At 37.9% G+C, this 72,089-nt stretch overlaps 3 protein-coding genes and 1 long non-coding RNA gene across 4 annotated transcripts; 2 read left to right on the top strand and 2 right to left on the bottom strand.

Moving 5' to 3' along the window:
* Nucleotides 1-15,496: 15,496 nt before the first annotated feature.
* LOC140817825 (uncharacterized) lies at nucleotides 15,497-16,042 on the bottom strand. Its single transcript, XM_073177614.1, has 2 exons — nucleotides 15,757-16,042; nucleotides 15,497-15,657 (listed from the first exon to the last, which is right to left on the bottom strand). Exons 1-2 carry the CDS (start codon nucleotides 16,040-16,042, stop codon nucleotides 15,497-15,499), a joined length of 447 nt encoding a protein of 148 aa, XP_073033715.1.
* A 6,041-nt stretch (nucleotides 16,043-22,083) lies between these two features.
* Nucleotides 22,084-28,978, top strand: LOC140818186 (uncharacterized). Its single transcript, XR_012114918.1, has 3 exons — nucleotides 22,084-23,174; nucleotides 28,294-28,376; nucleotides 28,557-28,978. It is a non-coding gene; the product is annotated as an uncharacterized lncRNA (long non-coding RNA).
* A 972-nt stretch (nucleotides 28,979-29,950) lies between these two features.
* Nucleotides 29,951-31,133, top strand: LOC140818546 (uncharacterized). The gene has a single exon (XM_073178540.1). The coding sequence runs from the start codon at nucleotides 30,037-30,039 to the stop codon at nucleotides 30,991-30,993; it is 957 nt and encodes a 318-aa protein (XP_073034641.1). The 5' UTR covers nucleotides 29,951-30,036; the 3' UTR covers nucleotides 30,994-31,133.
* A 10,116-nt stretch (nucleotides 31,134-41,249) lies between these two features.
* LOC140818182 (cadmium/zinc-transporting ATPase HMA3-like) lies at nucleotides 41,250-51,181 on the bottom strand. Its single transcript, XM_073178069.1, is given in 11 exon segments — nucleotides 41,250-43,639; nucleotides 43,743-43,945; nucleotides 44,119-44,202; nucleotides 44,205-44,320; nucleotides 44,400-44,727; nucleotides 45,007-45,144; nucleotides 45,236-45,491; nucleotides 45,607-45,704; nucleotides 45,833-46,090; nucleotides 50,213-50,439; nucleotides 51,056-51,181. Coding segments are annotated over 10 exon segments (3,258 nt in total). The 5' UTR covers nucleotides 50,415-50,439; nucleotides 51,056-51,181; the 3' UTR covers nucleotides 41,250-42,064.
* Nucleotides 51,182-72,089: the final 20,908 nt, after the last annotated feature.

Raw genomic sequence — 72,089 nt, 5'->3', positions numbered from 1 at the left:
CGGTCTCACACGGTGGACATGAATATTTCTCCCGAAAGCCAACCGCACCCGCAGTCCTTCCATTACCGCACCCGCGGTCGTGCACCAACAGCATTCCGGAAATTCTGAAACTTTGTGGACTTTGAATAAAAGTAGAGGAAAATGGTGTGCTACGTGGGGAATCTTGTCTGGACTATAAAAGGATGTTCTTATTCATCATCTAGGTCATAGAGAGGATCAAAGGCAAGGAGTGGAGGCTACAAGGAAAGGATTGAAGATCAAGCTCATCTTCCTCAACAAAGTTCTTGCACACTTTTGGACAAAAACTTCATTACACTCCAAATCTCTTGTTCTAAGTTCTTCTTTCTTTATTTTTACTTTTATTTGATATGTCTTGTTTAAGATTTATGTGTTGTTGTGTTATTTTTATTATTATGAACTAAATCTTAATTCTAGAGGAATGATGGAACAAAACTAGAAATCATGTGTTGGGATTTATGAATTATGCTATATAAGTTTCTTTTATTGTTCATTTGTGTTTTTCTAATCTTAATGCTTTCATTTTACTGGCCATATCTTGAATGATTTGTATGTTTATAAATTATCACTTGGAAAAGGGAATTTATAAACAAGAAAGGGAAAAATACATCGATAGTATTTATATAGTTCGGGAGGACATCTATTGCTATTGAAGCCATTAAAAGAAGTTAGTGCTTATTGTGTTATTTAATTATCGATTGTTGACGGGGACGTTTCAATCTTTTGTTAGATAATTAGTATCTACTTAGCACTCGGGAGAGGGAGTAGATAATTATAGAATTCTTGGTTAATGAATAAGAAGGACAATTATAATATAGCTACACAAAATAACACATGGTGGATAGTTGCGTGAAATCGGAACTCTAGATCTTTTATTCAATTGTTGTTTACTATTATTTGGTTACTACAATTAAATTTATTGTCAATCTAGTCATTGGTATTAACAAATCTGTTAATTGATTATTCTAAATAAAATCAAGACTATTTTAATTACAAGCATTAATATAAATTTAGAAATACATTCCTCGTGGGATCGACACTTGCACTCAAAATTACATTTTACTATAACTTGACGTCGTGCACTTGCGAGCAATCAAGAAAACACGCAACACCCTTTCCATAATTCGTAAGGAGTCTGATTATTTCTCTTGTTGATCATTGTTCTGTTTTGTGTGTAGCAAGCAGTATTAATAGCTTCTGCTCAGAAGCACTGAGAGATGTCTGCATCTGCTTGCATTGTTCTAGCAGCTTCTTTAAGAGCTATGTTTCTCCTCTCAGCTACTCCATTTTGTTGAGGCGTCCTGGCAGCTGAATATTCATGATGAATGCCCTGTTCATCTAGATATATCTCAAGAATTTTGTTAGTAAATTCAGTATCTCGATCACTTCTGATTCTAATGACAGAAACTGATTTCTCAGTTTGAATCTTTTTCAGAAGTTTGATCAGGAGGCTATTGGTTTGATCTTTTCCATCAAGAAAGATTACCCAAGTAAATCTAGAGAAATCATCAACAACAACAAGGGTGTATCTCATTCCCCCTAAGCTCATGATAGGTGTTACGCCTTAAACGCATACAAATCTCGAAGATGAGATTAATGTTTTTAATGCTGTAACATATCCCAAAGTTTTTGTTTTGATGATACCAAAACTTGGCTTAAAAATGTACTAATGTTTTATATTGAGGCATGCAGGAAACTAAGAACAAAGTTACGTTCGGAAGATCCGAAGTTGGTTCGGACGTTCCGAAAAGGTGCCGATCAGAAGCAAAGTGGAAGCTGTTCGGAAGCTGCGAGGAGCCAGTTCGGACGGTCCGAAGACGTGATCGGACGTTCCGAACACAAGCAATCAAATCACTTGAATGCGGAGACAAATTGATCTGACTGATTGATTGAGTAAGATTTCGGACGCTACGAAGGACATGATCGGACGCTACGAAGTGTTGAAGATTTCAAATCTCTGGAAACGCGGGAATGTTCGGACGGTACGAACTTGAGTTCGGACCTTCCGAAGATGTGCATACACTGTCTAAAAGAACTGTTCGGAAGAAACGAAGCTGGATCGGTCCCTCCGAAGCATATGTTCGGACCCTACGAAGTCAAGACCGAACGATCCAAAGTCATCCCAGAATTACGCAAATTGATTTCAATCACATCGGACGTTCCGAAGCATAAACAGAAGATCCGAACCTTGGCGTCCAAGACTAGTATAAATAGGCCTTTGAGGATGCATTTTCAATCATCCACTCCACTCTCTCTTGTCTCTTACAAAGCTTTCTACTATCTCTTGTGTGCGTTGATTAAAAGAGTTGTAGAAAAAGAGTGAAAGTAATACTCTCGAGTGGGTTGTAAAGTTCGTGGCTATCCTTGGAGCCCTCAAGGCCAAGTAGACGCATCGAGGCGTGGTTGTAAAAGCTAGCTTGGAGCTCCTAAAGCCAAGTCGATATAGTGATACCTCGATCCTCATCGAGAAGGGGAGACGTAGACGATTCTTCGTCGAACTTCCATAAACATCTCTATCCCTCTTTACTTTACGCATTTACTTTACTACGCATTTATTTTACGCACTTACTTTACGCATTCATTTTATTTGTGATTGTCCCTCAAGTCTTCCGCTTGCAATTTTTGCAAACTCGTTTTAAAAACGCTAAAGGGCCTAAAAGAACCTATTCACCCCCCCTTTAGGTTCTTCAAGTGGTATCAGAGCAAGGTTTTTTAAAATCTTTTAAAATGGCCAATCTAGCAAGCGAGTATGCCCAAGGACAATCCACAAATCGTCCCCCTCTTTTCAATGGTACTAATTACGGATATTGGAAAAATAGAATATCTCTATACATCCAATCCGTCGATTACGACCTTTGGAAAATAACGGTGAAAGGTCCCTATATCCCCATGAAAACGGTGGATAATAAGGAAATTCCTAAGGGAATGGATGACTTCACCAAGGACGATATGAAACTTATCTCTCAAAATGCTAAAGCTATGAATATTCTTCATTGTTCTCTAGATATGAATGAATACAACCGAATCTCGGCTTGTACCTCCGCCAAAGAGATTTGGGACAAATTGGAGATTTGCCACGAGGGAACCAATCAAGTCAAAGAAACGAAGATAGACCTTCTCCAACTCAAGTACGAGACCTTTGAGATGGAACCCAAGGAGGATATCGACACCATGTTCCGGCGGCTCACCCAAATCATCAATGAGCTTGCCCAACTTGGTGAGAACTACCCAACTAAACAAGTGTGGAGGAGAGCCCTTCGAGCATTACCGGCGGAATGGGATGCAAAGCGCACGGCTATCATTGAATCCAACAAGGGAGATGCTGCATCCTACGACCTTGATCAACTTCATGGGACCCTAAAAACCCATGAACTTGAAGTATCTACCCGGAAGGAGACAAAGAAAGATGACGACAAAGTAAAGGCGAAAGGGATCGCCTTGACCAGTCAACTTGAAGATAGCGACGATGAAGAAATGGCACTCCTCACTAGAAAGTTCAAAAGATTCATGCGGAGTTCCAACTTCAACAAGAAAGACAAAAAGTTTGAGAAGGAAGTGACCTGCTACAACTGTCAACAAAAGGGTCACTATGCAAACGAGTGTCCCTCCAAGAAGAAGGCCGGCAAAGACAAGAAAAAGGCCCTTCTAGCCACGTGGAGCGACAGCGACAACGAAGAGGAGTCTACCCTATGCTTCATGGCGAAGGAAGATCATCTGACCGACTCGGATGACGACGAGGTATCCTCTTACGATGAATTACTCTCCGCGTACACTAGTATGTACAATAAGGCTAAGTCACTTAGAAATGAGAATAAGCAACTTAAAACTGAACTAGAAGCTAGGATGCATGACAACACTAAGATCAAAACAAACCTAAGAGACTTAGAGAAAGCCTTCAACAAGTTCAATGTGAGTAGCGGTAAACTAGAAAACCTCTTGAGCATGCAAAGGTGTAACTTCGACAAAGGAGGTCTAGGATATGAAAAGAAATCAGTCAACTTCGCTAGTCTTATCGCAAAGGCAAAACCAAAAACACCACCAACATGCACTTACTGTTGTAAGATAGGCCACATAAGACCTAAATGCAAGAAACTTAGACACCAACACAACAAGAATAGTTATTGGAAATGGATCCCCAAATCCCCAACTACAACTAACCCCAAAGGACCCAAAGAAACGGGTACCAACTATCAAACTGTATCTCAACCTTGTAGGGACAAAGGGGAGACAAGTCATCAAGCACTTGGTATCTTGACAGTGGATGCTCTCGACACATGACGGGAGAAAAGAAGCTGCTACAATCCATTCGACCAAAAGAAAAGGGATCGGTGACCTTCGGAGACAACAGCAAAGGGATCATAGAAGGCATCGGCTCAATAGGTATATCTAACTCTACTATTATTGATGATGTACTTCTTGTGAAAGGGCTTAAACATAACCTCCTAAGCATTAGTCAATTGTGCGATAGGGGTTATGAAGTCAAATTCACACCACACGATTGCACTGTATCACTCACAACTGACAAAACCATTAGTTTCAAAGGTTATAGAAGTGAAAATGTTTACAAGGTCGATTTAAAGATTTCATCTTTTTCAAAAATAAAAAGCCTTGTAACATTAAATGTTGATGACAACATTCTTTGGCATAGACGACTTGGTCATGTTGGGATGAGCACCATAGAAAAACTTTTAAAACTTGACCTAGTTTCCGGAATGCCAAAGCTGAATTTAAAATTAGATTCTTTTTGTGATGCTTGTCAACTTGGTAAACACACAAAGGAATCTTTTAAAAATAAAAATTTTGTATCCACTTCTATGCCCCTTGAATTACTTCACCTAGATTTATGTGGTCCCTCGAGGACAACTAGTCTAGGAGGAAAATCTTATGCTTTTGTCATTGTAGATGATTTTTCACGTTTTACTTGGACATTGTTTTTAGCACACAAAAATGATGCCTTTGATCATTTCAAAATTTTTGTCAAAAAGGTTGAAAATGAGAAAAATCTTTTGATCAAACAAATCCGTAGTGACCACGGAACGGAATTTCAAAATGAAAATTTTTCAATTTTTTGTCAAAGCAAAGGCATTGGTCACAACTTTTCTTGTCCTAGAACTCCTCAACAAAACGGCGTCGTTGAGAGGAAGAATAGGACCCTAGTAGAGATTGCAAGGACCATGCTATGTGAGCATTCTCTACCAAAATATTTTTGGGCTGAAGCAATGAGTTCTGCTTGTTACATCATCAATCGCGTATCAATAAGGCCAATTCTCAAGAAAACTCCATACGAACTATGGAGAGGGAGAAAGCCTAACATTTCTTACTTCCGCGCTTTTGGATCAAAATGCTTCATCCACAACAATGGTAAGGACAACCTGGGTAAGTTCGATGCTAAATCGGACAAAGGTATCTTTCTTGGTTACTCTACTTCTAGCAAAGCATATAGAGTCTTTAATAAACGTACTTTACTAGTTGAAGAATCTATTCATGTCATATTTGATGAAACTAACCCTTGCTTGCCTAGAACTGTTGTTTCTGATGATGATGATATAGATATCCTTGGCGAAAAGTTGGAGTCCACAAGCCTAGATGATGTTCCTAAAGATCAAGAGGACGCACCTCTTCCGAAGGAGTGGACTACACACAAGGATCATCCCATGGACCTCATCATTGGTAGCCCATCGAAGGGAGTATCTACTCGCTCTTCTAATATGTGCAATTATCTTGCTTTTCTTTCTCACATAGAGCCTAAGAACATAGAAGAAGCTTTACTTGATGATTCTTGGATTATTGCTATGCAAGATGAACTAAATGAATTTAGAAGGAATAAAGTTTGGAATCTTGTACCTAGACCCACTGATAGACCTGTCATAGGAACTAAATGGGTATTTAGGAACAAGTTAGATGAGCATGGTACAATCACTAGAAATAAAGCTAGGCTAGTAGCTAAAGGATATAGTCAAGAAGAGGGAATTGATTATGATGAGACTTATGCCCCTGTTGCTAGACTAGAATCCATTCGCATGCTACTTGCTTTTGCTTGCTCTAGAGACTTTAAATTGTTTCAAATGGATGTTAAAAGTGCTTTTCTTAATGGTGATTTGAAAGAAGAAGTGTATGTTGAGCAACCTGTTGGTTTTGAAGATGTGCACTTATCTGATTATGTGTATAAACTTGATAAGGCTTTGTATGGTTTGAAACAAGCTCCTAGAGCTTGGTATGAGAAATTATCTACCTTTTTGTTGTCTAATGGTTTTTGTAGGGGTAAAGTTGATATTACCTTATTTACCTTGACTAAAAATAATGATTTGCTAATAGTACAAATATATGTAGATGATATTATTTTTGGTGCTACTAATGAACACTTGTGTAGAGATTTTTCTAAGCTTATGCAGGATCACTTTGAGATGAGCATGATGGGCGAACTCAACTACTTCCTTGGTCTCCAAATCAAGCAATGCAAGGATGGTTTCTTTGTCAACCAAGGGAAGTACATCAAGGATATGCTAAAAAAGTTTGGGATGGAGTCTTCCAAAGCCTCATCCACACCTATGAGCACGACAGTCAGACTCGACAAAGATGAGGGAGGTAAACCTGTTGACCAAAAGTTATTTCGTAGCATGATTGGCTCCCTACTCTATGCGACTGCTAGTAGACCTGACATTATGTTTAGTGTTTGCTTGTGTGCACGATTTCAATCATGTCCAAAGGAATCACACTTATTCGCCTTAAAACGCATTTTCAAATATCTTTCAAATACTCCAAATCTCGGATTATGGTATTCTAAGAACTCATTTTTCGATTTAAAAGCTTACTGTGATGCCGACTTTGGAGGATATAAGGTGGATAGAAAGAGCACTAGTGGAACTTGTTTCTTTTTGGGAAATTGCTTGGTGTCATGGTTTTCTAAAAAGCAAAACTGTGTTGCACTTTCAACGACCGAGGCCGAGTATATGGCTGCCGGTAGTTGTTGTGCACAAATTCTTTGGATGAAGTATCAATTACTCGACTATGGTGTTACTTTTTCAAAAATTCCAATCTTTTGTGATAATACAAGCACCATATGTCTAACAAAGAATCCAGTTCAACATTCTCGTACTAAACATATTGACATTCGACATCATTTCATTCGTGATCACATTGAGCAAAATGATGTTGAACTTCACTATGTTGACACCAAGAATCAAATTGCTGATATTTTTACAAAACCACTAGATGAATCTACTTTTACTCGTTTGCGTGGTGAACTTGGCATGATTGAGTTGTAAACACTAGTCGAATACTCTCGTACATATTTGTTAAATTGAGGGGGAGTATTATTAATGTGAGCATTATAATGTCGGATAATACAAATTAATTGTATTTATCCATAATTATGGCTCAACATTCATTTATGTGCTAAATATTTTAAATTTTAGGTGTTCCTCATCTTGGCTACTTCGGAATCACCGCTCCTATTCGGATGCTCCGTTTCACCTCGGATCCACCGAACGTGTTCGGATCGTCCGAACCTGACCATAGGTTCCAGAACCTCCGATTCCCTCTTCGAACCATCCGAACACACATCGGATCGTCCGAACCTCCTTCCGATGTCATTAAATGTTCGCGCCTTCCCATGCCTGATTGTCAGACTTCGGACCCTCCGTTTACGCTTCGTAGCCTCCGTTCTATGATCGGATTGTCCGATTACGAATCGGATCGTCCGAACTGACTGCCAGATAACCGTTCCGTTCAAATTCCGGACCTTCCGAACTCATGTTCGGACCGTCCGAACATGGCCTATAAATAGGCGTTCGGATCCTCTGATTTACTTGCTCATTCACTCCTCTCTTTCTTTCCCCACACAAAACACTCACTACTCACTATGCCTCCGCGCCGTAACGCAGCTGGCCGAAATGTTCGCCCTCGTCACGGTGCCTTTCATCATGATCTTACCCAACCACCCAATCCTCGTCCTACCCCACCTGAATTCGAAACCCGTAACATTCTGCCTGGTCGTACCCTTCACACCGAATACCTCCGTGCGAATTCCTTTACGTTGATTACTCTTATTGAGTCTCAACGTTGGGGAAACTTCTTTCTACCTTCCGTACCCGATCTCATCTACCCCTCTCTCATACATCAGTTCTATGCGAACTTTTCCCTAGTTCTTGGTGGTGATGACACTCGTGTTGTTACCATTGTTCAGGGTCGGTTCATTTCTTTTTCTACCGCCGACCTCTCCACTTGGTTCGATCTTCCTCGAGACGGACCGAGTGAGTTCTTTTCTCAGTCTTGGACTGAGAATGACCCCACTTTTGATCGAGTCACTGCCTTGACCACCATCTTCGGTCGTCCGCCTACTCCTGCCGATGACCGTCCTCATGCGAAGGACCTTCCTCCTCAGCTTCAGCTTGTTCTGAAGCTCATCACTTCTTCTATTGTTCCTCGCAGTGGAGACCTCTCCACTTGCAAATATCTCGATCTGTACATTCTCTATTATTTAGTCTCCCAGCGTCCTTTTAACCTTCCCCGTTTTCTTATGTACGCCATGGAGTACGCGGCTTCTTCTACTCGCGTCTCTTTTCCATTTGGCCGGTTCATTAACCGGATTCTAGCCCATCTGGGCATTGACTTTACAGATGAAGAATCCTTATCTATTTCTCCTCGCGAGACTATCGACCATGATACTGTTGTTAAGATGGGACTCTCTTGGAATCCCGTCTTATCCTCTTGGGTCATCGACAAGGATCGCATCTTTGCGTCCTATCGTCCGACCGAACACTTTCATGTTCCCTTCGGTCTCCTTCCTCCTCACGTTCAGACGAGAGGATTTCCCGCTGGTCCCCCTACTACGGGTACCACTCCTACCCCTTCGGTTGATATTCCCTCTTCATCCCATCAGCGTGTTCCCGACCCTATTAGCACTCCTTTGATGACCATGGATGACCTTCCTCATGGCTTCACTCCGCCTGCTCCCTCTGGACCCTACGATCGGATTTTCGAGTATCTCGAGCGATTGGAGACTCGTTTCGACACTCGTTTCTCCCTTTTGGAGTCTACCTTAGAGCGTCATCATACTGAGACTTCCTCGCGTCTTGATTCCATCGAGGCTGAGATGAGGAGACATAGAGAGTCGCGGGATGCGGATTCTTAGATTATGTTTTTGTTATTTTTGTTTATTTTATCTTTATGCATCATTGTATAAAAGACTTGCATTTATTAGTGGATATTTTACCTGTTTATTTGTCTCTCTTTATGCTTATGTCTTTTTGCTTATCACAAAAAGGGGGAGAATTTATTTGGTTAAAATTGCTATTAAATGGTTATTAAATAAATTCGCCTTAATTCAACCTCTTAGACTTGTTATTTGATTAAGGGGGAGTTATTTAATAATAATTTAGATTATGTTGATTATTGTTTCTCAATTTTTAACCAAGTTTTGTGATCATCAAAAAGGGGGAGATTGTTACGCCTTAAACGCATACAAATCTCGAAGATGAGATTAATGTTTTTAATGCTGTAACATATCCCAAAGTTTTTGTTTTGATGATACCAAAACTTGGCTTAAAAATGTACTAATGTTTTATATTGAGGCATGCAGGAAACTAAGAACAAAGTTACGTTCGGAAGATCCGAAGTTGGTTCGGACGTTCCGAAAAGGTGCCGATCAGAAGCAAAGTGGAAGCTGTTCGGAAGCTGCGAGGAGCCAGTTCGGACTGTCCGAAGACGTGATCGGACGTTCCGAACACAAGCAATCAAATCACTTGAATGCGGAGACAAATTGATCTGACTTATTGATTGAGTAAGATTTCGGACGCTACGAAGGACATGATCGGACGCTACGAAGTGTTGAAGATTTCAAATCTCTGGAAACGCGGGAATGTTCGGACGGTACGAACTTGAGTTCGGACCTTCCGAAGATGTGCATACACTGTCTAAAAGAACTGTTCGGAAGAAACGAAGCTGGATCGGTCCCTCCGAAGCATATGTTCGGACCCTACGAAGTCAAGACCGGACGATCCGAAGTCATCCCAGAATTACGCAAATTGATTTCAATCACATCGGACGTTCCGAAGCATAAACAGAAGATCCGAACCTTGGCGTCCAAGACTAGTATAAATAGGCCTTTGAGAATGCATTTTCAATCATCCACTCCACTCTCTCTTGTCTCTTACAAAGCTTTCTACTATCTCTTGTGTGCGTTGATTAAAAGAGTTGTAGAAAAAGAGTGAAAGTAATACTCTCGAGTGGGTTGTAAAGTTCGTGGCTATCCTTGGAGCACTCAAGGCCAAGTAGACGCATCGAGGCGTGGTTGTAAAAGCTAGCTTGGAGCTCCTAAAGCCAAGTCGATATAGTGATACCTCGATCCTCATCGAGAAGGGGAGACGTAGACGATTCTTCGTCGAACTTCCATAAACATCTCTATCCCTCTTTACTTTACGCATTTACTTTACTACGCATTTATTTTACGCACTTACTTTACGCATTCATTTTATTTGTGATTGTCCCTCAAGTCTTCCGCTTGCAATTTTTGCAAACTCGTTTTAAAAACGCTAAAGGGCCTAAAAGAACCTATTCACCCCCCTTTAGGTTCTTCAATAGGAATTGGACCAAATAAGTCCATGTACAATAATTCTAAACATCTTGAGGATGATTTGCTGCCTTTATTTTTGAAACTAGATCTTACTTGCTTACCAAGTTGACATGCAGAACATACATGATTCTTAACAAATTTCACATCTGGCAATCCATCGACTAAGTTCTTCTTTTTGAGATTGTTGATAGACTTGAAATTCAGATGATTCAATCTCTTGTGCCACAGCCAGTGTTTATCACTTAGAGATGCAACTAAACATGTAGGAGCAATGATATGATCTATGTTCCATGATATTTTATAGGTGTTGCCTTTTCTAACTCCGATTAGAACAGTAAAGTCATCAGCATTTTTGACTGTGCAGGTGTGCTTCTGGAATGCTACTGAAAAACCATTATCACATAATTGACTAATACTGATCAAGTTATAACAAAGATTTTCAACTAAGAGCACATCCTTAATAGTGATGTTACCATGGATAATTTTACCCTTACCCACGGTTCTACCTTTTGAGTTGTCCCCAAAAGTTATTTCTGGACCAGCACAACTCACTATTTCTGATAGTAGACTTTTCTGTCCAGTCATATGTCTGGAACATCCACTGTCTAAATACCATGTTGAGCTACTGATCTTGGTTTTCTTCACCTGCACCTGCAAACACAAATTTTAGTATCTGGTACCCAATCTACTTGGGTCCAAGCCTTATTAGTCCCTTTGGAACCCACATTTGTACAATTCTTATACTTCGGGTATCCATTGAGGTGTGTGCAACAAGGGGTCTGTTATTTCTAACATTATGTGTTTTAGCATGTTGTTTTTCCCTTCTGTTTCTGTTGTCTGGCCTGTATCTCTTCTGAACAGGTCTAGAATTGTAGTACTGGAAGTTTTTAACCTTCATAAGAGGTTGTCTTCCCGAGTTGAATCCTCTACTGGATCCAGAACTCTGGTCAACTTTTTCCTTAGGTTTAACATACCCCAGACCATAATGCATCCTTTTGTTCATCTGATTTACATTTCTTTCAATTGAAGCAGTAGGTACTTCTGGTTTCTGTACCACATTGTATTTCACAAAATGAATGTACTTCCCTTTGCACATATCCAGTTTAGGCTTAGTATTCATTTCAGAAGTGCCTTCATCATTACAAAATCCGAGACCACTCCTGTCTCCAGATTGTTTTTGTAACTTTTGCATCTTTTCGAGTGAAATAGAGGACTTGTTCCAAGCATTCACCAGTAGAGATAACTTCTGGTTTACAGAGAGCATTGACTGGTAATCTACTTTTACTCTTTCATTCTCAGTTTTTAATTTACTCATCTCAACTTGCAAATCATTACAGCTTTTTACTTGCAAGCAATTTAACTCACTGTTCTGATATGTTAAGTTCTGATTTTCAATTTTAACTTCCTCAAATGATTGAGAAAGTCTTGAATACTCTTCTACCATGTTGTGTAATGCTTTGAATATATCAGTGCGTGTAAATTCATCAGAGTCAAAGTCAAATACCTCTCTGGATGTCGAGGTTGCTTCCATATTTGCAATCAGACATTTGATCTCATCTTCATCACTATCACTTGAATGGCTTTCAGAACCAGAAGATTCAAAACTTGAGTCTGCCCATTTGGACTTACTTTCTTCTGCAATCATTATCTTTCTGTCTCTTCTGGTCTTTTTATCATTGCGTTTGACACCCTTCTTCTTCTGGTCATCCTTCTTTGGTTTTGGACAATCAGCAATGAAATGTCCAACTTTTCCACAGTTAAAGCATGCCATATCACTAGATGGTGATTCCTTTTTGAAATGTTCTGTGATTTTTGAATGTTTTGTGACATTGAACAATGGGACTTTGAAATGTTCTGTGATTCTTTCTCATGAATCTGGAAAATTTCTTAACAAATAATGACATTGCGTCATTGCTTATCTGTTCAGCAGTTCTCTCAGAAGTATTTTCTATAGCAGCAGAAGATGTAACGTACCATATTTTCAAACTTAAATTTTGCGGAAAAATTAAAATTTTCTTAAATGTAAACATCCATACGGTCGTCACGCAACATTCATAAAAATAATTCTCAAAAATCATCCATCACCAGTAAAATTTTGCTAAAAGAAACTGCCTCAAAATATTTCACATGTAGATATTTAAAAAAATCAGAGTATTTTTAAACTTTGCATAAAACGTAAACATTGCGGTCCTCGGGTCTAGCCTGCCACTCAGTCCAAGCCTGCCCCTTGGTCACCACCTCCTGTCTCCTCAACATAGTCACCTGCATCGATCAAGTCTAGTGAGTCTAAAGACTCAACACGTATAAACTGGAATAACGAGTACTACGTAATAAAATCGCATGCAACTTTAAAATAGGACGTACATAACTTGAAACTTGAACTTGCATAATAAACTTGAACATACGTACGTACATAACTAGACGTGCCATCAACATAAACTATCATAAACATACTGCATACTTGAACATACATAACTTCATCATTTTGCGTAGAGGATGTTTCAAAGCAAGTGACCCATAACATAATAACTGCCTGATCAGACAAACCACAGTACTGGGCCGACAGGGACGTATCCACTGCCACATACATGAGATCCCCGTTCATAATTTAACGGGCTGGTTGGTCCCCGTTCATAATTTAACGCTTTCCAACCACGATCTAAACCGTTCATAATTTAACGAGCGGATTGGTCCCCGTTCATAATTTAACGCTTTCCAATCCTAAACATAATTTGGTCACAAGACATTTAGCATACCTCAAAAACTTAAAATGTTTCTTGCACGTCATACATACTTACTTGGCATTGAGGGATTCGTTGAACTTTGATCGGGGCCGTCGCTACACATACTATCATGAATTCACTTACTTAATTTGCATAACTTAGACGTAGAAATCATACTTACTCTCAAGCTCAATCATTCCTTGGAACATTCTACAATTTCCCATGGCTCGACCTTGCAAATCATTGTACTAAACCATGACATCAAACCTCAAACACGTCATAATATTTTTCCCAAAATATGAAGGACACGGACCCCATGCCTACCTCCGTGTAGGGGTCCGTGTAGACTCGGGTGAAAGGTTCGGAAAGAAGGGTGGACACGGACCCCGTGTCAGGGTCCGTGTGGGGGTCCGTGTAGACTCTGGAAAAATGCACTCCGGAAGGAACAAAGGCACGGACCCCGTGCCAGGGTCCGTCCGTGGGTCCGTGTACCTGCGGGACAAGTAAAGCTTCGGAAATTCTAAACATGTTTCGCTTAACAGTCTAGACTCGATTGTACGTACCACGATTCGACACCCCAAGACTCATCCTAGCATGCCATAACATCAAACCATATTCGTACAAAATCCCAAAGCGACTATGTTCACCCTACGACACATACCATTCAAAACGTAGCAATTGACACCAATTCGTTTCCTACGACTTCTAATGCATTCGAGTGCCTATCAACGCTAAACGACGTATCAATTAACATCCCAACATCATACTAATCATACCTAGACGCAGCAACGATCACCCGTCGATCCCCAACGAAGCCTGCAACATAGAAACTTCAAGAACACAATTTTCGTAAAAGTCGCAGTTTGAGCAGTCCCACGAAAAACGCCATAACTCACTCAATTTGCATCCAAAAATCTCGAATTTTATATCAAATCGAAGGCATCAAAAAGTTCTACAATTCTATAGTTGAAAGTTTTCTCAAAATCTCGACTAAAAATTCGCAGTTTCAACCAGAACTGTAAAAACGTGATTTTTAGATCTAAAAAGGGCTCCAAAAGCGATTTAAACATGATTGCTCAAACTTCTACACAACATACACATGGTTTTACGCATAAATAACAACACACGCATAATATGATATGATTGATGCATCAAGAACAAAATATACGTGCCTTTTGATATTTAAAGATACCGTAACGACGACACCGAAGAGGAGATGGAGCGAGGCTTGATCCGAGACGAACGTGGCACCGTTTTCTTGTAATAAAATCCACCGAAACTTGCTGGAAATTAAAGGGGAAGGGGGCGGCTGCTAATAGGCTAAGAACCCTAGTTTTCTTTCTTTTAAAAAAATCTGAAAAATAAAAGTGTGTGTGTGTTGTGTGTTTTACGTGAGGAGTGTGTGTAAAAGTGTGTGCAAATCGTGTAGTGTGTGTGTTTGGCTAGATTATGAGATTAAAATTTGGCTTAATTAAATATTTAACATACTAATAAAATGCTAATTAAAATGTTACTCAATTAACAAATTAATTAGAATACTACCTCTACACCCTTTTTAAATATAATCCCCTAATTAGAATACAAACACACTAAATTCTAAACAAACTCCTACTTTAAAATAACACACACCAAAAGGCTAAATTTAAAAAGTTTTAAACTCTTAAACCACTACATACATAAATTAGGCTTTTAAAAAGGCTAAGCTAAATAAATTTTATTTAAAGTGCCCCATCCATGACTTAAAATAAAATACCACATTTTTAAATTGCCAAAAATCGTCACCGGGTCTTTTCCTCAATCCCGATTCGAATGAACGCCTGAAACATGAAACTCGAAAAATATTTTAACGTGCATCACCATGAACATAAATAATTTAAAATAATGCATTTTCATAAATTATGCATGGATGAAACTCATTTAAAATTAATTAAATGATTTACTAGTTAAATAAATGCATGGGTTATACGTGTACTGAATTTGGGCACTACAGAAGATGAACTTGGAGTAACTGTAGCAGTAGAGTTAACCGTAGCTACGAGAGCTTCGGTTGGTGGAATTACTAAGGGCTCTTCTCCACTTCGAACTTCAAGTTCAAACTCATATGCCTTAGGTATGAGAACAAGTCATGTAGTTCTAACTTGTGTAGATCCCTGGAAGCTCTCATTGCCATTGTTTTGACGTCTCATTCTCTGGGTAGGGCTCTCATTACCTTTAGTGCAATTTCTCTGTTGCCAAAATCTTTCCCAAGAGCTGTGAGTTCATTGACAAGGCTGCTGAAGCGTTCATCAAATTCATTCATAGTTTCTCCAGCCCTCATCTTCATATTCTCAAACTTCTGCATGGCTACAGAAAGTTTGTTTTCCTTAGTTTCTTCATTTCCTTCACAGATCTGAATCAATTTTTCCCAGATTTCCTTTGCAGTAGGACACATCTTGATTTTACTGAAGGTATTTTTGTCGAGTGTCTTGTACAGAATGTCCTTTGCAACGTTGACAAGATTTTCTTTCTTCTTGTCCTCACTTGTCCATTCATATCTTGGTTTTTCCAGCATCTGAGGTGCACCTTCAGTGATAGCAATAGCTGGATTCGGCTTTAAGATCTTTAATCGACCATCTGTGATGATATACCATATGTCATCATCTTGAGCTGCAAGATGCGCTTGCATTATGATTTTCCAATCATCAAAGTCTTCTTTTGAGAACATTGAAATTTTGTTGAAATGAGCCATGTCTGTTAAATATTTTTCAGAACAAGAATAACCGATGCTCTGATACCACTTGTTGAGGATCGGGTTGAGTTTAGAAGGGGGGGTTGAATAAACTCAACGACAAACTTAATCGATTTTTCTTGAATGATGTGCTAGAATCCTGTTAGAGATACTAGCAGATTCTTGTTCAAGTTTAAAGACCAGCAGATCACAAGATAATGTGCGGAAACGATCTGTTGGTTAGTGGGTGAAAAAAAGTGAAACAGAAATGCAGTAGATTGCACAGGGTTTGTTTCTGGAAGTTCGAAGATGAATCTTCTACGTCTCCCTTTCTTCTGTTTTCAGAAGGTATCATTAAAGACTTTGGTGAATATAGTATAATAGTTATACACACCCACTTCAACAGGACTTACCCTTCGCCTACTGAAAATCTTAGTTTTACAAATCAACTACTTGAAAGATCTTAAGTTCTGGAAAGAATCTCTTTTCCAGTTACAAATTCTTCTATTTATGAAGTGAATAGCTTAAGAGGGATAAAGAAAATAGCTAGCACAAAATGAGCTCAAATGATCAAGTGTATATAATGAAGCGTGTGCTGCTTTTTCAGTGTTGAGCTTTTTAGATAATTCAAGTTTCTAGTGATGCTCGAATGATATTCTTTCACTGAGATTTGTTCACTTCCGCTAGTCTTGAAAAGTGTTTCGTCTCTATATATAGGATTTATCCAACGTTAAGATCTGAACGGATCTTTTGACTTTTCATTGGTTCAGCTTTATTTCTGAAAATAGACCCTGCAGAATATATTAAAGCAATCAGTCTCAGTTCATACCAAAAATGGTAAACCGTCTTAAATGTTCTCGTACAACATTTAATGGCATTTAATGAAGCAATAAATGCTAGTATCACTAAATAGATCAACGGTAATATTTAAAAACTTTGAGATACGCAAAATTCTGTTAATGTATATTTCGAGTTTTGTATCCTTTCTGGTTTTAGCTAAGACGTCACTTGTTTAAACAATACTAGATAAGTGCTGCTACTAGTTTTAGCTCGATACAAGTGCTTCTGGTTTTCTGCTATTTTTACATCTACAGGTTTTGTATTGAGCCAGCATCTACTGGTTTTTACTAGCATCTCCACAACAAATTTAAGTATAACAGCATGTGAAGACGGCACTTAGCAATAAAATGGAGGATGAATTTCTTGCCGATTGTATGACACTCTATATTGAACGAGATTTAGCTAAACATATAGATGTAAAATTCTATTATAGATGAATTTTATGTATTAAAATTTCGTATGACACAACTTCGTTGAACAATATAATGTAATTTTTTAATAATATATAACTTATTATATTGAGTTCAAGCCCCCTCATATTCCTGGATCCGTCCCTGACTATAAGCATCTATATTAGCATTGTTGCAGTGACGTTCACTTATTGGATATGATGAAATTTTATATCCAATAAGTGGGCGCAACATCTGGCTCACATAATTGCTCATTGTTGTTGAATATATATATATATATATATATATATATATATATATATATGTTTGATAAACAACATACTTATTGTGGATACTTATGTGAACACCGTTAAAATGACAATTATCTATTAGATGTACAATTTTATATTCTTCGTCAAATCTAATAGGTGAGTGTTATTTCAACGTTGTTCACAGTGAGTGTCCAACATATAAAAAAATATGTATATATGTATTCTTTGAAATAGAATTATAAGGGTTAAATTTTTAACAAATATTTATTGGACAATAGAATTGGACTACTAAACATAAAATTAATAGGAAAAAAGGACAAAATAAATTAAACGACATCAATACTTTAAAATACGAGGAAAAAAATTTCATTTTATTATTTTTGTTTGGGTAAATTTTAATATGGATAATATAGGCTTTATTCTTATCATAATACACATAGAGAGCGTCAGTGTTAAATAGATAATATTCGGTATATTTAGTAGTTCTGGAAAACAATTGACAAACAAAAAAAAGTCTTACTAGATAAAACTCAAATTTGACAAGTTACTAGATTAAAATTCAAAAATATCAACTTCCAAGATTAAATTCCAATTTTCCCGGTTATACTTTGAATGTGACAAAATTCAGGATATATTTTACCTTTCTTCTCATGTGGGTGGTCATTTATAACAAAAACTGCAACAACTATCATTCATTAAATAACTTTTACTAATGAGTTATCTTTGGAAAATAAAGAAGTATTTTGGGAAAACATGCTCTGACAAACATAAAGGAAAAATTAAGGAACATTTGGTGTCCATTTCTTTGCCAAATATGACAAAATTCAGAATCATTTCAAGAAAAAATATAAACTTCTTCATCATTAGACGAGCCTAAAAGTTACCTTCAAGTCTTGTTCTCCGTCATACATTCGATTAATTGGTGTTTTCGAGAATACCATATTTCATAATTTATCAGTTTTTCGAGTAACTAATTAAATAATTGATATCATTGGCCATAACCAAATTCGTTGACGAGCATACTTCGTCAGTGCCATCATCAAAGATCTTTAAGTCCTCTATCGTGGATTAACACAACTTGATTCCGAAGCTGATGCCCAAAGCCATCAAGAGCATCGATACCACACACGACAACGGAGGTGTCGGGAGTGTTAAGATAGTGTTTGAAAGAGTTTATTTTAAGTGATTCTCGGCTTTTACATATAATCTTCAAACATTTCATTGGCTGGAAGCTTAGTAACACTTAGTGATATACTTAGTAGTGTTTGCTAGAATATATTTTAAGTGATTATCATATTTCACATACAATTTTCAAACATTTCATTAGGTAGAAGCTTTGAAGTAAGTACCTAAAATAAATTCTTGCAAACATTACCTAAGTAGATCAACTTTGTTGAAGGTGACTGATCCATTTTGATTCTACCTTTTTTAACCTTTTTATTTTGTTTGTATCTTAAAATTTAATATATATTGTTGTGTGCATCAATATTTTCTTTCATGTTAAGACTTTTATGTCAGCCATTTTTCATCCATACTTTCATTTGAGCAAACAAAAGACTCATTGAACACATGTGCTTTTGTACAATAAGACATGTATATATCCATAACAGTATAATATAGTCCATTTTGGGTATAAACACTCGTGAATTTTTTTTTCGATTTTACAAAAAAGAGCTTATACCAATAAAAATATAATTTCATTTTATTAACTCTTGATATTTCTCATGTATTTTCAATGTGAGACTTTGAATTCCCAACACTCTTCTCCTTAAACGAAGAAACCACCATTATTCACATGCTTTATGCCTCCCCTCAAGTCATTTCATCCACCCTGTCCACTTAGAGGATCATACACTCTAATCGAGGTCATTCATCTCCACTGCGTTGGGAACACACGTCTTAAATGAAATACTTGGAGCACCGATTGCCCCGAGAGCTCATCACTCATTTACTGGGAACCCTCATTTCCTTTGTTTTAGTATCCGATTACTCCACCTACATGGCTTGATATAGACAATGACTTTGATATCAATTCTTGTGCAATGAGACCCACATACCTCCACAATAACATAATGTTGTCCCAAAATTCCTCACATTAATAGAGATATCTTTCTATTGTGAAAACGTGTGGGTTCCATTGTAAAACATATACATATAGAACTGTCTTTGCATCAACTTATAATTTTTAATTTATCCAATTAGTCCCATTAAGTTATGCGAAGTATAGCGTAGATGAGAAGAATTTGAATGCAAAATACAAAAAAATGAAAATATAAGCCATCATTTCCTTTTATATTTAGCAGTACATATATAAATGTAGTACTGTTTGCACAATATTAGATTTGCGGGCGTATCAGGTGCGAAAATGAACCGATTTTTGTAAAAACGATGAAAATATAACTTTTAAAAATTTGACGACTGCGGATACTAAATTCGACCGTCAGTTTTAATCTTTTAAACAAATACAACGCTAAAACGAAAGAAAATCAAATAGAACTTGATGAAATAAACTCCTAACATGATTGTTTATCAAAAAATCGGTAGAAAATTACAAAAACTTGAAAAATATAACAAAATAGTGCTAGAATATATACGTGGATGCTAAAATATGACCGTAAAAGTATGAAAAAGCTTGACTAAATCTATGAGAATTCTACACGAAGTTCCTGACGTTTTTTTCGATTTGTGTTTTGTCCCCCCTCTGTGTGGGCCGATTCATTTTCTTCCTAGCAACTGTGCGGTTCTTTCTTCCACTCTCCCATGATCCATGTTCTTCCATTATTCATCCCATGATCTCTCTCTTTCATCCTACGATCTTCTCTTTTTTCAGCGCCTCGTGATCAGTTTAAATCGAGAGGGATTGATCTGCTATACTTGATGGGCCTATATGATTTAATTTAGGCACCTGCAATTAAATTGGGCCTCTATAATTAATATTTTAGCCCAAACAATTGTCCCCACAAGCATTGGCTCATTGGGCCAAAATGCTTGTTAATTAGCTCAGTTCCAACTTATTCATTTGTAGCGGCCCACAATTGTTTTCCTGTGACTTGGGTTTGAAGTTATGGGCCGAGCAACCCTATCCATTTTTTTAGGCTTTAAATCATTTTCTCTTGGATTTCACGTACTCTTCAGATTCAAAACTTTGTAGCCCGCTTTCTTCAACTTCCTTCCCGCTCCTTCATCCGATTACTCTTAACTGCTAGTGTGAAGGACCGCTGCCCTTTGCTCTCCCCACGCTTCAATTGTCGCGCCCCCAAGCTCTCCGATCATTTTCTGCCGCTTGCTGTTGTCGCCCAAAGATGTGGTGTGGCCCAAGACTCACCATCGGCGCACCTGCCTGAATCTAGCGCTGCTGGCGCCGACTCTACTCAAGCCATCGTTGCTGCCCCACAGCCCGTGGCGTTCTCCGGCTCTGCTATCGGTTCCAGCTCCTTTTCCGTCGCCTCTGGGTCTTCTATGGGCACACCTTCGAGTTTTAGTCAGCCTTCTTTTTCAAGGGTGGCCGCCCTTCTTAGCTCGAGTCACTACCCAACGACGGCCATGGTGCTTTTAGACGCTTCCCTGGCTGCCTCTGTTCCTTCCACACAATCTGCTCTCATGTCAATCCCACCAGGAGTCACGCCGGCCTCTGTGGAACTCTTTGCGAATCTGAACTCACCCTCTACTGCCATCAATATTTTTCCCTTCTTTTTCTTTAGTTTTATTCGGTGTTTTTTTGGCTCTCGGAAAGTTGTTGGTTATCTTGTTTGAGTTGGAATTTTCATCCTTGCTTTGTATGATGATTTTTGTGGGGAGTTGTCGGCTTGGTATCGTTTGGCCACTCGCTAGCATTTGCCTTGTGGATGGGAAAAGGGACCATTGTTTACATCTGTAGAAATTGGCGATCTGATCATTCTTTGCATGCGTGTAGTGGTTTTTAACCCCAATTAATCGATCAATTCCGGCTCTGTCCTTGCTGGTACTGAATAAGATATGTATGTCGTGTATTTGTCCTAAGTAAGTGTGGGGAATTGCTTTGTTTATGCTTTATTGGTTTACAGGTTGCTGGTTACCACACTTTCTCCGTCTCTAACCACCTCCTTCACGCTGAATCCATCCTCGAAAGTAGTGTTGACTACTGCCGTGATTCATCCCTTTACGTCTACGATGCCGAGTATGTCTTGGGCTTTGATCGAGCAAAACTTGCATTGTGGAATCCTTAATAAAAATATGGTTTTATATGCTCAATAATTATTCGCAAGTGCACGATGTCAAGTAATAGTGTAATGTACGTGAGTATGAGTACCGTTCCACTGAATACTGTATTTGACAATTATTATTTTCAGCTATTAAATCTTTAGTAACGAAATTTGATTGATTGTTTATTATCACTATGCTTAAATAAACATGCAAATAATATGATTCAAGACTTGAATGATAAGAATTAATATCTAAAATGGTTGATTAAAATTCAATGAGAAATGAATTTGTTGGGAATATCGGTTTACCTACCCCTCGTTAATTAATTAATTCGTTCGATAGTGATTGTATGCTTCCGACAGAATTTCTATTCGGTTGGACCAATTTAGGGAGTGTGCTATCCTATTGAAGATGGATAAAATGTCAACTGTTCCAATGGATGTGCCTACAAGGTGGAATTCCACCTATAAAATGCTTTCTGTTGCATACAAGTTTAAGAAAGTGTTTGGAAGGATGACAGAGAATGCACAATTTGCTGAATATTGTGAGGAGATTGATGGCTCGGAGAAGAAAAGGAGAGTGGAGCCTCCCAACAAAAAAGATTGGGAAAAAGCACAAGTCTTTGTCAATTTTCTCAAGAGGTTTTATGATACTACGTTGCAACTTAGTGCTAGCAAGACAACTACATCAACTTTGATTTGGGAGGAAATAGTTTCAATGGGGACCGTCATTAACGAGACAATGCTTGACATCATAGATCCTTCATTGCAAGAAATAGCTATGAGAATGGAAAGTAAGTTCAAGAAGTATTGGGGTGATCTTGAGAAGGTGAACAAGCTTATTTTCCTAGGTCATATTCTAGATCCTCGTTATAAACTTCAAATGATTGCACTACATTTGGGGGATATGAAATTGGATGCTACTAAAATACAATAATTTGTTGATGGTTTAAAGAATTGTCTAATGGATTTGTATCATGCATATAAATGCATTTCACCTTTTGATACTTTTAACGAGATTGATGATGGTGACGTTGACAGAGAGTTGATGGAAATTTATAAGAATGATCCCGTTAAATTGAACTATCATCTGAAAATGTCACAATTAAGAAAATCTCAAAATCAAGAAGAGATAACTAATGAAGTGGACAAGTACTTGTCGGATCCTTTTGTGAAATGGAGCTCAACCTTTGATGTTTTGGAGTGGTGGAAAGGGAATACAACAAGATTTCCAGTATTTTCAAAAATTGCCAAGGATATTTTTGCAATCCCTTCATCTACTGTTGCTAGTGAGAAAGCTTTTAGTCTTGGGAGGAGGGTCGTGGATCCATTTAGGGCATCATTGCATCCCAAAATGGTGGAAGCACTTGTGTGCACTAGTGATTGGCTTAGAGGTAAAGAAATTAACTTATACAAAGAACCGACAGGAAAGAATTAAATTTTTATAAAGATTGTGAAGAAGTGGTCACAAGTAAGTAAATATTTAATTTTTAGTACTTTTTATGAATACTTAAATTATATTTATGAATACTTAAATTATGTTTATGTTTTATAAAGATCCATTTAGTACTTGTTATGAATACTTAAATTATGTTTACTTAAATTTTTTTAGTACTTTTTATGAAGCACTCGTGTGCACTAGTGGATGGATGTTTATGTTCAATTATCGATCACCTATTTGTAATTGTGAAAATGCTCACTGTTGTAACAAATTGCAAGAAAGATTAACGTAAAGAATCAACACACAGAATTACGTGGTTCACTAACAATGTGTTAGCTACGTCCACGGGCAGAGAAGAGGATGCTTTATTGCTTTAGGTATTCAGAAATTACAGAGTGTGTATCTAGGTTACAGAATAAGCAGTATTTATGCTGCTCAAAAAAACCCTAGACTAGAAAGTGTCAGATTAGGCCCATAATCAGACAGCCCAAAAACCAAACATAAGCGAGACCCACGGTTCAAGGCATATTCTAACAAATCTCCACCTTGACTTGAATCCTCTGAACAACAGGATCAGATGTACCATAACAGTACCAGACGACTCCTCTGCCTCAGACTTTTGCCCTGAAAAGGGCAACTAACAGCTTCTAACATTCAGCAAGTCCAAACAATGTTTAAACTTGCTATGTGGAACCGGCTTGGTAAACATATCGGCGGGATTATCAGCAGTACCCACTTTGTTCACCTTAATTCTTTTCTCACTTCTCAGAAAATGATACCTGACATCAATGTGCTTAGTTCTTTCATGGTGAACTTGATCCTTGGCTAAGCATATTGCACTAAGGCTGTCACAATATACTATAGCCTGATCATGGTGTAGACCAAAATCATTAATCAGCCCTTTTAACCAGATTCCCTCTTTTGCAGCTTCTGTCAATGCTATATACTCTGCTTCCGTAGTCGACAAAGTTACTGTGGGTTGCAAAGTAGCTTTCCAACTAACAACAGAACCACCAAGAGTGAACACATAACCAGTCATAGATCTTCTACTGTCAACATCTCCTGCATAATCAGCATCTGAATAACCTGTGACTAAACACTGTGTATCACTTCCATAAATGAGACCAACATCAGATGTACCTCTAAGGTATCGAAAAATTCTCTTCACAGCTTGCCAGTGCTCCTTTCTAGGCTGTGCCATAAATCTGCTGACAACACTAACAGCCTGTGCAAGATCAGGTCTAGTGCAGACCATAGCATACATCAAGCTTCCTACTGCACTAGCATAGGGAACTCGAGACATGTACTCATTCTCTTCAGCAGATTTAGGTGCAAACGCAGTAGACAAATGAATATTTGCAGCACTTGGAGTATCTATGGGTTTTGATGTAGACATACCAAATCTGGATAATATCTTCTGAATATAACCCTTCTGTGATAAGAAAAGTTTCTTCTGATTCCTATCCCTGTAGATCTCCATTCCTAGAATTTTTCGTGCATCACCCAAATCTTTCATCTCGAATTCAGCACTCAGAAGGCCCTTCAACTTCTGAATATCAGACTTGTTCTGTGCAGCTATCAACATATCATCAACATATAAGACCAAATAAATGTAAGAACCATTTTTTAGCTTGTTGTAGTACACACAACAATCGTACGAACTTCTGCTGTAATCAATCTGTATCATGTAGCTATCAAACCTCTTGTACCATTGCCTTGGAGACTGCTTTAGTCCATATAAGGACTTCTTCAACTTGCAAACATAGTTTTCTTTTCCAGGAACTTGGAAACCATCTGGCTGAGTCATATATATAACTTCTTCCAACTCTCCATGTAGGAAAGCTGTCTTCACATCGAGTTGTTCGAGCTCCAGATTCTGATGTGCAACCATTGCTAGTAACACCCTGATAGAGGTATGCCTGACTACTGGCGAGAAAATCTCATTGTAATCTACTCCCTCTTTCTGATGAATCCCTCTTGCAACTAATCGAGCCTTATATTTGATACCCTCAGCAGGTGTCATCCATTCCTTCTTCTTGAAAACCCATTTACAAGTAATGATCTTTCTCTCTGGAGGCCTTTGGACAAGATCCCAAGTCTTATTCTTATGAAGTGACTCCATCTCGTCTCCCATTGCACTAAGCCATTTGGTTGACTCTGTACATGTGACTGCTTCCTTGTAGGTGGATGGCTCGTTAGTATCTACCTCTTCAGCAACTTGTAGTGCATAAGCCACCATATCCTCAAACCCATACCTATTTGGAGGCTTTCCAAAATTCAGCCTCACATTCCGATCACGAGCCAAACTGTGCTGATTAACTGATGATTGTGAGGGTTCTGGTGGTGCAGTTTCTGAATATGAGTGTTGATTTTCTTCTTCTTGCTGAAATTGACTCTCGTCTTGAATGACTTGCTGCTCCACCTGTTTCTCAACACTACTATTTTCTGATACAACAGTAGACTTCACAGTGGGGTTAAACATAGAGTTTTCATCAAAGACTACATTTCTGCTTAGTATAACTCTGTTCTCTGATGGTGACCAGATTCTATATCCTTTAACTCCTTCCCCATAGCCCACAAGTACTCCCTTTTTAGCTCTTGGCTCTAATTTACCTTCACTTACATGATAATAAACTGTACAACCAAATGCTCTCAAATTGGAGTAATCCGCAGATTTACCAGACCACACCTCATAAGGTGTTTTGAGATTAATACCGGTATGAGGTCCACGATTTATCAAGAAACATGACGTTCTAACCGCTTCTGCCCAAAACCTTCTAGGTAAAGTAGCGTTAGAGAGCATGCACCTGGCTCTCTCCAGAAGTGTCTGATTCATCCGTTCTGCTACACCATTCTGTTGCGGTGTATTTCTGACTGTATGATGCCTAGCAATACCTTCATTCTTGCAGAACTCATCAAAATCTGACAAACAGAATTCCAGACCATTATCTGTACGCAGTCTTTTGATCTTCTTCCCTGTTTGATTTTCCACTAATGCCTTCCACTGCATGAAGTTCTTGAAAGCTTCACTTTTATGCTTCATCATAACCACCCAAGTCATTCTTGAAAAATCGTCGATAAAAGACACAAAATATCTGTAACCTTCTAAAGATTCGACGCGAGAAGGACCCCAACAATCAGAATGGATGTAATCAAGCGTGCCTTTTGTTCTATGAATTGCTTTAGGGAACTTGCTGCGATGTAGTTTCCCGAGGACACAGTGTTCACAGAATCCCAGATCTTTTACCTTGTGCCCACCAAGAAGGTCTCCTTTTGACAGAACCTGCATCCCTCTTTCACTCATATGACCAAGCCTCATGTGCCATAGTTTGGTCATATCATCCTTGTGAACCTCCGATGATGCGACAGCAGCAACACCTGACAGCGTTGAACCTTGCAGAAAATACAGAGTACCCCGCTTGACACCTTTCAGAATCACTTTAGAACCCTTGCAGACACATAGAGCTCCACCTTCACCTTTGAAATTGAATCCCTTACTGTCTAGTAGACTAAGCGATATCAGATTCTTCGTCATGAGTGGAACATGCCTAACATCGTTCAATGTACAGAATTTGCCATCATGTGTTCGTAATTTTATTGAGCCAATTCCAACTGCCTTGCATACAGCACTGTTGGCCATAGAAACATTGCCCCCATCTATCTGCTCATAAGTTGTAAACCACTCTCTGTGCGGACATATATGGTAAGATGCCCCTGAATCAAGAACCCACACATCATTGTGATGTGTTTGTTCATCAGCAACTAAGGCTATATCATCTTCGGAGTTGGTGCCAGATTCTGCAACAGCAGCAGTACCCGATTTTTCTTGCTGCTTCTTTTTCTTCGGACAATCATTTTTCCAATGTCCCTTTTCTTTATAGTAGTTACAGGTATCATCGTGTTTAGGGCCCTTAGAAGCCGGTTTCTTGAATTTCTTCTTTCCCGAATTTCCCTGACCCTTACTCCCACTGACCACTAACCCAGTAGCATGATTACCCAAACCCATACCAGTCGCCTTATGTCGCAGTTCTCTAGTATGAAGGGATGATCTAACCTCTTCCAGAGACACAGTATCCTTACCAACAATAAAAGACTGAACAAAATTCTCATACGACAATGGTAAAGATACTAACAGAATTAGGGCAGCATCCTCATCTTCAACTTTCACATCAATATTACGCAATTCTAATAAAGTTGTGTTCAATTGATCTAAGTGATCTCTAAGTTGAGTACCTTCATGCATTCGCAGACTAAACAGACGTTGCTTCAAAAGCAACTTGTTGGTTAAGGACTTTGTCATATACAGACTTTCGAGTTTTAACCACAAACCAGATGCAGTTTCCTCCTCTGCGATTTCGGTGATGATATCATCTGCGAGACATAGCATAATAGTCGAATGTGCCTTTCTTCCATAGTGGCCATCTCAGCGGTTTCGGGATCCGATGCCTTCTTCGACAACGGCGCCCACAGCCCTTGTTGCTTCAACATGGCTCGCATCTTGATCTGCCATAAACTGAAACTGTTCTTCCCCGTGAATTTGTCGATCTTCACATTCAAAGCAGACATCTTTCTCACCAGATTTCAAATTCGGCTCTGATACCAGTTTGTTGTAACAAATTGCAAGAAAGATTAACGTAAAGAATCAACACACAGAATTACGTGGTTCACTAACAATGTGTTAGCTACGTCCACGGGCAGAGAAGAGGATGCTTTATTGCTTTAGGTATTCAGAAATTACAAAGTGTGTATCTAGGTTACAGAATAAGCAGTATTTATGCTGCTCAAAAAAACCCTAGACTAGAAAGTGTCAGATTAGGCCCATAATCAGACAGCCCAAAAACCAAACATAAGCGAGACCCACGGTTCAAGGCATATTCTAACACTCACATGATTTTATTATCTATTTTATTTAGTCATTGATGTTCATGGAGAAGAATGTGGCTCAGTAAGTTAGAGCGAAGTAAGTTCATGCTTGGTATATATTTATAGTTTTGTGTAATGGTAAGTAGGTGCTTGGTATATATTTATAGTTTTGTGTAATGGTAAGTAGGTGCTTGGTATATTTTTTTTTTTAAAAAAGGTTGGTGCTTGATATATATTTATATTTTATATTTTTAGATTATGTTTATATAATATATGTTGTTTGTAGGTACCCTCATGCACACAACAAATTAATGCATCCCTCAAGTGTAAGCTCCAAAGGTCTCGTGGTGGAAGAATAATGGATTAATGGTAAGAATCTAATAATTTTTTTTTGCTTGGACATATTTTTATATTTATATTGGCATGATATGTTATAAAGTCATCTTGACTTTAAAAACCTGATGCTAAAGACTCAAAGTGTGTATGTCGTTTGCTCATATGTTATTTAATTGAATTCTGATTTTGTCATTTTCTTTCATCAACTTTTAGATGAATGATTGTTCGGAACACACTCTTGCTGAAAACTTGTGGGACTAAAAGTTTCATCCTCGTGAAAGTTTGGATGAATGATTTTGTTAGGAGGCGAAAGTTTCACATGAAGACAATCGGGCTAAGGTGGGAAGAAAATGATGCAAGATTTGAGTTAACTATACTTCGCAGGACGTCCTAGGCGTACGGAGGAATCAAAATTAGGCGGATGATGTCCTTTTGCAATTGTTTCTTTCTTGCTTTAGTATTTGAATGTCGGTTTGGACAGATGTTTGATGTTTCTCAACCTGTGATTGCTTTCTCAGAATGGAAATAATAGTTTGATAGATGGTAGATAATTTTCAGATTGAACATTCCTGTTACATTTTAATTTGAACATACAATTTCGGCAGTTGGTTGCAAAAATGTTCTGGTTTTTGTTGAACGTTTTCATGAGTGAATCCATTGGAACCATAACATTTTAAAGGGTTAATTTGATGAATCATTGCATTTGCAATTTAATTAACCAGAGAAAACAACAACACTGACTTGAGAAGATGCAAGTAATGAAAATTATAAAAACAAAGATTTTATTTCAATAGCGATTGAGTACAAAAGATGATACTCAAAAAAATGATACAAAAGTTTATTGAATCTTCTAAACACAAACAATCAGAATACACGCATGACAAAGCATCCTCCTGATCAGAAGTGTAATCCAAGAATTGGGAAAGGAAGCGACATCTCTGCTCAATCTCTTATGCTAGTTTCACATCATAAGGCCCGTGGTTTCATAGTTTCAGGTTCCGAATTTTTTAAAAAATATTTATCGGGATTTTGTCTACCTTCTCGACCCGATCCCGAGCATTCGGGATCCCGAAAATTCAGGTCCCGATATTTGTCGGATACGGGATCAGGAATCTTTTTTTATTATCAATTCTTATCGGGACGAGGATTGGGTTAGGGGGTTACGGGACGGGTCCCTACCCGATCCCAGCCCTAACTCTTATCACATTCCTCGCACTTTCTTGGCTCACTATTTAATCAAATGGAGAATGTGTTTCTGAGATGAATTGCTACGTAGCTGGAAGGAAAAAATCGAAGAAATCAAGAAAGAAGAGTCGTGCGGTTACCAAAGAGACTGTAGCCTTTCAAAATTTTCAAAAATCCCAATAAACTAAATAAAATTTTATAATAAACCCATCAACATAATTACAAGACTGGGAAATCCATATTTATTAAAATACAATTTCTCGGGGAAAAACTGAAACCCAAAAAAGAGAAGCCCAAAATACATTCTAAAGCCCAAAAATAGAAGCCCAGATTACATTCTAAAGCCCAAAAAAGAGAAGCCCAGAATACATTCTAAAGCCCAAATAAGAGAAGCCCAGATTTCAATTTCTTTATAATTTCGTAACCCCAACTGCTCCCCACTCAGACAGTGAACAGAGAGAACGCCGCCGCCCCCTAACGCCGCGCCAAACCAGTCGTTCAAGCGACTATGAAGAAAAAGGCACCCGTTTTGAAGGCCGTAGATGATATGGAGTCTCTCATACATTCACACGCAGAGTTCTTCGATCACCTTATAGAACTGATTCCTGCAAAATTCTACCAGGCAAAGGATGAAGACTCGAAGCCATGGTACCAGGGCCTTTCTAAAGCAGCCAAGGCGTCGTTGAAACAGCAATCCAAACAAAATATGAAGCTCGCCCGGCGCCAGCGCTTCGACCCAGAAAGTAAAGCTTCGTCTTCTGCCCTAAATCAGGATAGTTTGGTGAATGTAGAAGAGGATTTGGATGCAGGCCAGCAGAATCAATCAGTTACATACGAGGAACTGCGGCAGAAGTTACGAAGAAAGATTGAAGTGATGCGAGGTAACCGTGGGGCCGCGAGTGATGATAAGAAAATTGATAGTAGGAATGTGAAGAATGATGGGAAGAAGCGGAAGAGGGGAGACGAGTCTGCCGGAGGAGTTGTTGGGAAGGTGGTGGAATCGGAAGATGGGGAAGAAATTATTGAATATGGTAAAGTGAGATTGGGGGATGACGAGGAGTTGAAAAATAGGAGGAAAAAGAAGAAAGGGAAGCTTTCGAAGGTGAAGGAATTGGAGAGAGCACAGAGATTACAAGAGGTGAAGAGGGAAAAATCGGGAATTGCCGATCGGGAATCTTGGATGGCCGCCACAAGCAGGGCAATGGGGGTAAAGGTGCACGATAATTCGAGGCTGATCAAGGACAGTATCAAAAGGGAGAAGAGGAAGAAGGAGAAGAGCTCGGAGAAGTGGAAGGAGAGGTTGGAGGCACAGGATAAGGTGAAGGAGCACAGGCAGCAGAAGAGGAAGGATAATATCGAGGGGAGGTTCAAGGAAAAGAAGACGCGGAAGATCGCCAAGCGTGAGAAGAAGCTGATGAGGCCCGGTTTCGAAGGCCGGAAAGGTAGCTACATTACTCAGGAGTGAAGGTCTTTCCGGTTACCCGTTTCAAAAATGAATTAGGATTCAAATATTTAATTTTGAGGTTTTGTTTTTCGTGGAAGGATGAACTATGCCTTGTGCTTGTAACATGTTTTGTCTTGCTATAAAAATAATAGTTTTCCTCATTGTTGCTCATTGTGATAACTGATATATGCTAAAAATTGTTGCCTCAGGTTTTCTTTAGTTTCAGCTTTGTAAAATTATTTTCCTTGTATAAAGTCGAATGCTTTTGTCATCTAAGAATAGAATTGGTTATGTTTTGATTTAAGATAGAGCTAATGGTCAAATGGTATGATTTGGTTCGCATGGTTTCTCGCCGAATGGTTGAGATTTGCATCAAGTTATTTCGACATCACAATTAATGATGTATTCAATTGCTTGCAAGATATCAATTTCTTTGTGTGTGTATCTGATTATAGGAGTGCGATGCAGAAATTCTCATTACCTAATGCTTTTGGGTGTGTACCCCCAACTGTGCTTCACTATAATTTACTGTGAACTTCACATCTTGGGCGTGTCTTTATTGTTTTGGTAAGTCTAAATTTCTTACTTTCTGTATAATACATTTTAACTTTGGGTATCTTCTCAAATACTCTCTCAATTTGTTCCTTTTGTTCTTTGAATACTTGGGTTAACTGTAGCATTCTATGCTGAGAATGGAGATATGAGATATCTGATTTGGTCGACTCTGAACTGTTAGAGAGAATTGGTGTGTTATGTGCTATATTCTTGATTTATGGTTCATCTGTAATGTATTACATAGTTGCTTAGAAAGGAACTATATTTTATTTTAACTTTCATACAATGTGGAAGGAACTATATTTTATTTTAACTTTCATACAATGTGGAAGAAAATAGGATTTCTTTGATTTACGTTATCCAGATTTTTTTCCCTTGGGTATCTCCAAGCGCCTGTTGCTTAAAAAATGGGAAGAACTGGATTGATATCAGCTGAACTGATCAAATCAGTTTTAAAGCAATAGTTAAACAGTTAAAGACACAATATATGTTTATGGATGTTCAGAGACTTCAACTGCTCCTATGTCACATCATCTATTCTACCATCTCGGGTAGGATCCACTAGAAGACTTTGATTTATACATCTTGTACAACCCATTCCAGAAGGACAACACCCAACTATAACTTCTAGCACTCAAGATTGTAGGCTGTAACTTATAATCTGCATAGTCTTTAACGTCTTTATGTCAAGACTACAAACACAATCTTTAATGTCTTTGTTTGAAGACTTACTCAGCTAAACAATAAGCTCAACTCTATGTATATGTGAGTGATTGTGTGTCAATGTGCGAGAACTGATCTAATCAGTACCACACGAAAGTATTCTCACACAACTGGGCTAACAGCTTTGGTAAGCTAATATGAAATAAACGTGCCCACGATTTTATTCACACGCCGGTATTTAGTTGTAGTTCCGCTCTATGTTGTTATTGTTATTATCATTGTGATGTCTTCAATGGTCTTTGATCTGGTATTTATAGACGCTCAACTGACCGTACGTGAAGACTCAATAATAGCGTCCATTGCCTTAGGACATATCTTGTTATTTTGACAACTGTTCTGAAAGTTTTTTCTTTTAGCTTTGCTACAAAATCCATTATTGTACCTTCGTCTGTGAAATAGCTTGTATATTCGCGCTTAGCTGGATTCCATTAAATAGTTTTGTCGTGAAATGCGAGCAGATCAATTACAACTAATGCTCTGAATTGATCTGGTGAACTGGTCGTAAAATCGGTCCAACTGATTTCACTATATCAGTTCTTTTGTTCAGCTAGGTTCTTCATTAGTTGAGCTCTTCTTCAGCTGGACGAGCTTCTGAAAGTCTATTGTTGAACTACTTATCAGCTGGACAATCAGTGGAACTATTCTTAGATATATCAGTTGGACTGGTTCAGTTCTATCAATCAGTTGGCGCTTTCAATTTGCGTCTTGACAGCTTCAGTTTTGGCTTGGAGAACTAATCAGATCTTATGCGCACTAGATAAATTTGTTAGAAACAAAATAACAAGTTTTGTTAACATCAAAACCAAGATTGCGAACGTGAAATGTTCTAACAGACATAGTTAATCATGTTGCCACCACAAGTGATCCTCTTGAAATATTACATAACCTGTTTCGGAAGATTGTGCAGAAACCTTCTTCATGAAATCTTTCGACTAATATCAGACTCAGCCGCATATCCGACATATGTCACGCCCCGAGACCGGGGTTAGTCGACACCGGCGTTGTTCAACCATCACATAATCGTCAAACAACAAGCCTCGTAGTTCAGTATAAACCAAAACCAGTCTATTTCATAAATAACTCAAAATAATCTTGTCTTACAGTGATAAATTCCAAAAAGAAATAAAATATGCGGAAGCAGTGTACAAATTGAATCGAAATTTAGGAAGAACATAAGTGAGAAATCTTCATATCTCAAAACTTCCTCACCAACTCCAAAGCATGTCTTATTTCATCCTCGTCTACTTGATCTTCTTTCTTATCTGGGGAGAAATGTAAGGAGTGAGTGTTTGGGAAACACTCAGCAAGTGGGGGTCGATCGATTACCACAAATACATATAAATATAATTTAAAACCCATATTGCAAACTGATTTTTTCAAAAATAGTGTCTTATATCAGATCAGAATCGGAATCGAAACAGAGATTATCAGACAATTCAGAACAGAACGAATCAGGAAAAACGAAAACACTGTTATTCATCTCGTTTTCCATGGTCAAATTGTCCCCAATATGTTAGTCCTCTAAGGAGTGAGGCCAAAACACAGTTTTATACCCACTGATGGGGGCCGAAACACAGTTTTATATCCACTGATGGGGGCCACATATAATTTACAATCGTCGTTCCATATCCCACTCGAATCATAACAGTGCACCACCGAATCAGATGTATCAAACAACACTTATCGGAATTTTTGAATGAACTCAGCAGAATCAAAGAACATTGGAAATAGAAGAACATATCGTACATCGATCGAGATTTTATAAAATATATAATAGCATTTTCCGAAAATGATTTGACACACATAGACGCATGTCATGAAATACTTATACAAAGTTTAAGTTACAAAGAAATACATAGCAAAAGCCCACTTATCTGATTTCGTTTAGATTAAGGCGCTAGAAAGACATGCTAAAAGAACTTCGTTCGAACAAGGTTGCGGTAGAGATTCGACTAGGCTGCTGCAATTGCTAAATTTCGAATTCTTGAAGTTATGGGGAGGGAGTTTGCTTCTTATATAGGCTTGAATAATCAACTATAAAGGTAAGCCTGTATCACTTCAAGAATGACGCTGATTGCTTAATCAACGTGATGATTGCACTTTTCTCTCCCGAATGAACGTGGCATCTTCTTGATTCAAGATACACACCCGAGATTCATGAGTGATTTTGGTTTTCGTTGAGTGCAAATGGAGAGTGATTTTGGCTTCATGAATCTCTTTCAAGATTGATGCACTTCCATATAGTGATAAATGGTCAGTAATGAAGGGACAATGATTATTCACATTTTCATGATTATGATTGTATGGAACTAAAAAAATGTTGTGCCAAAAATGAGCTGAAATTTCCTATGACATATATAGATCTTCTCGTTGCAAGATTTCGGGTCTTCACATCCCTCCCTCCTTACTTGAAGTTTCGTCCTCGAAACTTGAGTTAACTCGATGTAGATATGAAATGATTGGTAAATTCGAAATTTAAATCCATGTTGAATAATCTATGGTTCGAGTTCAATTGAGTCAAGGAAAATTTAAACTTGAATTCTATAATACGAATACGATAGGTTTCAGAACACAAGTAGTGAGATGTAAAAAGAAATAATATGGACGAAAGTGTCCTTATTCCAAAAGACTTATGAGGACTTAATCTAATCAGTAACGTTTCCGTCTCCTAACTCCTCGTTAGCGTCTTCTCCTTGCGCATTTAGTGGTTGTTGCATATGCTTGAGTGCAATTTGCTGGTTGGCGATTTCTACACTCAAGTTTTGGTTGTTGAGCTCAAGTTGTTGCACATAGTTTTCCATTTCATGACGATAGGCATTGAACTCCTGTTCAAGTTGGTCACAAAACCATTTCTTAGCATGATAGTGGTTGCACCAAGCTTCGGAGGTGGCAAACATTTGTTGACCATACTTTTGCGACTCTTGCAACTCTTCTTTGTAATATTTGAGTTGTTTTTCCGCAAATTTCTTGTCGAAGGTGAGTTGTCCCACTTCTACTTGAAGGCGATCCCTAGATTTCTTCAACTCCTCTTTATCATGAAGTAAACTCGTAGTGGTACCCCCTAAGTTGCTCGATTTCTAGCTCGAGTTCCCTAACGGTCTTGGCTTGCGTCGTCATTTGCGAACACGAAATTGAGAAGTTTTTTCGGTTTGTTCTAGACTTGTTTGAATGGTGGCACGAAAATATGAGGTGATTGTGAAATTTTATTATTATTATTATTTTTTTTTTTTTTGCTTTAGGTGAGTGACTTTCTTCATGAGGAGATATTTATATAGCTACTTTGGAGAAGATGTAAGGTAACAATTTTTAAGGCCATTAATTCATTTTAATTAGTATTAATTGAGTGCTAGATTTTTGGGTTAATGAATGTTTATAAATTTAAAGAAGCCTTAAATCACATGTAGATTATAGGATGCAATTTTCGAAAACAAGGCTAAGGTGGAAAAAATTATTTTTATTATTATTATTTTTTTTTCAAATATAGGTGAATGTGAAGGCTAAATTATAATGTTTAAGGTGTCTTTCAAAATTTATAGATTGATGACGACATTGCAAAAATTGAAGGTATGTAATTGATGATGCTTGATTAAAAGAGGTATCATTGAATGAAGAATTTTCGAACAATATATGAAAATTCTAAAATATAGTTAGGATTGTATAGGAACAAGTAGATTAATAAATAAAATTTTAGAAAAGAGACATGATATATAATCCACTCAAGAAATGTATTATAAATGTAGTTCTTAATAATTAATTGGCAGCTTAAAAATGAGGACATAAAAATTGAGATGTGAATTGTTCATTTGTTCAACAAGAATTTATATAAATTAAATTAGGGATTTAAGACACAAAGATTAAACGGTCCAATCAATTGCATTAAAATTTATATTATTATTAATTTTATCAAACACGAATTTAATAATAGTTTAGGACCATTTTTTTTTAAACATTAAAATAGAATTGGGGATTATGTTCAAATCAAGAACATAGATTTATATGTGTACAGATATTTGCTTAAAATCCCAAATATAATTTGTTAACTCTATTAAAAATTTAGTCATGTGTATCACCTTCTCACTTAAATGTCAATCTAACTTAAACCCGAAAATCACGACTTAAAACTTTCTATCGATACAGATAATAGTCCCCAAATTAATTTAACTTAAATCCAAAAATAAAAATCTCAAATTTTCTATTGATCATTTAATATAGTCTCAAAATCGATTTCGTATAAATCCCAAAAATCATATCTTAATTTATTTATTTATTTATTTTTAAACATACTTATGCATATGGATAAAATTCGGTGCATAATCAATGGAATATTCAAGAAAAATCAGAATATTTCTTATGAATTAAAAATAATTCATGAGGATCAAGGAACAATTGGCATAATTGGATTACGATTTTCCTACGCGGAGTTATAAGTTCTACGAGAATTTCCAAAAATGGCAAAAACTAAGCGTGGTTACGAGAGCGTATGAAGCCAATTCCTAGAAAACAACGGAAGGCTTACAAATGATAAGGTCATCAAACAGTAAATTTCAGAGTCATCTCATTCGAGTTTTAATTCAGAAATGGTTCAAAGATGGACAATTCGATAATTGACGTATAGTTTGAAGATTATACGTCGAGAGAAATAATTAATGGAATCGAAATCTTGAGTTTCCTATGGGAAGTCACAATTTTCAAATCAAAAATAGGGGTGGATATGAATGACTAAGTTTTTACCAAAATCTAACTTCATCAAATTTTGTCTATCGAAATCCCCAGCCGGATTATGAACCTCGCGGTTCTGATACCACTTAAATGTCACGCCCCGAGACCGGGGTTAGTCGACACCGACGTTGTTCAACCATCACATAATCGTCAAACAACAAGCATCGTAGTTCAGTATAAACCAAAATCAGTCTATTTCATAAATAACTCAAAATAATCTTGTCTTACAGTGATAAATTCCAAAACGAAATAAAATATGCGGAAGCAGTGTACAACTTGAATCGAAACTTATGAAGAACATAAGTGAGAAATCTTCATATCTCAAAACTTCCTCACCAACTCCAAAGCATGTCTTATTTCATCCTCGTCTACTTGATCTTCTTTCTTATCAGGGGAGAAATGTAAGGAGTGAGTGTTTGGGAAACACTCAGCAAGTGGGGGCCGATCGATTACCACAAACACATATAAATATAATTTAAAACCCATATTGCAAACTGATTTTTTCAAAACATAGTGTCTTATATCAGATCAGAATCGGAATCGAAACATAGATTATCAGACAATTCAGAACAGAACGAATCAGAAAAAACGAAAACACTGTTATTCATCTCGTTTTCCATGGTCAAATTGTCCCCAATATGTTAGTCCTCTAAGGGGTGAGGCCAAAACACAGTTTTATACCCACTGATGGGGGCCACATATAATTTACAATCGTCGTTTCATAACCCACTCGAATCATAACAGTGCACCACCGAATCAGATGTATCAAACAACACTTATCGGAATTTTTGAATGAACTCAGCAGAATCAAAGAACATTGGAAATAGAAGAACATATCGTACATCGATCGAGATTTTATAAAATATATAATAGCATTTTCCGAAAATGATTTGACACACATAGACGCATGTCATGAAATACTTATACAAAGTTTAAGTTACAAAGAAATACATAGCAAAAGCCCAGTTACCTGATTTCGTTTGGATTAAGGCGCTAGAAAGACATGCTAAAAGAACTTCGTTCGAACAAGGTTGCGGTAGAGATTCGACTAGGCTGCTGCAATTGCTAAATTTCGAATTCTTGAAGTTATGGGGAGGGAGTTTGCTTCTTATATAGGCTTGAATAATCAACTATAAAGGTAAGCCTGTATCACTCCAAGAATGACACTGATTGCTTAATCAACGTGATGATTGCACTTTTCTCTCCCGAATGAACGTGGCCTCTTCTTGATTCAAGATACACACCCGAGATTCATGAGTGATTTTGGTTTTCGTTAAGTGCAAATGGAGAGTGATTTTGGCTTCATGAATCTCTTCCAAGATTGATGCACTTCCATATAGTGATAAATGGTCAGTAATGAAGGGACAATGATCATTCACATTTTCATGATTATGATTGTATGGAACTAAAAAAATGTTGTGCCAAAAATGAGCTGAAATTTCCTATGACATATATAGATCTTCTCGTTGCAAGATTTCGGGTCTTCACAACACATGCCTGACGTCTTTCAGGATCAGTGTAAAGCCACCCATGGTAGTCAAGGTCTCATCTCCCTTTCCCACGACTATGAATAAGTCGCTATTCTCCATCATGACCACACCAAAGTCCCATTGTGTGTAGGATGTAAAGAATTCTCTTCGAGATGTGATGCAGACTGTTGCTCCACTGTCGAGATGTGACATGGACTGTTGCCAAATTTACGGAATCATGCTCTAGCTCGTGAACAAAATTGATATCGCCAATGACGTTTGTTTGCTCATCTTCGGTTTCATTTTTTTTTTCTGTTGCCAACAATATTTTTTAATATGTCCCTTTTTCCACAACGATAAAACTTTATGTTGGCATATCTCCCCGAAGACTTGCTTCTTCTTGGTTTTTGATTTGTATTTTTCTTGATCTTGATGGTTGTCCTCGTTGACTCAACAACCAAAACATCTGACTGTGAACTAGATTCTCTTTGAGATCTCGGGCTCATCTCTTTATTCAAGATGTAACTCTTGATGGAGTCCATACTCACGACTCCTCCTGGTACTGTGTTCGTGAGTGATACATTCATAGTCTCCCAAGACTCTGGTAATGAAACTAGCACAATCTGAGCTATCACCTCGTGATAAAGTTTTATGCCCATACTTGTTGACTGCTCCACGAATTCTTGAATCTTGTTCAAATGGTTGCAACCAGAATTCCTTATTTGTATCGAACCTTGACAAGCTTGCTAAATAGAACAATTTGTTGCCGCTTTTGGAGGTATACTAGTGTCTCCAACTTTGCCCAAAGCTTACGAGCATGTGTCTCGTTACATGCGTGATTATGCATGTTGTCATCGACAAATTGTCGGATGTACCCACAGACTTGCTCATGCTCAAAATTCCATTCAACGTCTGATTTATCATCTAGTTTAGACTCGTTGAACACCGGTAGGTGCATCTTGGTGATGAATAGAAGATATTTCATGTTACTTTCCAAAGTTGATAATTAGTGCCATTAAAGCTAATCATCTTGCTTGTGCGTACCTCCATATTTTGTGAGTGTTATCAACGAATTAATCGTCAAAACATGAACACAAAAGAACTATATATCTAATACTGTCTAGAAAGCTTTTTTTGATGTAGAAGATACCAGTTTTGGGATATCGGGAAAATAAACAAAAGTACAATCGCAGTGGAACATCATAAGTAATATCAACAACGAATAAGATAGACACTGGTATTTATAGTGGTTCACCCATAAATTAGACTACGTCTACTTTAAATCTCTCAAGGTGATCACTTTATTATTAATAACAAATAAGACAAGAAAATTGAGAATACAAATTATTTCACTCAGAATACTACTTAAGAAATCTAACAGTAAATCTTTTCTCTCACTTGTGTATAATTAATTGCACATGAGAAGCACAGCACGTGACAGTGTGTTGGGCTGTGAGAATGGGGATGATCATGACCATGCAGGGCTTTTTTTTTTCTTTTTTTTTTTTATCTAAACAATAACGAAACAAATAAGAACTAAAAAATTGAAATTTAAAACAATAGCCTAAAATGAAAGCAGATGCACGCATGCAAATGGGCAGAAAAATACATACTTTCCTTGCATCACTGAAGTGACGAGATCTCTTTTTGCAGCAATGTCTTGTGAATTGTGATAAACCCAAATCAATGCCGAAGCTCAAACACCAACTAAATAATAAAAACAATATCGAATGCTAAAATGAGGAAATAATAAAATAGCAATAAAAAATAGATAGAAAAAGAGGCAACACTGTTTTGCTTCCCAACTAGCCTTAAATTTATGTTGTACGGCCAAATATTGCTTTTCTTTTAATTAAAATCTAGTAAATCCACAATGGCCTCGACATCATCCACAACATCACCATGAGAAAACCGAGTGCCCTTATTGATTGAGATTAAGAGAGTGTTTGCAAATTCTAGAAAAAATTCAAAACTTTGTATAAAAAAAAGTCATAATCACTTTTTTTAAAGCATTTGCAAATATTATCTGTGTCATCCGATCCATGAATAATAAAAGAAATGCTTGACGAAATATTAATCCATTCATACCGTAACATTCCAAATTCAACGACTGTCTCTATTGTACCAAGACGAATCTTTATAGCGTGTTTATGTCTTCACTCACACGCAATCTAGGAAACTTCCCAGGAGGTTTTTATGTGACGAGCTTCTTCTTTTCGGGAGTTCATCAAATAAGAACTCCAAAGTTAAGCGTTTTTGACTTGGGCCAATTTTGAGATAGGTGACTCCCTGGGAAGTTTCATAGAGTGCTTGTGAGTGAGGACATAAACACTCTAGAAAGACTCGTCTTCATACAGTGGAGACAATCGTCGAATCTGTGGCGTTACAGTTAGTATCAGAGCCGACGTCTCTTAGTACGGTGTGGTTAGGGAACGAACCAAGCAAAAGCTGGTGGGCATGTGTCGCTTGGGGACGAAGAGTCTGGGGGTTTATCGTCAATGCCATGAGGTTGCACGGACAATGAGTGGCTCCTGGCAGGCTTCTAGGCGAAAGGAACATAAATGAATCGATCCAATATCGGAATGAGTAGGATTCCAAAAAAGTTCAGGTATAGGACTCTACAGTTGAGGAGTGCTGAAAAGATTTCATTGATACTATCAAGAAGGTGTGTCTTCTTTTCAGGAGTTTATCAAATAAAAACTCGAAAGTTAAGCGTGCTTGACTTGAGACAATTCTGTGATGGGTGTCCCTTTGGGAAGTTGTCTAGCGTGCGTGTGAATCAGGATATAAGCAGGCTGGAAAGACACGTTTTGGTACAATTGAGACAGTCATCGAATCTGAGGTTTTACACATACTGCACACGAGAAGATAACGTCCCGAACCATCTGATAGAAATAGCTCTTAAACAAAGAAGAATTCGAGCGTGATTTTGTAAACTAGTGTAAAGAAAAATCAAGAGCGGATTCTTGAGTGAGCATGTATTCTGATTGCATCGTAATCAAACTCTGCACTAGCGGAAACTCACGTGGATGTAGATCTTGTTAATGGATCGAACCACGTAAAATCATTGTGTTGCTTCTTTCCTTCATATATTTGTCAGTTATATTCTTGTATGTGATATTTCCATCACAAAGAATCTTTTCGTTGATCAATCATTGATTCACTTAGGTTACGTTTAAATGGATGGACATGAGAGGTCTGTCTCGTTTAGATGGATAAAATTGAAGTGAATTTCAAATCCACTCCATGAAAAATTATGTGATTTCAATGTTATCTACGATGGATTTCAAATACACTAGTCCCTCGAATTATTTCTCAAATCATATATTTATCTCCAAATCAAATACATCTATCCAAGCTCAACATCAGAGTTTTTCAGTTCTTCAACGCAAGAAAGTGAAGGACTCTGGAACAATTAATATTCAACAACATTTATTATAAAATGAACAGTGCATTAGAGAGAAAAATAGTCGAATTTTGACATTCTGTAGGGAAATTTTCATAACAGATTTTTTGAGGAATCATTTTTTTGCTGGACGTTTTAAAGACGGATATATTTTTGTTTGGGTTTTAAGTTTTATTTGTTGGAAGAAGTTATCCATTACCAATTTTACACTTCTGTTATTTCACTCGATTACAATTTCTGATAAGCCTCCATTTGGATTGGTCCTGTTTGACGCCATACAAGCCTTCAGAGCCTTGCATTCTAACATATTTAACGTAGAACTTAGATGTATACCAGCATCAGAAGCGATGTTTTCGCATCCGGGATGGCTAGCTTCCTGGTTTCTTGACGTATGAGCACAGAACTTTTCGTGACAGTCGTGAGATGTCCCTTGCTTGTGTGATATGGGCGGATTCTGATTGTCCTGCTCACATTTATGTGTCTCGTGGCATCCCTTGTGCGGATGAGCTGATTTTACGTGATTGTTTTTCTTGCTGCAGCTTGCATTTTCAGAGGATTCACAAGCAGCTTCGCCACAGCATTGATGATCGATAACCATTGGCACGTGGAAGTCTAAACTGCAGCTATGCTCATTGACCGGAATCGGACATTTCTTACTCTCACGAGATTCTTCATTTTCAGGACAACCAAGAATATGATGGTGTGCGATCTGTGATCCCAAATCCTGATCAACTTTGCCACAGGATTGATGATTGACAGCTTTGGTTTCATTGTGTGGACCGTGACGTGCATTGCTACTATGCTCGTTGGCTGAAATAGAGCAATTCGTACTCCAACGAGATGCTGAATTATCTGAACGAACATGAGTCTGTACACTCTGTGATTTCAAATCTAGAGCGTCTTTGCTACAACAGTGATGATTGGTAATTGTGACCTCGCAATGTGGGTGGCAACATGCATCGCAACCATGTTCTTTGGAGGAATCCGGGCATTTTTTACTCTTACAAGATACCGCATTTTCAGAAAAACCATGCTCGTTTGCTTTCTGCCTTGGCAAATCTTGAGAAACTTTGGTGCAGCATTGATAATCTTTAGTTTTGGCCTCATTTGGCGGAGGGCGATGTGAGTTGCAACCATCCTCTTTAGCAGAAATCGAGCATTTCTTACTCCCACAAGATGCTGAACTTGTATTACCTGAACCACATTTGGAGGCACACTTCTTGGATGAACACGATTGAAGCTCACGTTTCTTCTGAGATTCGATATCAGAACAACAAGAATCATGAGTATGAGATGAACTGTCTGTAGTATGGCACTTGTGTCTGTGTTTGTGCTCGTGAGAATTTGATCGACTCCATTTATTCCCTCGTGTAGGTGTTCCTCGAAGTAGCAGCATGCTGTTAAATATCACCAACAAACACGTTCCAACATCAGTAAGCACCGCAGCCCAGACGAGTGGATGGCCTGCTATAGCCAGTCCTACAATGGCAGCCTTAGTTGAAATCGATATTATCACATTCTCAATGATTTTTGTTCTCACGTTCTTGGCTAATCGTACAGCTTTCGGTATTCTTTGGATGTCGTTTGACATAAGAACTATGCCTCCTGTTTCTGTTGCAAGTGCTGAGCCTGAGACTCCCATGGAGATGCCAATATCTGCTGTGGCTAATGCAGGAGCATCATTTACGCCATCGCCAATCATGGCAGTTGGACCTTCTTTTTGCAATTTGGTTACAATTCTTGATTTGTCTTCTGGTAGGAGTTCGGCATGAATGGCATCTAAAGCACCCCCTAGCTGATGGGAAAATAACTTTATGAGCTTGTTCTATTTCCTGTGATAAATAATTTAAAATCTTGAAAATGAAATCATATTTGGTACAACTGATGATCGATCTTACCTGAGCTTGTGCATGCTTGGCCGCTGCATGACTATCTCCAGTTAACATCACAGTTTTGATGCCTAATGACTTGATATCGTTGATTGCTTCCTTTGCACCTGTTCGGCACATATCTGAGAGACAGAAAACACCAGCTGGAGATGACCCCAAGAAAACATAGCCGATGGACTTTCCTTCAACGTCGTAACCTTCTAATTTGGGAACTGGATTTTGAGAAAAAGTGCAAGCAAAGATCAAGAAAAGATGATCCAGTTGGGATAAGAAGGGCAATCGCCCTGCACAATCTGTGAATTTTGTTTCAATTTATAAATCTTAAGTTGCTCTGTCAAAAAGATATTTTGGGTAACCAAAGATTGAAGAGGTTGAGTTATTCTACCAGCACTACACCCTGCTCTTGAAGCAAGTTTTGAGTTTCCCACGTATAGTTCAACATCATCAATTCTTCCGCAAATCCCTTCTCCGGAAAATTCTGAAATCTCTCCACTTTATTAGGCGTCGGCTCAATGCCATATTCTCTAGCAAAATCTATCAGAGCAGCTGCCATTGGATGACTTGATTTGCTCTCAATGCTGGACATCCTGTATTGTTTACAGGAAGACAATCATGATCCCGTTATTTGAATGCAAAAGCTATAAAATTTGACTAAAGAATCACTACCAATATAACAAAGTGTTCAAGGTAATATCATCCTGCAATGATCTCACATCTGCCACCAAAAACTCTCCCCGAGTTATCGTCCCAGTTTTGTCAAAAGCCATGATCTTTATCCGAGCCAATGTCTCAAGATACTCCGCCCCTTTAATCAGAACTCCCAGTGTTGCAGCTTTCGAAAGTGCACAAAACATGGCTACGGGTGTGGACAGAAGAAGTGCACAAGGGCATCCACTCACTAAGACCACCAGAGCTAAATGATACCAGTCTCTCTTGTTGTGGACTCGGAATGCCAAGGGAACTAAAGCCAAAGACGCAGATATAACCACTATCGCTGCAAGAAATTTAACAAAAAAAAAGTTGAGTAAACTTCATTTTCTTGTATCAATCCTTGACACGACTATCCCGAGAGACTCCCCTATGTGGCAAAGTTATTGAAACTTGTTGAGAGACTCCTTCATATGGCAAAATTATTGGAACGTGTGTTTGTTCTATTGTACATTTTAAAACATTTGAATGAAATCATTAACATGAGATAGTATTGATGCAGTAGTGGACGCTTGATCTTACAAATTCAGGACAGCGAAAAAATTGAAAGAAAGGTTGATTTTACCTGGTGTATAATACTTTGCACACTTGTCGATATATCTCTGTGTCTTGGATTTGTTGTTTTGAGCTTCTTCAACAAGCTTTGCCATTTTTGCCACTACACAATCCTCTGCTACAGCAGTTGTTTTAACACTAATATAGCCTACAAACATCCCCCCAAAACGTGTAAATTTCATGATCACATATATCACAAACTAGGCATCAATACAAGATCAAATGATATATATTATCACCATTAATATTGATTGTGCCAGCCCAAACTTTGGAGTCTTTCTGCTTAGCCACAGGAAAAGATTCACCTGTCAAATTTTTTTCCTCTACTTCGCAGTTTCCTTCCACAACGACCCCGTCTATAGGTATTGTGTCACCGGTCTTCACACCAAGAATGGTGTTTAATTTGACTTGATCTGCATTGATTTCATCACCAGTTTCGGCTAGGATGGCTCGCTGGGGGACGACATTTGCTAAGGATGACATGATGGAAGTGGCCTATAAGATTGTAACAAATCTGACATTGGATGTCATCCGATGTGCTACATATAAACTTTAGATAAAAAGGGTCGTTTATCATGAGAAGGGCTGGTGCAGTGATCTGCTTACATACCTTGTGGCTGGCCCTGGATTCGAGCCATTCGGCTATCGTGAACAGGAATACAATTGTGGCAGCTTCCCAGTAATCATGAAGAGCAATTGATCCTGAAACTGGAATATGCAGAACTTGTTAGTGAGGTCTCAATATATATAAAGCAATTCCAGTAATACTCTCGACTTCGAATTCATGGTTTAATTTTAGGTAACATATCGAGTAAACGATAAGGTAACATGCATACCCGCTATCAGAACGAGGATGTTGATGTCAAGCGTAGCGTTCCGAACCGAAGCAACGGACTTCAAGAAAATGGGTATGATCCCAACAGCAATGGCACCAATGGCTAACCATTTAAGGGGACCATACAAAAATTGTAGGAGCGAAAGCAAAAGCAATGCACCACTACCAATGGAATAAGGGCTAGGCCATCTGTTCTTGAAATTACTTGTCCCATGCAGTTTCACGTTTGCCTCCAATCTTGCTTGATTCAACGCCTTAACTGTCACAAATCAAATAATAAAGTAGACAAATTAGCAATAATCAATAGGTTCTCAATACACTATGTCACACTGATTAAGAGTAGCTTGTTCATGTATGGTGAAAGAGTTAATATTTGCTATAGTATCGTCTTGGTATGGACAAGAATGAGTTTTTTTTTTTTAAAAAAATTATTTGTTAATTAATACTCTTTCTTACAGAGGAAAATTACATTACCATTTGCTTCCAAAAAATAGTATATGAAAACCCCATTTAAAAAAAATTATAAAACATCAATGAAAATCACATAATTTAAGATATTATTTAGTATATTTCATCTGATCTTATCCTCATTTATGGAAATTGTTTTTGTGAAAATTGTGTTTTTGATCATGTACGTTTGTCTCTTTATAATTTTAATCTTCTATTTTATCAATTTCAGTTTTAGTCTGTTATTTTTATTTGTTGTTTTTGTAATTTTATTCATTTTTGTAACGTGACACTGGTGTGACACCAATATAGCGCTTATAGGTGTCACATAAGCACTCCTTAAAATTGGAAAAACTCGAAAAATATATGACTAAAACTGAAATTTGATAACATAAATGACTAATTCGAAAAAAGACAAAATTATAAGACTAAAAATGCAATTTTCTCAAATTTTTATTTGATTTATTAATTTTTATTTTTTTAAAAATGAATAATATTTATGCCCAATAATTTTGGTGAATTAAAATAACTTAAATTTTAATTAATTGTAATTTACATTCTTCAATAAAAATCAAAATCTCAATTTTACAAATACAAATTAAAATAATATTATTTATTATAAGCAAATGAAAAAAAAAATGTAACTCGTAACTTAATCATAATTTCAATCAAACAAAAATCTTATTGTTATCAATCATTATTCCACATTATATGAAATTTTTTAATAATCTCAATATGATTTATATACGTATAATCACATCCCACAAAATAAATAGTCAAAGAGTTTTTGAAAATCAGCATACACCTAAAATACGTATTATGTGTATTAATGATTGGTACAAATTTGTTTCAATTATGCTACATCTATATCATTTTTATAGATGGATGGATTTCAAATCCATAATAATAAATTTATTGGTTTATTTGAAAAAAATCTACTCGATAATATATTTCAGATCTCAACTTGTTATCTTTTGAGTCATTTGGGTGACTTTCAAATTCACTACAATTGGGAGTCATTTTTAATTCTTCCTTTAATTACCAACTAAAATTCAAATGCTACAATCAAAACGCAACCTTATATGTTTATAGAGTAGGTCTCATGTGAGACCGTCTCACGGATCTCAATCTGTGAGACGGGTCAACCCTGCTCATATTCACAATAAAAAGTAATACTCTTAACATAAAAAGTAATACTTTTTCATGGATTATCCAAATAAAGATCCGTCTCACAAAATACGACCTGTGAGACCGTCTCACACAAGTTTTTGCCATGTTTATAATACTGTTTATTCTAAGTTATATGGGAACATGTTAATATTTTTAGTGTGATTCATAGTTAAGAGTTCTTTGCAAGAAATACTTAATTTATCTTCTTTTTTCTTCTGTTAGTTTCGTCCCAGTTAACTAGGGATATAAACGAAGAACTTAATCAAGTCGAATATCAACAAAATATTAATGTTCGAGTTCAAGATCAACCACAATCCGAAGATTGACTAACAAGCTTATTCCATCATTTTTCAATATTTCGCTAGAGAGGGAGATAATATAGTTAGAGAGTGATGAATAGTTGGTATGCATGTATGTGTGTGTATGCACATATATATGCAAGTGTGTGTGTATATATGTACTAGAAATGTAAACAAATCAAACAGAATGCAAGCTACTTGGAGCTCTGCTCAATAAAAAGCTTGTTCAAGATCGTTCGTTAAGCTCATCGAGCCGATTTCAAACTCGACAATTTTATCGAGTCGAGATCGAGCATAATGATATTCGGCTCGTAAGCTTGCGAGCCTGTTCTCGAGCTGGAACTCGGCTCGACTAGTTTGTTGGCTTGAGTTTACAATAATAAATTTCATTATCCCACATCAAAATTTGAGTATCAGGGAAGTGCCTGAATGCTATAAATAAGAAGTTTTGCCATTAAATTCTTATATCTTAGTTGAACTTTTGACTAAGAATATTTGGCAAGCTCCAAAACGTACGAGTCAAGATCGAGCAAGACTCATTTAACATGATAAAACGAGCTATTAACGAGTCAAACTCGAGCTATTCGTGAGTTTAATAATTTTAAACAAGTCTAACTCGAGACTGATACTATTCAACTCGGCTCGACTCGTTTACTGCAATACTATATTATCATATTTGAGGTCATTAGTGTTATTGTTTTGGTAAGGTCGGTCACACCAAATTATCTTTCCAGTTTTGCCTAAACATCATATTTAATACGTAGATATTTTATTATACGGGCTTAATATTAATTTCAACATCTCTTCTTACTAGTTTTTACATTTTTGTCTCAGCTACTACATATTGAGTAAGTCAATTTTAATTTATTTATCCATTATTTTAAATATAGAAATTTATAAGTAAATCAACTATTTGAAAATCACATATACATACATATATATATATATATATATATAAAATTTATTTATCCATTATTTTAAATATAGAAATTTATAAGTAAATCAAGTATATATATAATCCCAACTAAAAAAAAAACCATTTGCTCGAGAACAAGACTTGCACGCATCATTATTAGATTTAGCCAAATTCTAATAATAATAATAATAATAATAATTTTAAAATAAAATTATCCCCTCTATCTTGGTCGTGATATTGAAAATTGCTAGTGGAGAACATAATAATTCAAAGCGCAAGTCATTTTATTACCTAATTCGTGACAATAATAATGATAATTTGTATACTATTGCGTTAGCTCGAAGTTTATTCTGTATTTATGGATTTTATTATAAAAAAAATTCTTATTTTTATTATCAATAATTGATAACTTTATTTATTTGTCCAATATTCTAATACAAAATAAGCCGACCCACCACGTACCTGGGGACGACACCAGGAAAAAAGCTGAAACTAATTTACGCACAATTCATGTGCTCCAGCGAGAAAAACACAAACTCTGGTTTTTCCCTTTTCCTTGAACTTTTTCTTGCTGGATGCATATAACAGAATTTTATTTTATTTAATAAATCAAAAGGGGATATGTCATTTTCATTTTTTAAGTTGGTGGAAATTTGATTTTGGTTATCTAATTAGTAAAAAAAAAGGTATTTATTTAATAATAACTTTCATTCTTTAGCATTTTTGTCTTTGTTTGGAATAAACCTAGCACCATCTCGACATCATGTCAGTCGTAACTCTCGACTCATTTCTTCACCTAACAACAATTTAGGTTGTATTTGGATTGATAAATTTTGTTTCGGTAGAAGGCTTTAACTCGAGAAAGGATTTCAAACTTATTTTTGAAAGAACGAAAGCACTTAAAATACATCTACTGATAAAAATTCACTAAATTAAATTTATTGACTTTCAATGTGATGCTTTAATGGAATCCACGCAAACGACACATTACATAGTCGTTGCTATTTTATATATATATTCAATTCAAAAAAATTCTAAAATGATGTAGCTTGATGTTATATAATTAAGTTCAATTTATAGCACTACAAAATTAAATATCTCCATCAAGAAATAAGTAGAATTGATCATAATTATTAAAAAAAATTAAGGGTAAGAAAAACTGTAACTCGTTCTCTACTTTTGCCTCTCTGTGATTTCGATCCTCTCTATGTTGTCACAATTGAGTCTTAATCATATATTTTGATTGTTTTCTTCTCTTTTTTGCTAGAGCAGTAATGTCATGACATTGTGCACTTTAACGTCAAGTCGGAAAAAGACAAAAAAAAAAAAAACAAAGATAACATATAAAAACTGAAATCTGACAACATAGATGACCAAAATCGCACAAAGACAATTATAAATGACTTAAATTACAATTTTCCCTAAATCATGCTATCTTTGTACAGATATTTCATATTGGAAAATATTACGAAGACATCCCGATTAAAATTATATGGATATAAACATAAACGAATAAAGCGACGACGACAATAATAACAAATATAGTTACCTATTTGCGACTGGGAAACGAGGAGAGAGTCATGAACGACGATGACGGTTTTAGTCGGGACAATTACTGAGAAATCTTTGACTCCATTGAGTGAGTTTAGAATCCTTTCTATTAATGGAATCTCAGATGTACAGCAGAGCCCCAACACATCGAAATAGCTTTTTTGAAATTGTTTCACCACATTCTTTTTATTGGTATCCATAATTATATATTCTTCTTCAATTTTTCTGCCAAAAAATAAAAATAAAAATAAAAATAAATCCAAGAAACATTTAAACATGCATGCATGTTCCTACTCATGTGGTATAATATTCAACTTTCAAATTTTTGCAGTTCATGATAAATTTTTTTTTTTGAAACATATTTAATGTGACAGATTCCATAATTACCACATAATTACACACTTTTCAAAATAATAATAATATCAGAAATAATGAATTATTGGATTTTGTCCACAAAATATCATTTAAACCATCTGGTTCTAAAATTCTTCCTAAACCACTGCTTCATGTGCAAATGCCAACAAGCTCTGTTCTACACGGCAATAACACTAGCGCAGATACGAGTCATCGTCACTCGAAAAAAAATTAAACTTCAAATTTTATTCGTGATTTTCTTGAGGAAAAAAAAAAGAACCACGATAATTGATATGATCATCGTCACTCGAATAAAAAAAGACTTCAGATTTTATGCGTGATTTTCTTAAGAAATCAAGAATTTTGACATTTAAAAGACATACTAACTAACCCCTTTAGTTTCGAAATTTCCGAATCCATCTCATGGATATATATGATCGATGTTACACACGCATGAACAGTGTTATGCAAGATAAACTGAACTAACCTTTTCGATAAATGAAACTCGCCTGATAATATTCGAAAAATGAAGCAAGAAATAGGCTTTTTACATATATATCTAAAAGAAAGTAGAGAGAAATTTAAGGAAATGTTATTCGGAGAGGAGAGGATACATGATTATATATTGTTAGTGTAGAGGCATAAATAGTTAAGAATAATATGGTTGGATCCACATGTAAATTGCATTATCTTTGCATTTTTTTGTATATCAGTTGGCTCATATTCTGTTCTTTGGTACCTGCGGAGAGTTGCATGAGATTTGTGCTACTATATATAGAGATTTTATGTCCCAAAAGCAATGTTTTTTGCTTTATTTTTATTGGTTTGGAAAATTCAAGCTTTAATAATTAGTTGGAGATTTATTTTTTTAGTCACTTTAGGGTAGATGATTTAGATGTGCCAAGTTTTTCGTTTCTTGATTACACGGGTTTTTATATATAATGATTATTATATATATATATATATATATATATATATATATATATATATATATATATATATATATATATGTGCCCTTTTCCTTTTCCTTGCATTGATTTTTATACATAAAATAATAATTGGGAAGATAGTTTTTTTTTTGTCTAATAAATTGTTCAATTTTAGTTTCTGATTTAATAAGTTTTCAAAGTTTGATTTTGATACACTAATTTTTAATTTTCGGGTATTTTTTTTCCAATTTATGATGTGAAATCGAAAATTTCTGACTTTTCAGAAGTCATCATGTTAGCAATTAGAACAAAATAATCGAAAATTTTAATTTATTGTGCTAAAACCAAAATTTGAAAGTTTAATGGAACAAAACGAAAGTTGGACCAGGTAGCGGACAAAAAAAACTATTTTTCCTAAAATAATTTTTTATTTATTACTTTAACTAAATCTACTAAAAGGGGGAAAAAGGCATATCCCTCTACTCCAAGTGAATATATAATATATATATAATTTTTTTATATATTGTTCACTAGCCTATCCACTCTCTAGCCCTCAAGGAGGTGACACTCAACTATTTGATATGATGAAGTATATTAAAATTATATATTTAGTAGATGAGTGTCACCTCATTGGTAAATACAGACGTTGACATAAAAACAAAACAAAAATATGAAAGTGGATACATAAGCGAATCGCATTATGCAATGCCCGAGATTTTATTTGATAATTTGCGATTGTTAATTTTCTAATTATGGACGGAAATGATTGGACCGGGAAAGAAGAGAAAATGGAAGGTGTGCGAGGAACAGTACCCCTCGCGCATGTGCGCGGCACTTATGCGCGCACATGCGCGAAATGGGCAGAGGGCCTCACGCATCTGCGCGGAGTGAGGGCGCGCATATGCGCGAGCTGTGCGAGGGTTCAAATTCATTTCCAAAGAACCTCGCGCATATGCGCGACGATGACGTGCGCATATGCGCGAGCTGCAGAGAACAATAATGCGGAGACCCGTAGGTATCGCGCATATGCGCCGAGAAGGGTCGTGCATATGCGCGAAAGTACTGCCTAAAGAAGAAGGCCACATGGCTGAAGCATGCAACGTGTGTATATATATATATATAAATATATATATATATATACAAGCCTTTATTCAGTGTGGAAAAAGAAGGAAACCGAGAAACGAAATCAACTTCACATTCGTGATTTAAGATTTGAATTTTACGAGAATCCAGCCGGCTGATTTTTAATCCGACTTCAATACTGAGTTTCTATCGACACAGGCTACAACTGGACGTAAGTTTTATTATGTTTTGATATGATTCGAAATTATTGTATTGCCAGAATCAGATAGAATTCATATATGATGTTCTTGACATGTCAGACATCGTAGAATCGAAGTCAGATTGAGAAACAGATTGATTACGGAATTGTTATGATTTTTCAGAGTATATCGATTGATATCGGACATATTTGGATTATTGATTGATTACAGATTGCATTGGATATTGGTTATGGATTGTAATTGATATCAGGATTATGCCGTTATGTCGTTGATTTTGAGTTAAATCCAGTTTGATCAGATTGGTGTCGATTTGAGAAGTATATTGATATGGTATTATTTGATATTGTCATTGCCAGATTTTGTATTGACAGACTTTGAATTCCAGACGGGACCGTCGTCAGAACTGCAATAAAAGAAAGGTATAAGTCAATGTGGTACCGAGAGAACGACTCGAGTATGATATACTTGAGTTTCCCTAAATCACATACTTATTGTTATTTTGTGCATTGATTTGAATTGATATGCTTGTTCTATTGATTTATAGAAAGCATGTATTAGAAGAGTATTAGATGAGTAATCTTGTGACATAGGTGCCAGATAGTGATGGAATCGTCATTGACACATTGCACATTGTCACAGAATAGTGATTTGGTCAAGTGCCAAAGTCTGTGACGGATAGGTCATGTAACGAACCGTACTTTCATACTTAAAATTTGCGGAAAAATTAAAAATTTTCTTAATTGTAAACATTCATACGGTCGTCACTCAACATTCATAAAATAATCTCACAATCATCCGTCACCAATAAATTTTGTTAAAAGAACTGTCTCAAAATATTTCGCATCCAGATGCTTAAAAACTTAGAGTATTTTTAAACTTTGCATAAAACGTAAACTTTGCGGTCCTCGGGTCTAGCCTGCCACTCAGCCCAAGCCTGCCCCTTGGTCATCACCTCCTGTCTCCTCCACATAGTCACCTGCATCGATCAAGTCTAGTGAGTCTAAAGACTCAACACGTATAAACTGGGATAACGAGTACTACATAATAAAATCGCATGCAACTTAAAAATAGGAGATACATAACTTGAAACTTGAGCTTGCATAATAAACTTAAACATACGTACGTACATAGCTAGACGTGCCATCAACATAAACTTTCATAAACATACTGCATACTTGAACATACATAACTTCATCATTTTGCATAGAGGATGTTTCAAAGCAAGTGAGCCGTAACATAAATGAGCCTGATCAGACTATACCACAGTACTGGGCTGACAGGGACGTATCCACTGCCGCATACATAAGATCCCCGTTCATAATTTAACGGGCTGGTTGGTCCCCGTTCATAATTTAACGCTTTCCAACCACGATCTAACACGTTCATAATTTAACGGGCGGATTGGTCCCCGTTCATAATTTAACGCTTTCCAATCCTAACATAATTTGGTCACAAGACATTTAGCATACCTCAAAAACTTAAAATATTTTCTTGCACGTCAAACATACTTACTTGGCGTTGAGGGATTCGTTGGACTTCGATCGGGGCCGTTGCTGCACATACTAACATGACTTCAAAAGCTTAACTTTAATCTCTTAGACGTAGGTACTCGAGCTCACCGCCGAAGTGCATAAATAGCTTATGACGTTCTAGATCACTCGGGACTTGACCTCACTTAATCATACTAATCATGACATCCAACCCCGAACAAACTCTAAGATGACGTGTGAACATTTCCCAACAATAAAAGACGTGAACTCGCTACTAGAACATGAAAAGAAGTGCGAAACCAAGCGTCTGTACAGAATGAATGGCGCTCGGGCGGTAAAACATTACCGCTCGGGCGCCGAGCTCGTAGAACAAAACTCTCGGCAGAAAGAATGGCGCTCGGGCGGTAATAAATTACCGCTCGGGCGCCGCGTCTTCTGGACTCCGCGACTTAAAACCTTGCACTCTTCGAATTCGATTACCAAAATGGTGAACCACGCCTCGAGACCCATCCTAGGACACTATGGCACTGACTCGACTCCACCGATGTCCCACACATCTCCAAGAAAACGACGCACCCCACGCAATAAAATAAAACTCACAAACTTAAATTTTGACATAAAAATAGTTTTTACGACTCCTCGCTCTCCCAAGCGCCTAACGACCCGAAACAAAACTTTGATAACCAACTCAACATCATTAACAATATACCTATACGCAGCAACGATCACCCTTCGATCCCCAATGAAGCCTGCAACCATTAAACTTGAAGAACACATCAATATCATAACTTTTCTGAAAACGCAGTTTGAGCAGTCCCACGAAAAACGCCATAACTCACTCAATTTTCATCCAAAAATCTCGAATTTTATATCAAATCAAGGGAATCGAAAAGTTCTACAATTTCCTAGTTGAAAGTTTTCTCAAAATCCCGACGAAAAAATCGCAGTATTTAAAAAGACAGTAAAAACGTGGTTTTTGATCTAAAATTAATTCAAAACTGATCCGAATCGTTTTCTGCTCAAACGACGAACGTCACACATAAATTTTTACGCATAAAAATAACACAACACATAATATGACAAGATCGATGCAGAAAGAACAGAATATACGTGCCTTTTGAACCTTAAACATTACCGAACGGCATCACCGAAGCGGAGATAGAAGCGAGGTTGATCCGGGACGAACGTGGCACCGTTTTCTTGCAATAAAATGCAACGAAATCTTGCAGGAAATCTAAAGGGAATGGGGCGGCTGCTATAGAACTTAGAACCCTAGGTTTTGCTCTTTTGAAAATAATAAAATCTAGAATGAAACTTGTGTGTGTGTTTAGGCGTGACAGGTGTGTGTAAAAGTGTGTAATGTGTGCGTGAGTTTTGTGCTTAATTACACAATTTAAAATGTTAACTAAAAAAAAAGCTATTAAATGGTTGAATAAAAATATTAATCCTCACTACAAGCCAAGTCCATAAAAATAACAAGCACCCTTGCTAAACTTTTAAAAGTTTTAAAAATGTTAAAACTCACTACACAACAACTTAGGCTTTAAAATACTAACTCTGCATAATTCAATTAAAATGCCCCACTATAACTTAAAATAAAATACCACACTTTTAAATTGCCAAAACTCGTCACCGGGTCTTTTCCTCAATCCCGCCTCGAATAAACGCCTGAAACATGAAACTCGAAAAACATTTTAACGTGCATCACATAAACATGACTATTATTAAAATAATACATTTAAATAAATTATGCATGGCTAAACTCATTTTAAATTAAAATAAATGATTTAACGAATCAAATAAATGCACGGGTTATACGTGTACTGAATTTGGGCTCTACAGTTCCTCCCCCACTTATATAAATTCCGTCCTCGAAATTAAGTCTTACCGAACAACTCCGGGTAGCGAAGTCTCATGTCGGCCTCTGACTCCCAAGTGGCCTCTTCCACTGATTGGTTTAACCACCGAACCTTGACTAGTTTAGTCACTTTGTTCCGAAGTCTGCGCTCCTGCCTGTCGAGGATTTGAGTCGGTCTTTCCTCATAAGACATATCTGGAGCCAACTGCAACGGCTCATAACTCAGAATGTACGAAGGATTAGCCAAATATTTCCTCAGCATCGAGATGTGGAACACATTGTGTACCCAGGCCAGATTCGGCGGAAGGGCTACACGATAGGCTAATGTCCCAACTCTGTCAAGAATCTCGAACGGTCCAATAAACCTTGGACTCAACTTGCCTCGTTTCCCAAATCTCATAACACCCTTCATGGGTGCTATCTTGACGAAAACGTGATCACCAACGGCAAACTCGAGATCTCTCCTCCTCTTATCTGCGTAGCTCTTCTGACGGCTTTGGGCAGTCTTCATTCTGTCACGAATCTTGACCACCACTTCTGCACTCTGCCGAACTATCTCGGGACCTAGATCTGATCTCTCACCCACTTCATCCCAATGAACTGGTGATCTGCACTTTCGACCATACAACGCCTCATAGGGAGCCATACCAATAGATGCTTGGAAACTGTTGTTGTATGTGAACTCCACTAGAGGTAGTCTAGACTCCCATGTTCCCTGAAAATCAATCATGCAAGCTCTTAGCAAGTCTTCTAAAATCTGTATCACTCGCTCAGACTGGCCATCTGTCTGCGGGTGAAAAGCTGTACTAAAAAGCAACTTCGTCCCCATAGCTGCATGTAAGCTCTTCCAGAAGGACGATGTAAATCTTGGGTCCCTGTCGGACACAATAGAGACTGGGAAACCATGCAACCGGACTATCTCCCGGATATAAAGCTCCGCATACTGCGTCATGGAGAAAGTCGTCTTCACTGGAAGAAAATGCGCTGACTTAGTGAGTCTGTCTACTATAACCCAAATGGAGTTCGATCCTCTGACTGATCTCGTTAATCCAACCACAAAATCCATAGTAATGTTCTCGCACTTCCACTCGGGAATGGGAAGTGGCTTAACCAATCCTGCTGGCCTTTGATGTTTAGCTTTTACTTGCTGGAAAGTGAGACATTCTGATACGAATCTACGGATGTCTCGCTTCATCCCTGGCAACCAATACAATATCTGGAGGTCCTTATACATCTTGGTACCTCCCGGATGGATAGAATACGGAGATGCGTGTGCCTCTGTCAGGATATCCTGTCTGATCGATTCACCACTAGGCACCCACATTCTACCTCTGTATCTCACAATGCCGTCTATCACTGTGTAAAGAACATTGCCCTTGGCTTCATCTTTCAGTCTCCATTTCTGTAGCTGTTCATCTGAAGACTGTCCTGCTCGGATGCGGTCTAGCAAATCAGATTTGACTATCAGATTAGACAGTCTAGGGGCTCTGCCCTCAGGATAAATCTCTAGACCAAATCTCTGAATCTCCGACTGAAGTGGTCTCTGAGCTGACAACTGAGCAACAACTGCCACTTTTCTGCTCAAAGCGTCTGCGACAACATTAGCCTTTCCCGGATGGTAGCTAATTTCACAGTCGTAATCTTTCACAAGTTCTAACCACCGTCTTTGTCTCATATTCAGCTCTTTCTGCGTGAAGAAGTATTTGAGACTTTTGTGATCGGTGAAAATCTGACACTTCTCGCCGTATAAGTAATGTCTCCAAATCTTCAATGCAAAGACAACGGCGGCTAACTCAAGGTCATGCGTCGGGTAATTCTTCTCGTGCACCTTCAACTGCCTGGAAGCATAAGCTATGACCCGACCCTGCTGCATCAATACTGCGCCCAACCCGAGCTTAGATGCATCGGTGTAGAGCACAAATTCACCTTGCCCTGTTGGCATGGCTAGCACTGGCGCCGAAGTAAGAGCTTGCTTCAAAGTATCAAAGCTCTTCTGACATTCCTCAGTCCACACAAACTTAGCATTCTTCTTGGTTAGTGAAGTGAGTGGCACTGCTATGGACGAAAATCCCTTAATAAACTTACGGTAGTAGCCTGCTAAACCCAAAAAGCTGCGGATCTCTGATGCATTCTTTGGCTCTACCCATTCCTTAACGGCTGCTACCTTGGCTGGATCCACTCCAATCCCGCTGCTAGACACTATATGCCCCAAGAATGCTACTTTCTGCAACCAAAATTCGCACTTACTGAATTTCGCAAATAACTTGCGACTTTGCAAAACCTGTAAAGCTGTCCTCAAATGTTGGTCATGCTCCTCATGGCTCTTCGAGTATATAAGGATGTCGTCAATGAACACGATGACGAACTGATCAAGGTAGGGCTGAAATACTCAGTTCATGAGGTCCATGAAAATTACCGGAGCATTCGTCAATCCAAATGGCATTACTAAGAACTCGTAGTGCCCATATCTGGTTCTGAAGGCCGTTTTGTAAACGTCTGCGTCCTTCACTTTCAGCTGGTGATACCCTGATCGAAGATCTATCTTGGAGAACACTGCGGCTCCCTGCAATTGATCAAACAAGTCTTCGATTCTAGGAAGTGGGTATTTATTCTTGATCGTTACCTTGTTCAGCTCTCGGTAATCGATGCACAGTCTCATGCTCCCGTCCTTCTTCTTCACGAAAAGCACTGGTGCGCCCACGGTGGGAAACTAGGGCGAATGAATTCCTTGTCCAAGAGCTCCTGAATCTGCTGCTTGAGCTCTAACATCTCGGCTGGAGCTAGTCGGTACGGTGCCTTAGAGATTGGTACTGTACCTGGCATGAGATCAATGGAAAACTCCACCTCCCTATCGGGTGGAAGACCTGTGACGTCATCAGGAAAGACGTCTGAGAAATCTCTGTCTACTGGCACTTCTGATATCGAAGGAGTGGGCACGTCAGGCGCTGAAATAACACTGGCCAAGAAAGCCTGACATCCCTTGGAAATAAGTCTCCTCGCCTGCATGCACGAAATCATGCGGGGAAAACTCCTCCATCTAGCTGGCTCGAAGAGAAACTGCTCCATGCCCAATGGTCTGACTAACACTGATCTCTTCTGGAAGTCGATAAGAACTCTGTTCTTAGTCAGCCAGTCCATTCCCAATATGATGTCGAATTCTGGCATCGGCAATAGGATTAAATCTGCGTATACTAGGTGGCCATGCAGTTCTAGATCAATATCTCTGATCACACTGGTAGCCAACAGCTCTTCCCCTGACGGGACTGTCACTGAAAAGTTCACGTCTAGGCCTATCGACTTGAGGTCCAAATGATTAGCAAACGTCTCTGATATGAAGGAGTGAGTGGCTTCTGAGTCTATCAGTGCAGTTGTGGATGATCTCTTAATGAAAATGTTTCCTGAGATGCGTTAGCACAACAAACTAGCTTATATCCCGATTATTCTACCATAACCTCAAGCAACAAAATACACCTAATATTCCAACTAAAATACTAGTAATCTCAATTAAAGTTAAACAGGTAATGCAAGGAATTTAATACTGAGCTTAGATAGGAAAGGTTACCGGTCAGTAGAGTAGTGTCTGGGTTCGCCTCCTGAGCATGCATGGCGAATACCCTGCCCTGGGTTGGTTGCTTCCACTGTGGGCACTCTTTCAACATGTGGTCCGTAGCTCCACATTTAAAACACTTGCCTAACCCATATAGGCACTGTCCCGGATGCTGGCGGTTGCATTTTGGACACACGGGAAAAACAACCGGTCTTTGTGGCGCCCCTTGCGGCTGAATGGGACCCTTGCCCTTAGGTGGTCCTTGATACGGTTTCTTCCCAGGTGGCCCCTGATACTGCTTCTTAAACTGGGGTCGTTGATTCTGCTGCTGCTGGTGTGGCTGTGGTGGAGCCTGATAGGGCCTCTTGCCCTACCTATCCGCCTCAATATCTCGCTGGTCTTGCTCTGCCGCCAGAGCTCTGGAAACGGCAACTGCATAAGTAGTAGGGCCAGCTACCCTCACATCACGGCGCAAGACGGGCCGCAAACCATTCATAAAATGCCTCAGTTTTGCTTGGGCATCATTCGCAATGAGGGGTACGAAGTGACATCCCCTCTCAAACTTCCTAACAAATTCTGCCACGCTATTGTCCCCCTGTCGCAGCGTCATAAACTCGTTGGTGAGTCTATCTCGTACTTCCTCAGTGAAGTACTTGGAGTAGAAAACCTCCTTAAAACCATTCCAAGGCAGCACCTGTAAATTGACTGCCACTGACGCACTCTCCCACCATAGCCTAGCGTCTCCAGTCAATAAGAAAGTGGCACAACGGACTCTGTCAGCATCCGTCAGTTCCATAAAGTTGAAAATTACTTCGATGGACTTGATCCATCCCTAGGCTATCATCGGGTCAGTGGTACCCGAAAACTCCTTCGGACTCATCCTCCGGAACCTCTCATATACTGCCTCTGGTTGGGGCCTCGCCCCTGCACCTACTGCTGCAACCTGGTTCCCCGCAAACTGTGCGAAGAACTGCGTCATACCCGCAAGCATCTGTGCTTGCATATCTGGTGGTGGAGGTGGTGGAGGATTGGCCCTCTCCTCATCTCGATGTTCCCTGTCCTCTACTCGGTGCTCTCTGTTCTCATCTCTTGTTTCCCGGTCAACCAAATGTCTAGGAGGCATACTGTTCCAATAATTCACCTAACACGTAAACCCAATATGCATGAACATATATCAATATTTTATGATGCACGCAGATCAAACTTAAAACATGCAGATACTGAAATCATAACTTGATGCTTACTACATAACGCAAAACTTTAAACTTACAGACTTGAGGTGTGACTTCGTGAGCTTCTTGCGACTGGAAGTAGGCATAACCCTTTACAAGAACACCGCTCAGATACCAACTGTAACGAACCGTACTTTTCATACTTAAAATTTGCGGAAAAATTAAATTTTTTTTTAATTGTAAACATTCATTCGGTCGTCACTCAACATTCATAAAATAATCTCACAATCATCCGTCACCAATAAAATTTTGTTAAAAAAACTGTCTCAAAATATTTCGCATCCAGATGCTTAAAAACTTAGAGTATTTTTAAAGTTTGCATAAAACGTATACTTTGCGGTCCTCGGGTCTAGCCTGCCACTCAGCCCAAGCCTGCCCCTTGGTCATCACCTCCTGTCTCCTCCACATAGTCACCTGCATCGATCAAGTCTAGTGAGTCTAAAGACTCAACACGTATAAACTGGGATAACGAGTACTACATAATAAAATCGCATGCAACTTAAAAATAGGACATACATAACATGAAACTTGAGCTTGCATAATAAACTTAAACATACGTACGTACATAGCTAGACGTGCCATCAACATAAACTTTCATAAACATACTGCATACTTGAACATACATAACTTCATCATTTTGCATAGAAGATGTTTCAAAGCAAGTGAGCCGTAACATAAATGAGCCTGATCAGACTATACCACAGTACTGGGCTGACAGGGACGTATCCACTGCCGCATACATAAGATCCCCGTTCATAATTTAACGGGCTGGTTGGTCCCCATTCATAATTTAACGCTTTCCAACCACGATCTAACCCGTTCATAATTTAACGGGCGGATTGGTCCCCGTTCATAATTTAACGCTTTCCAATCCTAACATAATTTGGTCACAAGACATTTAGCATACCTCAAAAACTTAAAATATTTTCTTGCACGTCAAACATACTTACTTGGCGTTGAGGGATTCGTTGGACTTCGATCGGGGCCGTTGCTGCACATACTAACATGACTTCAAAAGCAAAACTTTAATCTCTTAGACGTAGGTACTCGAGCTCACCGCCGAAGTGCATAAATAGCTTATGACGTTCTAGATCACTAGGGACTTGACCTCACTTAATCATACTAATCATGACATCCAACCCCGAACAAACTCTAAGATGACGTGTGAACATTTCCCAACAATAAAAGACGTGAACTCGCTACTAGAACTTGAAAAGAAGTGGGAAACCAAGCGTCTGTACAGAATGAATGGCGCTCGGGCGGTAAAACATTACCGCTCGGGCGCCGAGCTCGTAGAACAAAACTCTCGGCAGAAAGAGTGGCGCTCGGGCAGTAATAAATTACCACTCGGGCGCCGCGTCTTCTGGACTCCGCGACTTAAAACCTTGCACTCTTCGAATTCGATTACCAAAATGGTGAACCACGCCTCGAGACCCATCCTAGGACACTATGGCACTGACTCGACTCCACCGATGTCCCACACATCTCCAAGAAAACGACGCACCCCACGCAATAAAATAAAACTCACAAACTTAAATTTTGACATAAAAATAGTTTTTACGACTCCTCGCTCTCCCAAGCGCCTAACGACCCGAAACGAAACTTTGATAACCAACTCAACATCATTGACAATATACCTATACGCAGCAATGATCACCCTTCGATCCCCAACGAAGCCTGCAACCATTAAACTTGAAGAACACATCAATATCATAACTTTTCTGAAAACGCAGTTTGAGCAGTCCCACGAAAAACGCCATAACTCACTAAATTTTCATTCAAAAATCTCGAATTTTATATCAAATCAAAGGAATCGAAAAGTTCTACAATTTCCTAGTTGAAAGGTTTCTCAAAATCCCGACGGAAAAATCGCAGTATTTAAAAAGACAGTAAAAACGTGATTTTTGATCTAAAATTAATTCAAAACTTATCCGAATCGTTTTCTGCTCAAACGACGAACGTCACACATATATTTTTACGCATAAAAATAACACAACACATAATATGACAAGATCGATGCAGAAAGAACAGAATATACGTGCCTTTTGAACCTTAAACGTTACCGAACGGCGTCACCGAAGCGGAGATAGAAGCGAGGTTGCTCCGGGACGAACGTGGCACCGTTTTCTTGCAATAAAATGCAACGAAATCTTGCAGGAAATCTAAAGGGAAGGGGGCGGCTGCTATAGACCTTAGAACCCTAGGTTTTGCTATTTTGAAAATAATAAAATCTAGAATGAAACTTGTGTGTGTGTTTAGGCGTGACAGGTGTGTGTAAAAGTGTGTAATGTGTGCGTGAGTTTTGTGCTTAATTACACAATTTAAAATGTTAAACTAAAAAAAAAGCTATTAAATGGTTGAATAAAAATATTAATCCTCACTACAAGCCAAGTCCATAAAAATAACAAGCACCCTTGCTAAACTTTTAAAAGTTTTAAAAATGTTAAAACTCACTACACAACAACTTAGGCTTTAAAATACTAACTCTTCATAATTCAATTAAAATGCCCCACTATAACTTAAAATAAAATACCACACTTTTAAATTGCCAAAACTCGTCACCGGGTCTTTTCCTCAATCCCGCCTCGAATAAACGCCTGAAACATGAAACTCGAAAAACATTTTAATGTGCATCACATAAACATGACTATTATTAAAATAATGCATTTAAATAAATTATGCATGGCTGAACTCATTTTAAATTAAAATAAATGATTTAACGAATCAAATAAATGCACGGGTTATACGTGTACTGAATTTGGGCTCTACAGGTCAAGACACTGGATGCTTGGTTATATTGATGTTGAATAGAATTGGAGTTTCTTTTATTACTGATATTTGATATGGAATGCCAACGTTTGGAAACCGGGATCACTAGACTAGAATTGAGTCTAGTCTGAGACATGGAGTCACGAGTTTGATTGACAGTTTGATATTGATTACGTCTCAGATTTTAATACGTATTACTGATATCTATTCTATGCTTTTATATTGATTATATGATTGCATGTTTCGTTGATTTATATTCGGATGTATTTCTCACCGGAGTTATCCGGCTGTTTTCGTGTTTGTATATGTGCATGGCAACAGGTGGGACATGATCAGGGTCGAAGAGATGAAGAGAGATCGTGATTAAGACTACGGACTTTGATTGTAGATAGGGTTTGAGTACTTGATATGTAGTCATGGAACCCTAGTTCAGTTTGAATGTATGTTGTATAAGATCTGTACTTTTATACTGATACATATATTAGATTGAGTATATTACGTTTCCGCATTTATATCGTTAAAAAAAGAATTAGACCCTGTTTATTATAATTGATTTGATTATTCCCACAGACGATTAAGAAATGAATTAGCGTCCGGGTCACCACAACAGGTGGTATCAGAGCAATAGATCCTTTAGATTGAGATTGAGATAGAAGCTAGGGAGCGGAGTAGATTGAGTTTTCTTTCCTGCTTTTGATTGCTAGCATGGGTTACTGCTTTATATAATACATGTTTACCTGAATTGTCTGATTTGATTGGTAATGTGTATTATTTAGAATGGATCAGAACCGATTCTTGATCAGAGGTAAGTTGATCAGAAAAGGACTGAGACATATTTGTCAATTGTGATTGCTAACCCTTTTGATAATCAGATATGCCTCCGCGAAGAATATCAGAACTGGGTAGCACTTCAAATCCTCCAATGGATGTGACAGCAACACCAATGGAGACATTGTTAAAGAGATTTCAGTCGTTCCATCCACCGGCTCTGAAGGGTACTGAGACTTCAGTGGCTTGTGAGAGTTGGCTAGGCGACATTGAGATGCTGTTTGAGTCCTTGGATTACACTCATGAGCGGAGAGTGAAATTGATTGGGCACCAATTGCATGTTGTTGCAAAGAACTGGTGGATTACATCGAAGAAAGCATTGGAGCATCGAGGTACAGTTATTACCTGGAAGGTGTGTAGAACTGAATTTTATTAGAGATTCTTTCCAGTGTCGTATAGGAAGGACAAGGGAGCCGAGTTTTCCAATTTGAGACATGGGCAGCTAAAAATTGAAGAATATGTGGCCAAGTTCTCCACATTACTACGATTTTCTCCACATATGGCCGAGAATGACGAAGCTGTTGCTGACCAGTTCATTAATGGCCTGAATCTTGAAATCTTTACCTTGGTGAGTACCGGAAGACCGAATAATTTTACTGATGCCTTGAACAGAGCCAAGGGAGCCGAAGCTGGTCTGATGAGACAGAGAGGAGATTCGTTTGTGCCTTCAGCACCGAGAACACAGATGCCTCCACCATCTCCCTGATTTGAGAGTGGCAGTGGTAGTGGAAAGAAAGAACTCCTGAAAGCTAGGGAGAAGCAATTTAAGAAATCTGGAAGCAGTTCATCCAGTTCGAGTGGCTCAAGACAGACCGGTTAGGGCCAGAGTTATACAGGACCTTATTGCAGCACTTGTGGAGGAAAGAATTCCACAGAGCAGTGCCGAGGAGTGTTTGGCAGTTGCCGTATTTGTAGACAACAGAGACATTTTGCAAGAGTTTGTCCCCAGAGGGATTCTCAGAGATCATAGGGTGCCGAATCATCTGGATCAGTAGCTCAGACTGGTAGACGACCACAAGCTGCAGTTCACTCTTTCCAGCCAGCAGCAGCCCAGTCACAGCCGAGGCTAGGAGGAAGCCAGACAGTTAGCCAGCCTCCTAGACAGCAGGCCAGAGTGTTTGCTTTGACTGAGGAACAGGCTCAGGACGCACCAGATGATTTTGTGGCAGGTAACTGTTTTATTTTGGTTATCCTGCATATGTATTAATAGATACTGGTGCATCACATACATTTATATCTGAGCGATTTGCATTGAGTCATGCATTGCCTATTGAGTCATTGTCTGCGGTAGTGTCTGTCTCTTCTCCGTTAGAGACATGTTTGATATCAGTGAAATCTGTTAGATCTTTTATACTACAGTATGATGGGCATGAGATTGAGTTACATTGTATTGTGCTTGGGTTATCTGATTTTGATTGTATTATCGGTATCGATATGCTGACCAAGTACAGAGCTACTGTTGATTGTTTCCACAAGATTGTAAGATTCAGACCTGAGATGGCCGATGAGTGGAAGTTTTATGGTAAGGGTTCTCGAGCTAGAATTCCTTTGATATCTGCCATGAATATGACTCAATTATTTCAGAAAAGAATGGATGGATTCCTTTTCTATTCAGTTGATCTACTGAAATCGGTCCATCATTGGCGGACTTGCCAGTGGTGTGTGAGCTTGCTGATGTCTTCTCAGATGAGATTCCTGGTTTGCCTCCGATTCGAGAGATTGACTTCAGCATTGAGTTGATGCCAGGTACATTTCCGATATCTAGAGCTCCATACAGAATGGCACCGATAGAATTGAAAGAGCTGAAAGAACAGTCGGAGGATTTACTGGCCAAAGGTTACATTAGACCAAGTGTTTCTCCTTGGGGTGCTCCAGTACTGTTTGTAAGGAAGAAAGACGGTTCAATGAGACTTTGTATCGAATAACGGCAACTGAACAAAGTAACAGTAAAGGATAAATATCCCTTTCCTCGTATTGATGATTTATTTGATCAGTTTCAGGGTTCTTCAGTATATTCCAAGTTCGATCTGAGATCTGGATACCATCAACTGAGAGTTGGGGATTCTGATATCTCGAAGACAGCATTCAGAACCAGGTATGGACATTATGAGTTTATTGTCATGTCGTTTGGTTTGACGAATGCACCAGCTGTATTTATGGGGTTGATGAACCGTGTCTTTCAAAGATATCTTGACGATTTTGTGATTATATTCATTGATGATATTCTGATTTATTCCAAGAGTATGATTGAGCATGCAGAACATTTGAGAACTGTATTGAAAATATTGAGGGCTGAGAAATTATATGCTAAACTGTCGAAATGCGAGTTTTGGCTGAGACAGGTTGTATTCTTGGGTCACATTATATCCGGAGACGGTATTTCGATTGATCCCAGTAAAGTTGAAGCCGTGATTTCTTGGCCAAGACCGACATTAGTACCCGAGATTCGCAGTTTCATGGGTTTGGCATGGTACTATCAACGTTTTATTAAAGATTTCTCGAGTATTGCTAAACCTATCACGCAGTTGACTCAGAAGAATGCTCCGTTTGTTTGGTCAGAAGACTGTGAGTCCAGTTTTCTTGAGTTGAAGAAGAGATTGACCAGTGCATCGATACTGACTATCCCTTCAGGTACTGATGACTTTGTGGTTTATTGCGATGCATCTCACCGAAGATTGGGTTGTGTTTTGATGCAGCGAGGAAATGTGATTGCCTATGCCTCAAGACAGTTGAAGCCCCATGAATCTCGTTATCCAATTCATGATCTTGAATTGGCAGCCATCGTCTTTGCGTTGAAGATATGGAGACATTATCTGTACGGTGAAAAATTTGAAATCTATTCTGATCATAAAAACTTGAAATATCTGTTTTCACAGTCTGAATTGAATATGAGGCAGCGAAGATGGCTCGATTTACTGAAGGATTTCAATTGTGAAATCAAATACTATCCTGGAAAATCCAATGCAGCAGCAGCTGATGCACTGAGTCAAAAGGTATGTTCTTTATCCTTATCGACGATTGGTGTTACGAATTTGATAGAAGATTGTTGTTTGTCTGGATTAGCCTTTGAAATAGATTGTCAGCTTATGAGATTATCTGCTATTCGAGTCGAACCAGAATTGATATTGAGAATCAAGGAAGCACAGAAAGTTTATCAGAATGTACAGAATTCGATTGCTATGGTCAGAGCTGGACATCAATCGGAATATCGGGTTCATAACGGTGTTTTGTATGTAAATAACCGTTTTGTTGTGCCGAATGTTTCAGATTTGAGACAGTGGATACTGGCAGAAGCGCAAAGTAGTAGTTTTAGTATTCATCCTGGTGGCAGAAAGATGTACAATGATTTGAAGACACAATATTGGTGGAAACAGATGAAATCTGATGTTACTGAATTGGTATCAAAGTGTCTGAATTGCTAACAGGTGAAAGCTGAAAGGAAGAAACCAGGAGGATTGTTACACAGTTTATCTATTCCTGAATGGAAATAGGATCACATTACCATGGATTTTGTGACACAATTACCGCGTTCCTCCCGAGGTTGCGATGCGATTTGGGTTGTGATTGACAGATTGACCAAATCCGCGTGCTTTATTCCGTACAAGATGACATATAGGCATGATCAGATGGCCGATATTTATGTCAGAGAAGTAGTTAGATTGCATGGAGTGCCGAAGTCGATTGTATCAGACCGTGATCCTTGGTTTACTTCGCACTTCTGGCAGAGTTTGCAGCAGGCTCTAGGTACGAAGTTACATCTGAGTACCGCATATCATCCACAGACCGATGGACAGTCAGAGCGGACTATCCAGACACTGGAAGATATGCTGAGAGCTGTAGTGCTTGATTTTAGCATTAGTTGGCAAGATGCATTGCCACTTTGTGAGTTTTCGTACAACAATAGCTATCAAATGAGTATTGAGATTGCACCATTTGAGACATTGTACGGAAAGAAGTGTCAATCTCCTCTGTATTGGGATGATATCTCTGAGGTTCCTGAGATTGGACCTGATATGATCAGAGAGATGACAGAGAAAGTAAAACTGATTCAGAAGAGAATGAAGGCAGCCAGGGACAGACAAGCCAAATATGCCAACATTCGACGTAGACCGTTGGTATTTGAGGCAGAAGACAGAGTATTTTTGAAGATTTCACCTTTCAGAGGAGTTGTCAGATTTTGCAAGAAAGGGAGACTGTCTCCACGATACGTTGTTCCATATGAGATTCTCGAGAAGATAGGAGATCGTGCCTATCGACTCGCCTTACCTGCCTTCATTATCGGGGATACATGATGTCTTTCATGTATCTATGCTGCGGAAGTATCTCCCTGACCATTCTCACATTATTCAGCCAGACGAGGCAGAACTTGACGAAAGTCTAAGTTATGTCGAAAAACCGATCCAGATTATTGATCATAAGGAAAAGCAACTCAGAACGAAGACTATTCCTCTTGTGAAAGTTCGATGGACTCGTCATGGCACTGAAGAAGCTACTTGGGAGACTGAATCAGACATGAAACAGGAATTTCCAGAGTTATTTTATTGATGTGAGTTTTTTTTTTTCAGCTGCTATTATACATTCCTTCTTATTGATATGATTGATGGCCTGTGATTTCGGTGACGAAATCGTATCTTAAGGGGGGGGGGATAAATGTAATGCCCGAGATTTTATTTGATAATTTGCGATTATCGATTTATAATTTGCTAATTATGGACGGAAAGGATTGGACTGGGAAAGACAAGAAAATACATGGAAGGTGTGCGAGGAACAGTACCCCTCGCGCATGTGCGCGGCACTGATGCGCGCACATGCGCGAAATGGGCAGAGGGCCTCGCGCATATGCGCAGAGTGAGGGCGCGCATATGCGCGAGCTGTGCGAGGGTTCAAATTCATTCCCAGAGAACCTCGCGCATATGAGCGACGATGATGCCTGCATATGCCCTAGCTGCCGAGAACAATAATGCGGAGACCAGTAGGTCTCGCGCATATGCACCGAGAAGGGTCACGCATATGCACGAGACGTGCTGCCTAAAGAAGAAGGCCACATGGCTGAAGCATGCAACATGTATATATATATATATATATATATATATATATATATATATACAAGCATTCATGCAGTCTGGAAAAAGTTGGAAACCGAGAAACGAAATCAACTTCGCATTCGTGATTTAAGATTTGAATTTTACGAGAATCCAGCCGTCTGATTTTTAATCCGACTTCAATATTGAGTTTCTATCGACACAGGCTACAACTGGAGGTAAGTTTTATTATGTTTTGATATGATTCAAAATTATGGTATTGCCAGAATCAGATTAGAATTCATATATGATGTTCTTGACATGTTAGACATCGTAGAATCGAAGTCAGATTGAGAAACAGATTGATTATGGATTTGTTATGATTTTTCAGAGTATATCGATTGATATCGGATTGATTTGGATTATTGATTGATTACAGATTGTATTGGATATTGGTCATGGATTGTAATTGATATCTGTTGATATTGTATATTGATGGGGATGTCAGGATTATGTCGTTATGTCGTTGATTTTGAGGTAAATACAGATTGATCAGATTGGTGTCGATTTGAGCAGTATATTGATGTGGTATTATTTGATATTGTCATTGCCAGATTTTGTATTGACAGATTTTGAATTCCAGACGGGACCGTCGTCAGAACTACAATAAAAGAAAGGTATAGGTCAATGTGGTACCGGGAGAACGACTCGAGTATGATATACTTGAGTTTCCCTAAATCACATACTTATTGTTATTGTGTGCATTGATTTGAATTGATATGCTTGTTCTATTGATTTATAGAAAGCATGTATTAGACGAGTATTAGATGAGTAATCTTGTGACATAGGTGCCAGATAGTGATGGAATCGTCATTGTCACTATTGCACATTGTCACATGAATAGTGATTTGGTCAAGTGCCAAAGTCTGTGACGGATAGGTCAAGACACCGGATGCTTGGTTATATCGATGTTGAATAGAATTGGAGTTTCTTCTATTACTGATATTCGATATGGAATGCCAACGTTTGGAAACCGGGATCCCTAGACTAGGATTGAGTCTAGTCTAAGACGTGAAGTCACGAGTTTGATTGACAGTTTGATATTGATTACGTTTCAGATTTTAATACGTATTACTGATATCTATTCTATGCTTTTATATTGATTATATGATTCCATGTTTCATTGATTTATACTGGGATGTATTTCTCACCGGATTTATCAGACTGTTGTCGTGTTTGTATGTGTGTATGGCAACAGGTGAGACAGGATCGGGGTCGAGGAGATGAAGAGAGATCGTGATTAGAGTGGAGACTACGGACTTTGATTGTAGATAGGGTTTGAGTACTTGATATATAGTCATGGAACCCTAGTTCAGTTTGAATGTATGTTGTATAATATCTGTACTTTTATACTGATATGTATATTAGATTGAGTACATTACGTTTCCGCATTTATATCGTTAAAAAAAATTTATACCCTGTTTATTATAATTGATTTGATTATTCTACAGACGATTAAGAAATGAATTAGCGTCCGGGTCCCCACACATTATGAATACATTCTTTGTGTCTATTAAGACTTTTTCGTTTCGTTACAAATTTAATATCACGTTGTTATGAAAGAGTTTTTGAAAGTATATTAATATTTAATTTTTATATAATATTACATTTAAAATCTTACAATAAGATTTGAAATTTTATTCTTTTACGAATTTGAAATCATAAATCGGGAAAATTACAACTTTTGTTCTGTAAGTTGACATGCTTTTGATTTAGTCTTGTAATTAATCAAATTTTGATTTTTATATAGCAACTTTGAATTTTTTTTTTTTTGTTCTTCCCGAAACCACTAAAACCATCTATGATTTATTTGACATCAATTCTATCACACGTGACACATGTAAATAGAATAAAACTCATAATACTCAAATTAAAATTAATGTGATAAAATAGACATGGAAAAATAAAGCAATACAACCCCAATACTTTAAAATAGGAGTAAAAATATTGTTGTCTTCTTTTGTTTTTGTTTATGTATATTTTATTATGTATAATAGAAGCTTTATTTTTGTCACATATGTCACATAGGATAGAACCGGTTCCAAATAAACCATATTCGATGGATTTATTTGTTATAGACAAAAAATGAATAAAAAAATCCAAGTTACTATATGAAAATAAAACACAATATAACTTACATGACTAAAATTGTAATTTTCTCTCATAAATCGATTAAGCTAGTAAAAAAATATAAATTACATAATTTACATTTTACTTTTAATAAATAATGTAATTATTGAGAATTTAAAGCATTGAATCCCCCATATAAATGAAGCTCTATTTATGTGATATTAGAAATGGCCGGCAAAAATGTGCAAATCGCGGCCACGCTTTCAGATTCGAGGCTTGGGTGAGCTGATATTCTTCAGAGACAACGCTTGTGTAAATATTTGAAAGAAGAAGTAATAAATTAAAGCTCAATTTTTTAATATTTAACAAGAATGTGTAAGGATGATCATAGATGATGATAACATTGTAAATATAATATTTTAAACCGTACATCG

This window comes from Primulina eburnea, chromosome 17 (genome assembly GCF_022965805.1).
Source record: "Primulina eburnea isolate SZY01 chromosome 17, ASM2296580v1, whole genome shotgun sequence".
Classification (NCBI taxonomy): Eukaryota; Viridiplantae; Streptophyta; class Magnoliopsida; order Lamiales; family Gesneriaceae; genus Primulina; species Primulina eburnea.
Note: the sequence above shows the minus strand (reverse complement) of the source record. Positions and strands in the feature narration are given on the sequence as shown.

Excerpts from the sequence above, each read along its gene's own strand:
- LOC140818546 (XM_073178540.1), top strand. The coding sequence starts at position 30,037 with ATGAAGAAAAAGGCACCCGTTTTGAAGGCCGTAGATGATATGGAGTCT.
- LOC140817825 (XM_073177614.1), bottom strand. The coding sequence starts at position 16,042 with ATGGCTCATTTCAACAAAATTTCAATGTTCTCAAAAGAAGACTTTGAT. Across the intron at positions 15,658-15,756 it reads ACTCGACAAAAATACCTTCA|CCATGCAGAAGTTTGAGAAT; the intron begins GTAAAATCAAGA and ends AACTTTCTGTAG.